Below are 72,089 nucleotides of genomic sequence, written 5' to 3'. Positions count from 1 at the left end.
CACTCAAAGGTTCAAGCTTTCTAGCTTTGTAACCTTGTAACTTGTGTGAAATGGATCCAAGCTCTCTAGCTTAGGGTTCCATCCCTTCATTTGACTTAGATCATGTTCATACTTGTTTGATTGATGTAAATTTTGTAACTTTGTTGTAAATAGGACTTGTAATTGTGTTAAGACTAAGGATATGATGTAACCTTGGTTCATCATCCATCTAAGACTCTTAAATGAGTTGTGTTACCACTTAGTCTTAACATATTGTGTATTGATGGTAGAATCTTGGCCAAAAGTGATGCTAAACCATCAACGAGTTGTACACTTGAAGCTACAAGCATCAAGGATGAGAACCGTGATGAGCATCAAGCACCAAGAACCCCACTGGAGCACTTGTCCACTGATTTTCGTATCTGATCAGGCTACCTGGTCTACTGGAAAGTTGATTTTCAGTTAGTTCGGTTCGATTAGATGATTTTCCGTTTAGGCCTCGTCTTAATCCGAGTTACGGTTTAAGATTTATGGGCCTCCGAGAGTCACTACACCCTATTAACGTTGTGCTGAAATTTCTGACCTACTCGCACTTAAACCGTCGCCACGGTCAAAAGAAGACGAGTTAGGTTCTGAACATTTTTAAGCTGTTAGGGGACTCATATACGGAGCCATAGCCACTGACTATGCATCTTTTCGATTTACGTAGAGGTCGTAGCAGCTGACCAAAGTCAGCTTATTGTTTCGATCTCTATTCTTGTCGAACTTACTTAGCTTTTATGATGATGAATGATGATGATGATGACACTTAAACTTATTTTATGCACTATTAGAATTTATAAAGACACCCTACTGACCTAGTAACCCTTGATTTAGGTTGACGACCTTTCGGACCGACTTACTACTTGCGTACTTTCATTACCGACTTTACCGCTTTTATCACTATGAGTTATAGCATCCCTTTTTACTTTAACTATTTTGGGACTGAGAATACATGCGCTTTTTACATTTTACATACTAGACACGAGTACTTAAACTTTATATGTGTGTGGGTTATACAACGGCATAAACATTCCCCTTAGCACGGCAACGTTTAGTCATTGGTCTTTGAACCGGTGAACGCGAATCTTAGATATGGATCCATAGGGTTTGACATCCCCACTCGGGCTAGTCGCGCTAGCACTTAACGGGTGTTTAATACTTCGTGAACATACGCACTCACCAAGTGTACTTTCAGGGGGGTTATAAACGTTAAGTCTAGTTACCGGGTGCCCACGGTTATGCATATACTTTTCATACTGTTTTGATACGCTGTTTGCAGCACTGAAATCTCGTGGCCTACATTACATTACTGATTACAAACAAACTATAGCTCACCAACATTCGTGTTGACTTTTTAAGCATGTATTTCTCAGGTGCTTAGACGTTGTTGCTTCCGCTATTAGACTCGCTGCCTTGGTGTTATAAACTTGCTGTTAGACTTGCTGTTACAGACTTGCTGTGTTAGACTTCCGCTACATTACTTAGAGATGTCTCAAGCATGGAACTTTTACTTTGCATTCGCAACTTATGTTATTTTCAAAACAATAATTTGTAATGACCTTAGTATCATGTTAATGTTTCCTATTCATCTTATGTAAAACGTTATCTTTTTATGAATGCAAACTGGTTTTCAAACAGCATGTAGTATTCAACCGTGTAAAGATCCTGTTGTTGACGAATCGTACACGATGGTTTTGTACGGGGCGTCACATTTGGTATCAGAGCATTGGTTGTAGGGAATTAGGTTGAATTAGTGAGTCTTGACCGTTAGGATTCGCTAATAGGACTAATCTACAACTTGCTCGTTTACTTGTTTCTGCGGAACCTGCTGCATGCTACTGTGTATATTACTACATGTTACTGCTTACTACTACTGCATGCCACTGCTTACTTTTACTACTGTATGAACTTGCTGCATGCTACCGTTTCCTGTTACTGTTATGTAAACTCACTGCATGCTTTTGCTTATTCTAGCTACTGCATGTTACTATCTGCTTTCGATTGCATGTTACTCCTGTTTAGTACTGTTAATATTGCCATGCTATATACTGCTGTAGACGATCTAGGTTGTTGTAGTGCCTGATTACGTGCTTGCTTCATGCCTGCTATTCGCTGTACCGACTTGGAAAACTTACCTTTCCTAGTTCAGATATTTTTCTGAACCCTTTTCCTACACGTATAACCCTAAGGATTAGTATGGTAATCCACCTGTTACTACCGTTCCACCGTTTTCAGAGATTGAAACATTACTTCACGCAATCTAGGAGGAGTACCCCTCGGATTACACACCCACTAAAGTTGATCCTCGGAGGAGGAGATATGTGAGGACTTGTCGGAGTAACCGCACCCCGAGCTCACTCTAATTAGCTACGTACAACGTATGAACATTATAAGGATGTTCAGTTTCCGCAAGATGACCCGTGTACCGTACGCTTTCATGACCGTCACCTATCTATTTCATTCTTCACCACTACTCGACGATCTAACGACACTTCTGGCCTTAGGTCTCTAACACTCTTAGGCATTGGAGAAGTCGGGAAGACATCTCCTTTCACAAAGTCATAGTACCTCCCAGCCATACCCAAAGACTTGGGAGTCACCTCAAGACATATCGTATTACTACTTGCTACACGTACAGCTCAACACGAGACCAGATTGAATTTCTAGAAAGGAACCCTACGACATTACCGGAACCTGAACATTTTTGAAGAAATTTCGAGACATTTAGGCATTGATGCATGATCTACGGAACCTACGCACCCACACCGAGAAACCGTGAGATTAATTATGTAGATTTTGTTTTGAGATAGCATAGATAAGGCACCGTTAGGTGGAATTGAGTAGAACTTGAAGTGAACACATTACATTGACCATATGGAGTGATATTGGAATGAACGTACGATTTAGTACAATATAATGACGCCAGGCCAGCGTAATTATATTGACGTAAATCATGCAGAAGTCCCAATGTTACTATATAAGGAATATGAAGCGATTCAAAGGAAATTTTGGTAGGAACCACTTGAGTATACGCATTATGGTCAGATAAAGGTAGGAATAACCACTTAGCCTAGATACTGTATGAGAAGGGCCTGGACTACAGAATTGATAATCCAAAAATTTGTTATAGATATAGACACCCTGGATACTTAAGGAAAAAGTTCTCAAATAGGAAAAACTTTGGACTCACATACGATAGAGCAATCGTTATCTCCGCTATGGAGACTCGCATGGATCCTGATTTTAGTTAGGGTACGTTTCTTCACAATGTTTACTGTCTCGAAGTTGTTTAATACTAGAGCGATAGAAATCTTATATCTAAGAACCTCAGTGTTATAACTAATAAGCCATTAACAACCATGAGAGTTAAGTATTCTATAGGACAAGCCAATGGTAAGCTGGCAGAGATAGGGGAGTAATTTAAGGTAGTACCTTAAAATTTACAGGTGGGTCATTTGGAGATGACCTCATGCCAACAAAACTTGGAAGTTTTATAGTAGTAGTTTGAAAGGATTAGTTACCTGCGCACAAGCAGATGTTATTTGAGAAGGTTGATAAAATTTTCACGATAGTATAATAAGATTTGGTTGGAATGGACTGGCTTTCAAGGATGAAAGCGAAAGTTATATATAGTAAGAAGATTATTCGTATATCTCGCGAGGATGGTGAGCCAAAAGCCATCTGGGTTACTTCAACAACCCGAGATCCCACAATGGAAATGGGAAGGGATGACGATGGATTTCATCCTGAAACTACCGAAAACAATAGGCAGTTATGACACTATCTAGGTTATTGTTGACCGCCTCACCAAGTCTGCTCACTTTCTAACCATGAAAGAAATCGATACAATGAACAACGATACATAAAGGAAACTGTATCCTGTCACTTCAGCAATTCAAATTCTATACTACCCAAGAATCGTATTTGATGCTCATTCTTATGCGACACTGAATCCTAACTTATTCCGAGAGAATTCTTAATCAATGATAATCACACCATCACCCTTCTTACGTCGATATTAGTCATACCAGTTCGAGATTTCCAAAATCAATGGGTAGTTAATTCCCACCCTCATACTCTCTCTTTCGTATCTCACTTATAAGCAACAACTTTACACTTAAGCATTTTTGGTCAAAGGACTTATGCCTTAATAATAGTCATCAATCACATTTAAATTCAACAATTTTCATTACCTCGTGATATTGATGCTCAAATGTCACCCAAAATTTTCAAAAAAATCTTTTACTCTATCTTTTTCCAACTTGTAACCTCCGAAATATGAAAATATTTGCTGCCAAAATTTTTCACACACTATTTTACTGTGCGATCCTCCCAAGGTTTTATAAAAGTAAATTTATTTTGTTTGTCATTCGTGAAAATTTTTGAAATCATATATGTTATATAAAATAAAGTAAATGATTACTTATTTTTGGCAAATACATATGAAATTTTACTTTCACTTTTACAAATCAAATCTTTTGTTCAAAAGATATTTTTCTTTGAATGGTACGGGTTGTACGTAACCCTAGTTTACTAAGAACTTCATTTCTTTTCTTACATTGTCACCTTAAACAATTTCATAAAAATTTTGTTGCTCATTATATAAAATTTTTAGTTGCTTATTCGTATCCAAGTCATCATGAAGACAGACAACTGTCGAAATTGAGAGATTCATGTGTGTATGTACGTGATGAAGGCACTTACTACCACGTTATACAGAGCCTTTGGGCATCCACTAACACTTAAACCATTCAAAATTATTGCGTTACCCTAGGGATCTTATTTGCCACACCCGTTGGAGCGATGTTCTTTCTTACATAACTCTAAGTCCTGACTTATTGATGTCAAAGCTAAGGTATAAGAAATAGTTTATATTTTACTAGGAAAAACTATTAAATACGATACAATTTTACACAAGATATTTATTTATTTATAGAATGGATATACTTAAACCTTGCTACAACACTTATAGGCAGTGTACCTAATCGTAAAGTAGTGTAGTTTTTAGTAAGTCCGGTTCGTTCCACAGGGAAATCTTTAAACAAAGCTTAACGCTATATTAGTTTACTTTTATAAGAATACAAACATATATATAAGTAATATTATTATTATAAAGGGGGGTTTTTACCGTTTAATGACCGGTTTGTCGATTTTAAGACTTTAGTCGCAGTTAAAACCTAATGTAAAATATAAAATAAATACAAGACTTAAATTAAAGCGTAAAGTAAATAACGATAATGAAATTGCGAATAATAAAAGTGCGATAAAATAAACTTACGATAATTAAAAAGTACGATAATTAAAAGTGCGATTAAATAACAATAAATAAAAGTGCGATAATTAGAAGTGCAATTAAATATAAAATAAAGGAAATTAAATATGAAATAAAAGAATTATGCTTATTTAAACTTCCGTAATCATGATGTTTGACGTGTTGATTTTAGTTTTATGTCCATGGGTTAATTGTCCTTTGTCCTGGATTATTTAATATGTCCGTCTGGTTTTTGTCCATAACAGTCCATCAGTCATAAATATAAAATGCGAGTGCCCTCGTCAAATTATTATTATACCCGAAGTTAAATATTCTAACTAATTGGGGATTCGAATTGTAACAAGGTTTTAATACTTTGTTTAATGAATACACCAGGTTATCGACTGCGTGTAAACCAAGGTTTTACTACTTTGTTAACAATTACACCAATTACCCTTGAATGTAATTTCACCCCTGTTTTAATTATTCTAGTGGCTATTAATCCATTCCCGTGTCCAGTTAAATGAACGATTATTCGTACATATAAATACCCCGCCCATCGTGTCCGATCGAGTGTATATGGTAATTTATAGGGACGCCCAATTGTAAATCTTTATATTAACATTAACAAACTATCATTTAGTTAAACAAATATAAAGCCCATTAATAGCTCATAGTCTAATTTCCACAAGTGTCGTTCTTTTGTCCAAACCCCAATTATGGTACAAAGCCCAATTACCCATTTTTAGTAATTAGCCCAACATCATGATTACTTCATTTTAAATAAGCATAATAATAACTTAGCTACGAGACATTAATGTAAAAAGGTTGAATATAACTTACAATGATTAAAAATAGCGTAGCGTTACACGGACAGAATTTCGACTTATACACTCAAAACACTCCTTAACATAACCTTATTATTATTATTAATTAAAATTAAAATTATAATTAAATTTATTTATGTATTACAAAAGAGAGATAGAAAGATATATTATGGTGTACATAAAATGGATCACGAACTCGCTTTAAATAGAATGTGGCCTGGAAAAGCCCCTCATGCGAGTCGCATGAAAATGGGCATAGGGCCATGCGAGTCGCATGGCCATGAATTCCAACTCACATTCGTTTGGCTCCTAGCTTGTCGACATAATTTAATAATAATAAATATATAAATAATTTTAATAATTATTTATATATTTATATTATATTTATATGCATAGTTGAGTAGATAATTTTAGTCCGTTACGTCGGGCGTTTCTTCTAGGCTCAGGTCCCGGTTCCGGATTTTCGAACGCCCTTTCGTACAATTTTATATCGTGTACTTTGCGTTTTGTAACTTGTACTCTTGTCATTTTTAGACGTTCTTCATCAATAATTTGAACCTTTTTGATTGTATCTTGTACTTTTGAGCTTTTTGGACCTTTGTGTCTTCAATTCGTCGTTTTCGCCTTTTGTCTTCGCACTTATTTAAAATAAACGAATATTACTTGAAAATGGAACAATTGCAACTAAAATCTTGTCTTTCTTGGGGGATTTTGCTTATGAAATATATGTTCCTTTTTAGCCTTATCACTTATTCCAAGATATTCTCGTCTAGCGATATTAACATCATCAGTACTCCGACTTTAAAATTGGCCATAACCTGTTTGACATTTTGCAAAGTCAAGAAGCGATTAACTTCTCATCCTCATGCTCTATCCTTCATACCTCACTTTTTAGCAACGGCTTCGTACGTAAACATTTTTGGGCCAAAGACTTAAGTTCGGATAATCATCAAAACTACATTTAATTCATTAGTTTTCATTACCTAGTAACATGTCAACCGATGATTCAAAGATTTTTCACTCGACCTTTTTCAACTCGTAACCTCTGAAATATGAAAAACTATGTTTATCAAAATTTTTACACGTTGATTTACACGTTGCTTATTTGTGCGGTCCTCACGAGATTTATGGACAAATGAAAGTACTAAAAACTTTTCTATCACTTACGCGATTTATAAAATCATATATGTATAAATTTACCCTTACTTATTTTGGTTTAGTACATACTAAGTTATACCTTCGGGATATTTAAAAGTCGCTCCTTTATTGAGTTGGTTAACGTAAGTCAATTAGTTTTACGCAAAAGGGTACATGTTGTACATACTTCTAAATTTACTAGGAACTTCGTTCCGTTTATGTTGTTACCTCAAACGTTAAAAAGTTTTTCAAAACTTCCTTGGTTGATTTTATTAAAGATTTTTCGTATTAGACTACACCATGTATGGATCACACTTTTTCTCGCCCTCCGTTAGGGATCAAGCTTACCATTAAGATCTTTGTTAAAAACTCTTGAGCCACTTTGGATGGCGGTTTTATAAAATTTGTTAAAAAAAAGTCTCTGCGCTCATGAAATGTTCCTTTTAAGGTTAGACATGGCAAAAACGCGGGCCGATGAATCAGTTTTCCGAGGAACACTCAGTGGTCACCCCATTTTAGGAAAGGAACTAGTTAGGTTTCTACTCTCAATATTTCACGGCTAATCGCAACACCCTTGTAAACGTCATCTTTAGGATTCATTATGTTGAGGTACAAGAAATCATTGTTGGAGATTCTCTTGACTTGGAGTAAATCGTTCTTTACGACCAAGGGTCCACGTATCTTCTTGTCCGCGCATCTCCTTAAGTATAAGGATAAATTCAGAACAAACCGCTCGAAGAGTTCACCCTGGTTCAAAGATCACACCTTTCGTGCGATTCTCTTTTGGAAATGTAAAGTAACATACTTTAGGAATCTATGAACCTTGTTATCCTCTTGGAAGGGACTGCTTAAAACGTCTGTAATACGGATATGGTTACTCTACACATTCCTTCCTTCGTTGGTTGCAACTATATGTTGTTCTAGTTAATGTTAACCCTAACTTCAACATGTAACTGGAAGGATAAAGTTACATTATGGAACTGTTCTTTCATTCCATCTAAGAATAAGTTCACCTGCAGTATGGTAAACTGGGTGATATCCTTCATTGTTTGTTCAGACCATCCTGAAGGCACTATAGATAATTATGGCTTGCATTGCATATAAGTCCGATTATTCACTTTCAGCAAAAGTTTCAATTCATATAGTCAAATGAAACGTTCTTAAATATCGAGTTCTTTATGCCTATGGTCTCCTTACGAAATCAAGGGGTTAGTAAAATCCGTAGCTAACACTATCTAGACATCAAATCGCATGGTTATGATCACCATGTTTTATATCCTACCTGTCAGCTTTGTATTGCAACATAAGCGCTTAATGTTTTAGATGAGTTTAGAAACATTCATGATGTATTTCATGCATCCAGCTTACTGAAGATGCCTGTAAGGCTAAAAACATCATCTTTCCTATTGTGGGTATATATTCAGATGGCATACAAATGTTAACCAGAAACGAAATCAATTTGTTGATCTCTTAGGACAAGAGACTTAGTTAATGGCATATACCTATTTTACTTTTACACGCCCAAGTACCTTTCGAGGTAAATAACTCACTTCTGAGCTCACGAGTCTCACAGAACCTTGATACGCTACTTCTTATTTAAATACGGTACCATTTTTAGTCACTCTTTAAATTTCGGGACGAAATTTCCATTAACAGGTGGGTAATGTAATGACCCGACTTTTTCGACTTGCTTTTGTGCTTTGTATTTTAGCGAAACTACGTATTTGCGCGTACTGTGTTACTTTATACTCTGGAATCTTGATATACGTGGTTTACTTCCATTTATATATTAAAACGTGCCTTATAGTACGTAGGATACTTAACTTGTTCACCGGAAGCCTTTATAACCGTTAGTGTTATTTGACGTTTCGAATAAACTGCGCGCACGTTTGACTTTTGTTGTAATCGGAATATTATGACTGCGAAATATTAATTATTATTTTATAATAATAATTACTTGGGCCTTTGGATGCTTAATTTTATTTATTTAATTGCTAGAGCCCAATAATTAGTCTTGTTGGACTTTCTACCTTGATGGGCTCAAGCCCACCCTACTCTAGCTAGTGACCCAATTAATTAGCCCAAGTATTATTACTAGTGACCCATAATAATAAATAAATAAATAAATAAATAAATTAATGAGTCATACTAGTCATTTGGATAAGGATTATCCATATTGTCACTTAGGATTCTAGCATAAGTACATGCTTTAGACAACCACTAACCAAAAAGCAAAATGGCGTCTCCCCTCCCCCTCCCCTAAAACCTACGGCCCTAGGCCCTTCCAAGTCATCAATACATGTCAATTTTTGCTTATAAATACTAGCCAATTTTCCTCATTCAAACACTAGCTCTCATTTGGTTTTCACACACAATTATTCTTTCTTTCTTTCTTTCCTTTCTAGTATTACTTGTAAGTTTTCTCTTTTTCTTCTCCTTTTCCCTTCCAATTTCGTGTGTCATCATCATTCTTTCATGGAGATCAAGTTCCTTTAACTTGATCTTGATTATATCTTGTTGATTCAAGCATGAATCCTTCAAGAACATGGAAGATTCAAGCTTTCTAGCTTTGAATCTTCACCAACTTTGTAGATTCATCTTTCTTTTACTTTAATCTTGTTATTTGTGATAAAGATTCAAACTTTTGTTTGTAATCTTCATGTATCTTCAAGATCCAAGCTTTATGCTTCAAGATCTTCAAGAACAATTAAGATGCAAGCTTTCTAGCTTGAATCTTCATATCTTTTTGTTAGATCTAAGTTCTTTTTGCTTTGATCATGTTGTTTTGTAAAAAAGATTCAAACTTTTGTTTGTAATCTTCATGTATCTTCAAGATCCAAGCTTTATGCTTCAAGAACACTCAAAGGTTCAAGCTTTCTAGCTTTGTAACCTTGTAACTTGTGTGAAATAGATCCAAGCTCTCTAGCTTAGGGTTCCATCCCTTCATTTGACTTAGATCATGTTCATACTTGTTTGATTGATGTAAAGTTTGTAACTTTGTTGTAAATAGGACTTGTAAGTGTGTTAAGACTAAGGATATGATGTAACCTTGGTTCATCATCCATCTAAGACTCTTAAATGAGTTGTGTTACCACTTGGTCTTAACATATTGTGTATTGATGGTAGAATCTTGGCCAAAAGTGATGCTAAACCATCAACGAGTTGTACACTTGAAGCTACAAGCATCAAGGATGAGAACCGTGATGAGCATCAAGCACCAAGAACCCCACCGGAGCACTTGTCCACTGATTTTCGTATCTGATCAGGCCACCTGGTGAAACAACCCAACCCGTACTCCGTACGATAAATTTTTTTTTTTTTAAATGATACACATTTACGCGCCAATTAAATATGTAAACCATTCCACACGCTTCATTAAAAACATACTACGAGTTTAATGTTTACAAGAAGGCACGAAGGCCATTAACGAATATGATACAAGTTTGACCAACTACAAATGATAGTTTATAATCCAAACGACCCCTTGAGCATGGTTTGAGACTAAACTACCCAAAACGTAGGTCAACTTCCAAAAGCTTCATCATAACATCAACAAGGACACCTAGTGCCCAATAACCCCCTTGCCCTTGTCCACACCTGCATCTGAAAAGATAAACAACGAGAGGGGTAAGCTAATGCTTAGTGAGTGCAACAATTATACGTTTACATATACAACCTACCATCACAAGTATAACACTAAACCTTCCACCATACGAGCTAGCATAACAATAGTATATAGTTTAAACAATATAATATGCTACAATCTACACACACAACCATGGTTAACCAAACGAACGAGGGAACGGTGTTTAAAAACCGTCGGAGTTCATAACAACCATTAGTGCACTTAACACTTCGTACACTAACCCCACGGGTGGCATCTTAACACGTCGATACTTCACCCCGGGTGGTGCCTTAACACTTCGGCACTTCACCCCGAGTGGTGTCTTAGCACATCGACACTTCACTCGTTACATCTCTCGGAGTGGCATCTTAACACATCGATACTTCACTCCCGAGTGGTGTCTTAACACATCGACACTTCACTCGCCACTTGAGGAGTGGTGTCTTAACACGTCGACACTTCACAACTCAACTACACAAATAAATACATCATATATGCACGCATATAATTATTCCACTCACCTTAGCACTTCGGTGGTGATTATGCACTTCCGAGCTTCAAAGCAAAGTACCTAATACATTAAGTACGCATTTAATTACACAACTAGTGGAATTAACCACATTACACCTACTTGAGCATTTAATGACCCAATTCGCATTAAATGACTCAAACACACCAATACCGCCCTTAAATGGCCAAGACCCGACTTTAACCACTAAAGCTAGTGCATTAAAGTCTACTAACTTCAATTAACACAAACTTAGGGTAATTCATACCCATTTCACCCAAACTAGGTCAACTAGTACATTTTGACCCATTTTAAATTACTTAGCCACTCAATCAAGTCAAACTTACCCATTAACACTTCTTCCATAAATCCAAAAGTGTATTAGTGACTAGCAATACCATTTGACACTTACATCCTCAAATCATAAGACCAAAACCCTAGTTTGTGGCCATTAGGGTTTCATTACAATAACATAACCCAAATTCGCCCATTTTACCCTCAAATGGGTCAAACAAGATCTTCATTAGCAAAACCCTAGCTTAAAACCAATTAAAACTCAAAACTTAGAGTTAGAACTTACCGAGACTATCAACGCGTAGCTAGAAACAAGAGGAACAACTTTAATTCTTGCTCCAAAGATCAACCCTCAATCCTTCACTCTCAAATCTCACTTTAAATCTAAATGGGTGTTGAGTTTTGGGAGAGAAAATAGAAAGAAAAGGGAAAAGAAATTAAATGAAATGAATGAGTGGTTGGGATTTAATGCTCCCATCAGATTTATACGACAAATTACTAATTTGCCCCTTGAAGTCATTTAATTTGAGCTAGAACCGGATTCTGTCCAGCAGGACTGTCGCAGCGCGGCCAATTCATCGCGGCGCGACGTAACAAAGGAAAATCGACCCTTCTTAAGTCTCTTTCTGATCCTGGTTTGCTCTATATGTCGCGTCGCGCCCCAGATTGTCGCGGCGCGACATTTGCCTTTGCCTGAACACTTCGACAACACTTAAGCCAAAAATCATTTTACACGACTTACAATTCGTTCATGCTTCTGATATACGTCTAAACATCGTATCTAAGCCACACAAGACTTAACGCTAACCAAACTCATATACAAACTTATATACGCACACATTAACAAGTACATATATATATATATATATATATATATATATATATATATATATATATATATATATATATATCTACACAATTACGCCTAAACGACGAGTTACAAACGTACAAACGATTAAGTATGTACCTTTCAATACGTACGGGAAAAACGGGATGTTACAACTCTCCCCCATTTGAATCAGAGCGCATCCTCGCGATCCAAGCCGCTTGACAAGCCGGAAGATAGACCAAGACAAACTCTTCGGATTCCCATGTAAACTCGGAACCCTTTCGATGTCGCCATTGCACCTTGAAAATTCTAACTTCCTTATTCCGCAACATCTTAACCTTCTCATCAAGGATTGCAACCGGTTCTTCCGCATACTCTAGCTTGTTATTCAACGTAATTTCATCTAAAGGCACCCAAGTCGAGTCATCCGCAAGACACTTGCGAAGATGGGAAACATGAAACATGTTATGGATTCCCGCAAGTTCTTCGGGTAACTCTAGTCGATAAGCAACCTCACCAACACGTGCCAAAACCTTGAAAGGATCAATAAACCGAGGAGCTAACTTTCCCCGCTTTCGAAACCGAATAACACCTTTCCATGGAGAAACCTTAAGCATTACCATGTCACCTTCTTGAAACTCAATCGTTCTCCTACCGAATTATCTCAATTTTACTATTTATCTCCAAAACCAAATCGGAACTTCCGATTTCTCGTTGACTCACTTCTCCCCAACAAATGGGAGTTCGACACCTACGCCCATAGAGCATCTCATAAGGTGGCATCCCAATACTAGTGTGGTAACTATTGTTGTATGAGAATTCCACCAAGGGTAAGTTCTCATCCCAACTTCCACCAAAATCAATAATACACGCCCTTAACATATCCTCTAACGTTTGGTTCGTACGCTCGGTTTGACCATCCGTTTGAGGATGATACGCCGTGCTCATTTTCAATTGAGTACCCATATCTTCATGAAACTTGTTCCAAAACCGGGACGTAAAACGAGTATCTCGATCAGAAACAATAGATATAGGAACCCCATGTCTCGATATCACCTCCTTGATAAACAACTTGGATAAAGTCTCCGATGATATCGTTTCCTGAATGGGAAGAAACAAAGCACTTTTCGTCAATCGATCAACTATCACCCAAATCGTATCATATTGGGTTCTCGCCGTCTTCGGTAACTTAGTAATGAAGTCCATGGTAATGTGCTCCCATTTCCATTTCGGGACTTCCAAGGGTTGTAACTTACCGTATGGCTTTTGGTGTTCAGCTTTAACTTGCAAACACGTGACGCATTGTTCAACATACTTAACCACATCACGTTTCATACCGGGCCACCAATAATGTTTCTTCAAATCATAGTACATCTTTGTTGCACCCGGATGAATGGAATACTTTGACTTATGTGCTTCATCAAGTAGCACTTTTCGGTTACCACCCATCTTAGGTACCCACACTCTTCCTTGAAACGACAACAAACCTCGCGAGCCCATAGTAATGAACTCCGTTTGCCCCACAATTCGCTCTTCGTGCTTGTTGTGAACATACGCTTCTATTTGAACCTCACCAAGCTTTACAAGAAAATCGTTAGTAATAATCATGTGTAACGATCCTACTCGGATCGCTGGATGTTGACTCTTTCAACTCAAGGCGTCCGCGACCACGTTCACCTTTCCCGGATGGTAAAGTATCTCACAATCATAATCCTTTACCACATCCATCCACCTACGTTGACGATAATTCAAATCTCGTTGAGTAAAGAGATGTTTCAAACTCTTATGGTCCGAATAAATCGTACACTTGACACCATACAAGTAGTGGCGCCAAATTTTCAACGCATGAACCACCGCCGCCAATTCAAGATCGTGAGTCGGGTATCTCTTTTCGTGTTCCTTTAATTGTCGAGAGGCATAAGCGATGACTTTACCTCTTTGCATTAGAACACACCCGAGACCATTTAAGGAAGCATCACAATAAACCACCATATCTTCTACCCCTTCCGGCAACACTAACACCGGAGCTTGACACAACTTCTCTTTTAACAATTGAAAAGCGATTTCTTGCTCGTTCTCCCAATTGAATCTTACGTTCTTCCTCGTCAATTTAGTCAAAGGAGAAGCAATCTTAGAAAAGTCTTGGATGAACCGACGATAATAACCGGCCAATCCGAGAAAGCTTCGGATTTTCGTAGACGTAGTCGGCTGTCCCCAACTCTTCACCGTTTCTATCTTCCCCGGGTCTACTTGAATTCCTTCTTGATTCACAATATGGCCAAGGAATTGAACTTCCCTTAGCCAAAATTCACATTTGGAGAATTTTGAATACAACTTCTTCTTCCGCAATGTCTTCAACACTTCACGCAAATGGTGCTCATGTCCCTTCATACTCTTTGAATAAACAAGTATGTCGTCGATGAACACAATTACTGACTTGTCCAACATAGGTTGGCACACCCGGTTCATAAGATCCATGAATGCCGCCGGTGCATTCGTAAGACCAAAAGGCATAACTACAAACTCATAATGCCCGTAACGCATTCGGAAAGCCGTTTTCTCTATGTCTTCCTCACGGACTCGCACTTGATGATAGCCAGACCGTAAGTCAATCTTATAAAAATACGTTGCACCTTGGAGTTGGTCAAACAAATCGTCAATCCTAGGTAATGGATAGCGATTCTTTATCGTCACTTTGTTTAACTCCCGATAATCGATGCACATCCGCATACTTCCATCTTTCTTTTTCACAAACAAGACCGGAGCACCCCATGGCGAGGAGCTCGGTCTAATGAAACCCTTTTCAAGCAACTCTTGGGTTTGATTTAACAATTCTTGTATTTCCGTCGGCGCTAAACGATAAGGAGTTTTAGCAATGGGAGTAGCTCCCGGAACCAACTCAATGCGAAATTCTACTTGTCTTTCTGCCGGAACACCCGGCAACTCATCCAGAAAAACGTCTTGAAACTCATTAACCACTGGAATTTTACGAATGGGTGGTGGCTCATCACGAGTATCAACTACATGAGCGAGATAACATACACCACCACTCTTGAGAAGACGTCGTGCCCGTTCATAAGTGCATATTGGTACGAGTCTCCTTCGTTTATCACCATGAATAATCGGCTCTCCCCCACTTGGGGTCTGGACACGAATGAACTTATCATGGCATGCAATATCGGCTCTATAACGATCGAGCCAATCCATACCAACAACAATATCAAACTCACCCAAAGTCATCGGAATGAGATCGATTTTAAACGTTTCGATACAAAACACAACACTACAATCCATACACACATCAACCCCTAGCACCGTCTTACCATCCACTATTTCAACTTCTACCGGATGACTTAACTTAGCTAGCGGTTTGTTAATCTAAGACACAAATCGGGGTGACACAAAAGACAAATTAGCACCGCTATCAAATAATATCTTTGCCGGATTAGAGTTAACCATGAAAGTACCCGAGACAACTTCATTGGAATGCTTGGCCTCATCATTGGTCATTAAATAATTTCGACCCTTAGCCGTGCCCGCCGCCCTTTCTAACCTCTTAACATGATCATCCCGCAAGTCGGGACACTCCGGCCTCTTATGCCCTTCTTTACCGCAATTAAAACAAGTGAGCTTGGTTGTGGTTGATTGTTTCGGGCACTCACGAGCCATGTGCCCCATTTGCCCACAATTGTAGCAAGCATAAGTAAAATCACCGGAAGCACCCTTCTTAACACTACCAACACTCTCGGAGCCCTTCTTGTGCTTCTTGTTAGAAAAGTTCGAGTGACTAATAGCTTCAAACTTCTTTTTGCCGAAGGTAAAGCCACTCTTTCTCAAGATGAGCGACTCAAACCCTTTGGCCATATTAAACAACTCATCGAAACTCTTCACCACGTTCACACTAATCTTTTCTTGATAATTGTAATTCAAGATTCGGTAAAAGTCTTCCTTCAACATCTTATCATTCCCGACATACTCCGGGCAAAATTGAGTTTTTGACAAGTAAACGGATTTAAGAGTATTAAAATCCATCGACCCTTGCCTCAAGGAACGCAACTCGTCCTTAAGCCTAGTGAGATCGGCCGAAGTTCGGGACTCTTGATAGAACTCCATTTTGAACTCATCCCAAGTAAAATCTATGCATTGTTCCTCGCCATAAACTTGGATTTTAGCATCCCACCATAGCTTAGCATCACCTCTTAAAATGCTACTACCATACCTCGCCTTTTTATCAAGAGGGCATTCACAAGTTCGAAAAGCCCCCTCCATATCGGAGATCCACCGGGCACTCTTTAACGGGTCTCTTTCGCCCTCAAAAGTAGGAGGTTGAGCATCTTTAAAATTCTTATAGAAAAAGTCTCATCTCCCGACATTGTCCCCTTGAAGGACAACTTTAATTTGCTCCTTTACTACGTTGACTAATTGCTCGTCAATCGTATCTAGAAACATTTTCTTAACATCTTCAAGGAAAGACGCATGATGACTTTTCAAAATGGCCTCGACTTTAGCCGTGAATTCGGGATCCTCACTAGTGCCCCCATTTTCGGTGTCGTGTCCGTTTCTCATCTTCATTCTATAAAATGGAAAAGATTTAAATGACGAAACAAAACAAAAGGACATAACACGTATGCATATACGTATACCCCACACTACTCCATCTTACTCAACAATCATCGTACATTACTTGTTTGACACGATTTGCACCCGTAACGATGGTAGCTAATCATTGTTATGCGAGCACGTTGCATTAACTTGCTAGTACAACGTCCATCTCGCTTGATGATTGCTAAACACAACACATATCAATTAGCACGAGGTTATTTCACATAAACCAAAGTACTAACCATTCCCGATTAGACCCAAAGTCCTACAAGTCCCGTATAAAAGCGCATGCACAATAAAGTCTAAGTCTAGGCACCTATCTCAAGTCACCTAAATCCCTTAGACCATGCTCTGATACCACTTCAAACAACCCAACCCGTACTCCGTACGATAATTTTTTTTTTTTAAAAATGATACACATTTACGCGCCAATTAAATATGTAAACCATTCCACACGCTTCATTAAAAACATACTACGATTTTAATGTTTACAAAAAGGCACGAAGGCCATTAACGAATATGATACAAGTTTGACCAACTACAAATGATAGTTTATAATCCAAACGACCCCTTGAGCATGGTTTGGGACTAAACTACCCAAAACGTAGGTCAACTTCCAAAAGCTTCATCATAACATCAACAAGGACACCTAGTGCCCAATAACCTCCTTGCCCTTGTCCACACCTGCATCTAAAAAGATAAACAACGAGAGGGGTAAGCTAATGCTTAGTAAGTGCAACAATTATACATTTACATATACAACCTACTTACTTGCAATCACTTACACATTTACCGCATACATGCTAGCACTATACGTATTCCTACCATCACAAGTATAACACTAAACCTTCCACCATACGAGCTAGCATAACAATAGCATATAGTTTAAACAATATAATATGCTACAATCCACACACACAACCATGGTTAACCAAACGAATGAGGGAACGGTGTTTAAAAACCGTTGGAGTTCATAACAACCATTAGTGCAGTTAACACTTCGTACACTAACCCCACAAGTGGCATCTTAACACGTCGATACTTCACCCCGGGTGGTGCCTTAACACTTCGGCACTTCACCCCGAGTGGTGTCTTAGCACATCGACACTTCACTCGTTACATCTCTCGGAGTGGCATCTTAACACATCGATACTTCACTCCCGAGTGGTGTCTTAACACATCGACACTTAACTCGCCACGTGAGGAGTGGTGTCTTAACACGTCGACACTTCACAACTCAACTACACAAATAAATACATCATATATGCACGCATATAATTATTCCACTCACCTTAGCACTTCGGTGGTGATTATGCACTTCCGAGCTTCAAAGTAAAGTACCTAATACATTAAGTACACATTCAATTACACAACTAGTGGAATTAACCACATTACACCTACTTGAGCATTTAATGACCCAATTCGCATTAAATGACTCAAACACACCAATACCGCCCTTAAATGGCCAAGACCCGACTTTAACCACTAAAGCTAGTGCATTAAAGTCTACTAACTTCAATTAACACAAACTTAGGGTAATTCATACCCATTTCACCCAAACTAGGTCAACTAGTACATTTTGAACCATTTTAAATTACTTAGCCACTCAATCAAGTCAAACTTACCCATTAACACTTCTTCCATAACTCCAAAAGTGTATTAGTGACTAGCAATACCATTTGACACTTACATCCTCAAATCATAAGACCAAAACCCTAGTTTGTGGCCATTAGGGTTTCATTACAACAACATAACCCAAATTCGCCCATTTTACCCTCAAATGGGTCAAACAAGATCTTCATTAGCAAAACCCTAGCTTAAAACCAATTAAAACTCAAAACTTAGAGTTAGAACTTACCGAGACTATCAACGCGTAGCTAGAAACAAGAGGAACAACTTTAATTATTGCTCCAAAGATCAACCCTCAATCCTTCACTCTCAAATCTCACTTTAATTCTAAATGGGTGTTGAGTTTTGGGAGAGAAAATAGAAAGAAAAGGGAAAAGAAATTAAATGAAATAGATGAGTGGTTGGGATTTAATGCTCCCATCAGATTTATACGCTAAATTACTAATTTACCCCTTGAAGTCATTTAATTTGAGCTAGAACCGGATTCTGTCCAGCAGGACTGCCGCGGCGCGGCCAATTCATCGCGGCACGACGTAACAAAGGAAAATCGACCCTTCTTAAGTCTCTTTCTGATCCTGGTTTGCTCTATATGTCGCGTCGCGGCCCAGATTGTCGCGGCGCGACATTTGCCTTTGCCTGAACACTTCGACAACACTTAAGCCAAAAATCATTTTACACGACTTACAATTCGTTCATGCTTCCGATATACGTCTAAACATCGTATCTAAGCCACACAAGACTTAACACTAACCAAACTCATATACAAACTTATATACGCACACATTAACAAGTTCATTTATATATATATATATATATATATATATATATATATATATATATATATATATATATATATATATATATATATATATATATATATATATATATATATATATATATATATATATATATCTACACAATTACGCCTAAACGACGAGTTACAAACGTACAAACGATTAAGTATGTACCTTTCAATACGTACGGGAAAAACGGGATGTTACACCTGGGATACTGGGAAGTTGATTTTCTGTTAGTTCGGTTCGAGTAGATGATTTTCGGTTTAGGCCTCGTCTTAATCCGAGTTACGATTTAGGATTTATGGGCCTCCGAGAGTCACTACACCCTATTAACGTTGTGCTGAAATTTCTGACCTACTCGCACTTAAACCGTCGCCACGGTCAAAAGAAGACGAGTTAGGTTCTGAAAATTTGTCAGATATTAGGGGACTCATATACGGAGCCATAGCCACTGACTATGCATCTTTTCGATTTACGTAGAGGTCGTAGCAGCTGACCGAAGTTAGCCTATTGTTTCGATCTCTATTCTTGTCGAACTTACTTAGCTTTTATGATGATGAATGATGATGATGATGACACTTATACTTATTTTATGCACTATTAGAATTTATAAAGACAACCTACTAACCTAGTAACCCTTGATTTATTTTGACGACCTTTCGGACCGACTTACTACTTGCGTACTTTCATTACCGACTTTGCCGCTTTTATCACTGTGAGTTATAGCATCCCTTTTTACTTTAACTATTTTAGGACTGAGAATACATGCGCTTTTTACGTTTTACATACTAGGCACGAGTACTTAAACTTTATATGTGTGTGGGTTATACAACGGCATAAACATTTCCCTTAGCACGGTAACGTTTAGTCATTGGTCTTTGAACCGGTGAACGCGAATCTTAGATATGGATCCATAGGGTTTGACATCCCCACTCGGGCTAGTCGCGCTAGCACTTAACGGGTGTTTAATACTTCGTGAACATACGCACTCGCCAAGTGTACTTTCAGGGGGTTATAAACGTTAAGTCTAGTTGCCGGGTGCCCACGGTTATGCATATACTTTTCATACTATTTTGATACGCTGTTTGCAGCACTGAAATCTCGTGGCCTACATTACATTACTGATTACAAACAAACTATAGCTCACCAACATTCGTGTTGACTTTTTAAGCATGTATTTCTCAGGCGCTTAGACGTTGTTGCTTCCGCTATTAGACTCGCTGCCTTGGTGTTATAAACTTGCTGTTACAGACTTGCTGTGTTAGACTTCCGCTGCATTACTTAGAGATGTCTCAAGCATGGAACTTTTACTTTGCATTCGCAACTTATGTTATTTTCAAAACAATAGTTTGTAATGACCTTAGTATCATGTTAATGTTTCCTATTCATCTTATGTAAAACGTTATCTTTTTATGAATGCAAACTGGTTTTCAAACAGCATGTAGTATTCAACCGTGTAAAGATCCCGTTGTTGACGAATCGTACACGATGGTTTTGTATGGGGCGTCACAAAAAGTCCTCTCAATATTCTTGTGTGACCCTGCTTGTTTCTTCGAAAAGTAAGTACGTTTTTTTTTTTTTTTAATTTGCACTTGAAAATGCCTTAACAAATGATGTCCATCCGGAGTAAATTCCATCAGCTAGATAATATCCTCATTTGTACTCAACACCGTTTGCATGAAAAGGTATGTTTTCTATTTCATCATTAAGCATTGAGTTGAATAGATTATTAGCATTCAATACGTTCAAGTCGTTATTTGACCCAACAACCTCAAAGAAAGTATGTTGAATCCAATTGTCATATGAGGCTACGACTTCAAGCATATTTGTGATCGCCTCGAGTAAATTAACCTTTTAATGCAACAGGAAAATTTCCCCATTCCCAATTAATATAATCTATGATGTCGAGTATTCTCGAAAAATCATGAATTTCATCATGAGCCTCATACAATCGTAACATATCATCTTTTTTAAGCTCTAGCATATAATCACACATGTATAAATAAATAATATATTATAAGCGATTCACTAAATGTTCATTCCGACATTTTCAAATACTCGTAAAAAAGATCTGGTGTATCACCGTAAACCAATTGACATAGAATGGTAATAATTTTTAAATGTGGACTAATACTTCATTCACCATGTGCATCAACTCTTTGATGAAAACATGTCATTTCATCCGAAACCGCCTTTTGAAATTATCATCAATATAATTGCAATATTCCACAAAATATTAGGTAACAAGACGTAGATGTGCATATTCATGTTCACGTTGTATGTAACGACGTGTGTTTGAACTTTCGCCTCATTTTAACTTTCCATTTCATCATCGGTAATATATCAAACACTTGCATCACATACTCATCGTTAGACGAAGATGTCGAAGACATCTTTTTTACTTATATGAAAACTATTAGAGAAAAGAGTTTGAAGAACTAGTTGATTTGTATATAAATGTATGTGTTTGCGTAGATGAAATGAGTACTCTTTATCTAAAAAATAAAAATATTTATTCCAATATATCCTTTGAAAAATGTACATATTTCAAATCATACAAATGAAAACTACGGAGAATCAACATCGCATAAGTGACGATAGAGGCTAACGCCGGAGGAAGACGTTCGCTTAATGTTGGGAAGGTGTCGTCGACGTCCAGGAAACCATAGGAGGCCATATACTTATTTAAACTTTGTAGGTAAAAGCTATTATCCAACTTGTGATACTTGTGTAGGTGTGTATCATAAGATAATGTCACCTTTTGAACCTAATCAATCTATACAAAATAGCTATGTAATTTGGCCTTTGAATCGTAAACTTAGTATGTTTTTATTATGCTACTCCTTTACTTTAACATTTCATCAAAAATAAATAATAATAAAGGTTCATAAGAGCACTCGGATTCATTCAATTTGTTTAGGTCGAACCGCCGGCACACTCTTTTTAGATCTGTTTTTTTATTTTATGTTCTAACAGCTGCAAACCACCGCTTACCTTTGCAAACCGCCGTCAGTTCTTTTATTTTTATTTATTTAAGAATTGTGTTTTCATTTCGCTCCCTTTGATTCGGTTGTTCTCTCTCAGTTTGTGGGTTTTTCCCTGCGGAGTTTTGCCGGAGTAGTGTGAGAAATGTGGCCGGAAATCTACTGGCCGGTTGCAGGTGGTTGATGGTGACGGTGTCAAGAGGTTGATGGTGGTGGTGGAAAGAGGTTGATCATGGCGGTGGCAAGCGGCAGACAGCTAATGGTGGTAGAGTGGTGGTGTTGGTGATAGGTGGTAGTGGGAGTCATAATGTTTGTGGCATAGATGTAATAATTAAAAATGGTAGTAAAATGACTAAAATGTTCATGTGAACAGTAACTACTTATGGTATTTATGGCGGTGGCAAGCGCCAGACAGCTGATGGTGGTAGAGTGGTGGTGTTAGTGATAGGTGGTAATGTGTAACGACCCGTCAAAATCGCTATTGACGCGGCATGTTAATCACTGATTCCACAGTGAGGTTTGACCTCTATATGATACGTTTTGATAAAATATTGCATTCATTAAAATACGTGACTTTCTAAACATAGAAAGTCATAATCATGTGGGCGAGTGCTTAGGTATAAGCAAAACCCCAAAATACATAAGTCTTTAATTTACAGGTTGACATCACAGTCCAATTATTTATTACACAACGCAGTTTTATTTAGAATGCAATAAACTTTATACAAAGCATGAAAGACTCCATGCAGGCAACAAGCACATCACAGCGGAAGCAATCTAAGGACCTGAGAATAAAACATGATAAAAAGGTCAACACGAATGTTGGTGAGTTATAGGTTTAATTGCTCGAGTCATAAGTATATAAAGATAGACCACAAGATTTCATCAAAAATTTATCAATAGATTCTACGTAACAGAGCACCCTGGTAACTAAACTTAACGCTATAAGGATAATTACCCCATTCGTTTTAATACACGCAAACCAACGTGTCATAAACTCAAATAACATACGTCCGTTAAAAGGCTAGCCTTCTAGCTCGGACGGGGATGTCAAGCCCTATGGATCCATATACAATTATTCGCACCCACCAGTCCATATCCTATGTACTGGCAGCTACTAGTTAACAAAGCTAAGGGATTTTCGGTTTAACTCAGTGTAGAATTTAGTATGTACTTGTGTCTTATTGTGTTTAAAATAAATTGCATGTATTCTCAGCCCAAAAATATTTAAAGTATTTAAAAGGGGAGACTATAAACTCACAGTTCAATATTGAGACTCAATATTGTAGGCAAATTGCGTAGACGTAATGATGGTAGACGATTGTATGGTTGGCCTTGGATTCAAGAACAATACCCCGAATAATACCTTAGCTTAAAGCGGTTTGAAACTCGAAAAAAAACACCCGCGTATATACCTTATTATTATTAAACTTAAATTATAAATTATAATTATAATTATAATATAAATATAAGAAAGATCAGAGAGATAGAGATGGTGATACTTCGTCAAGCAAACTGACCTTTTATAATACTTTTCCATTTACTGTAGCTCATGCGATCGCATGAGTTTTCAGTGTTTTTGCCATGCGATCGCATGCCGCCTTTTCCGTTTTTGTTTGCTAGTTCGTCGACATCAAATAGTATTTACTGTAGCAAATAGTGTACTGTAGCAAATAGTGTACTGTAGCAAATAGTGTGTACTGTAGCAAATGGTGTTTAATGCAGCAATTCACTGTAGCACTGTAGAAAAATACGGTTTCACTGTAGCACTGTAGCAAATACGGTTTCGCTATAGCAAATACGGTTTCGCTGTAGCAAATAGTGTTTTACTGTAGCAAATAGTGTTTTACTGTAGCAAATAGTGTTTTACTGTAGCAAAGTCGTTTTTACAGTAGCAATTAGTGTTTTACTTGTACATCTTATAATATATATATATATATATATATATATATATATATATATATATATATATATATATATATATAATATTAAATCATATAGAGAATTGGTTTAAATTAGTCGAAATTTTCCGGGTCATCACATAACCTCCCCGTTAAAGAAAATTTCGTCCCGAAATTTTGAGTAGTACCTGTTTTATGAGCGATATCAGTGAACAAATGTGGATACTTTTGCTTCATTTGATCCTCACGTTCCCAAGTAAACTCGGGTCCTCGTCTAGCATTCCAACAAGCCCTAACTATCGGTATTTTGCTTTGTTTTAATTGTTTGACCTCACGGTCCATGATTTCAACAGGTTCTTTGATAAAATGGAGTTTATCATTGATTCGTATTTCGTCAAGAGGAATTATGACATCCTCTTCAGTTAAACATTTCTTTAAATTTGACACGTGAAATGTGTCATGAACACTACTAAGTTCTTGCGGTAGCTTTAATCGATAAGCAACTGCTCCAATTCTTTCGGTGATTTCAAAGGGTCCTACGTACCTAGGACTTAGCTTTCCTAGTTTACCGAATCGTACAACACCTTTCCAGGGTGACACTTTCAACATGATTTTGTCGCCCACTTGAAATTCTAGCGGTTTTCTTCTTACATCAGCATAACTCTTTTGGCGACTCATGGCCGTTTTCAATCGTTGTTGTATTTGAATGATCTTGTCGGTGGTTTCATGAATAATTTATGGTCCAGTAAGTTGTCTTTCTCCTACTTCACTTCAACAGATAGGAGATCTGCACTTTCTACCGTAAAGTGCTTCAAATGGCGCTGCGTTGATGCTCGTATGATAGCTGTTATTGTATGAAAATTCTGCCAACGGTAAGTGTCGATCCCAACTGGTTCCAAAGTCAATCACGCATGCCCGTAACATGTCTTCTAATATTTGTATTGTTCTTTCACTTTGACCATCTGTCTGTGGGTGATAAGCGGTGCTCATATCTAATCCAGTTCCCAATGCTTTTTGTAATGACTGCCAAAAATGTGATGTGAATCGGGTGTCGCGATCAGATATGATAGAGATGGGTACACCATGTCTGGAAACTACTTCCTTCAAATATAGGCGTGCTAATTTCTCCATACTGTCTGTCTCCTTTATTGGTAGAAAGTGAGCTGATTTAGTTAGACGATCAACTATCACCCAAATAGTATCATGACTACTTTCAGTCCTTGGCAATTTCGTAATGAAATCCATGGTTATTCTTTCCCATTTCCACTGCGGAATTTCTGGTTGTTGCAGTAATCCTGACGGCTTTTGGTGCTCAGCTTTGACCTTTGCACACGTCAAACATTTGCTTACATAAGTAGCAATTTCTGTCTTCGTATTAGGCCACCAATAAAACTTCTTGAGATCGTGGTACATTTTTCCGTTTCCTGGATGAATTGAGTACCTCGTTTTGTGTGCTTCATCCAGTACTAGTTGCCTTAGGTTACCATGTTTTGGTACCCATATCCTACCAGCAAAATACAGGGTTCCATTGGCTTCACTGTAGCACTGTAGCAAAATACGGTTCACTGTAGCAAATAGTGTTTTACTGTAGCAAATAGTGTTTTACTGTAGCAAAGTCGTTTTTACAGTAGCAATTAGTGTTTTACTTGTACATCTTAATATATATATATATATATATATATATATATATATATATATATATTTATTTATTTATATATTTACATAATATTAAATCATATAGAGAATTGGTTTAAATTAGTCGAAATTTTCCGGGTCATCACATAATGGGAGTCATAATGTTTGTGGCATAAATGTAATAATTAAAAATGGTAGTAAAATGACTAAAATGTTCATGTGAACAGTAACTACTTATGGTATTTAGTATTAATGTTAATGTTAATGTTAATGTTAATGTTAATGTTAATGTTAATGTTAATTAATGTTAATGTTAATGTTAATAAGTGTATGACCTCTTAGACTACTCTTTACAACTAGTTACCTGTTAGTTACTCGCTTATTACCTGTCATTACCCGTAACTAACCATAGGCACGAACTAGTTACTCGCCTTAGTTATCCGCTTTTACCATGAATTTAACGGAGGTATGAGGCTTAATTATAGAATTTGTTGGTCCCAATGGCTTTTTATTGTTCGGAGTTGATGATTTATTGCTTGTACGTTGTATATTAAACGGGGTATTGTTTTAGCCATGATAGGGAGTGTTTAGTTATGAGTTAGTTATAAAATATTGGTGTTGATGTGGAAGGTTAAGAGGATGAATAATTTAGTTACGATAGGGAGTGACCTTATGGCTTATGGTGTAGTTAGAGCTCGTTACCATCCTAGGTGGCCTTCAATATCCGTTAAATCTATGGTGAAAGCGGATAACTAAGGCGGGTAACTAGCTCGTGCCTATGGTTAGGTAATGACGGATAGTGACGAATAATTAACGGGTAACTAGCTGTAGGGAGTGGTCTAAACACCATTTAGTTATAGCATTTTCGTTATCTAAGGTTTACCATGAATTTGGCGAACTAGTTATTCATGGTGATCCTCACATATGCATGTATGTGATTATATCATGTAGTTCCCTTAGGCCACTCCCTATCGTAACTAAACTATTCATCATCTTAACCTTTCACATCAGCGCCACATCAACACCAATATTCTATACCTAACTCATAACTAAACACTCCATATCATGACTAAAACGATAATCCTCTTAATATACAACGTACAAGCAATAAAGCATCAAGTCCAACAATAAAAAGTCAATGTGACATACAATTCCTGTAACTAACCTAAACTCTTCCGTTAAATCCATGGTGAGTGCGGGTAACTAACGCAGGTAACTAAGTCGTGCATATGGTTCATTACTGATAACTATGGGTAATGACGGATAATGGAACAATATGAAGTGGTCTTATTGTACAAAATAACTCCTCATTCACTTCAAAATTTACAACCTCTTTATGTGTAACATTTTTAATTTGATGAAAAAATTATACAATTCTTTTTGTTCGCAAAATAACCTCACTAAGCAACCACATTGGATCCTAATGTATACTATTCTTTAATTTTAAATGTATTAGTATAAATTTGTAATTTGTAATGGCTTAACAAAAAATAGTGTTTTCTTTATATATCAATGCTTTTTTGTTAATAAATTCGTATCTTTATTTATTAATAAAGTGTTATTAAAAATTATTATTTTTACGTTTGGTAAAATAAATAAAAAGAAATTAATTAATTATTTAGCAATTAAGAGGAATATATTTTAGCAATGATATTAAAAGTAGTTATGAATTATTTATAGGATTTTGGTGCTAATGTGACAGCTATAACAAATAAAATATTAGTTATGATGGAGAGTGATCTACGTATCTCAAGTAAAATATGATATAAACTTGATCTTCGAGGAATTATTGTAGATTTGTTTTACTTAACGTATTGACAATTGGACCCAAGGTTGCAAAATTCGCTATTCGGGGATTAATCGGTCGAGATTTAATAGGAGTAATCGATAATTCGAAAATTAACCGGATTGTACTTTATATACATTTAAATAATAAAATTTTATGATTATATGTGTAAATTATAGAAGAAAATCATAAACATATACTTTAACATAATAGTAAAATCGTTTATTTTGTTCAAAAACTCTAAAAATTTAGTTTGAATTTTTTATAAAATGTTAACAAATTTTGAATTTGACGAAATTTGATCAACAGTTCCGATTTTGACCATTTAACCTATGTTTACCGATTAATTAAAAGAATTTTGGAAAATCAGAAAAAAAAATTGATGTTAATAACGGGTAATCGGAGATTAATCAAGGAGTAATCCGATTTTTTCTAAAGTTTATTTTTTTAACAGCAATTCGGGATCACCCAGTGGGGACTAACCAACCACGCATTCATCTTGCGCAGTTGCATAACTCGCCCCCAACTGATGCATAGGAGGAAACCCAGCCCAATCCGAGGGCATGATTGGTAAAACCCTCCTCCCAACAGTCCCCGCAACGCGATGTGCAGAAGGCACCCTTGGGTGAAATTCAAGGGTTAAGGGGCAATCTTTGTGTGCAATGTTGCACCCCACGGAGTCGAACTCCCTATCTCTCGCTAAGAGAGTCAGACCATTAACACATGAGCTACAACACAAGTTTAATCGCATTTTTTTAAAGTGCTTAAACCTATCGATAAAGCTTAAAAACCTAGACTAGAAATTGCAATATACAAGCAATGCAAACAACCAATAAGGTCATCTCATAATGATTATGCATCTTTTCTCTTAGACTCTAAAGCTAACTTTTTTACTCTAATACTAACATAAAAGCAAATGCGTAAACTTGAATGTATGTGAATTTTTTCTAAGACTAAACTTTATTTGTAAATATAAATGTGAATATTTTAATTTTGAGGGATAGGGTTTAAATATTAAAAAGAGTGTTATGTTATATGTGTTGTAACATGAATATATTACGGAGTATAATATTTTGTTAATCATTTTAAGTCTTTTATAAGTAGAAAAGGCCAATGAATACCCACCACCCCACAACTTGTTCAGACACTATTTCTTCTGCTTAAGTCTCTCTTGGTTGTTTAAAACTGACTCACATTTTGAAAAAGTATTACAACAACAAAATCCACTCTCTTCTTTCACCATTTTTTGATTTTTTTTTTCTTATATATATTTAAAAAGTACCTAAAAACAAAATTCTTGATTGGTGTGTTCTTATCAAAATTCTGAATTTTCAAAAAACCACTAAGTAAACTCTTGATTAGTGTGTTGTTATCCAAAGTTTTGGCTTCAAACTTTGGTCAAAGCTATGAAGAGGAACTTCAATTGCTCTGATTCTTTGACTCATTTTCTTTCACACTCACTTGAAGGTAATAATTCCAACATAATATACTTGTACATGATTCATTTAAAGTTGTACCTTTTACTGAGTTTGCTAAAAATCATATTCTACCCTTTTTCTTGCACAATTTTGAGCATCTCCAATTTTTAAAAAAATCTTTAATTCTACAATTTTTTTTAGTAAGTTTTAGCTATTAAAAAAGGCTCAATTTTGATCATTTATTATTCAGAATGATGTCTCAAAATCTTCAGTTTAGCTCTAATATATCACAGGGTTGATATAATAACCAATTAATGTTAATTCCTTAAAATTGACTTTACATAGTCAAATTTACAATTTTGACCTCGAAAATTAACCTTTTTTCTTGATGATTCAGGGGAGATGAAAATAGAAGATGACGGCATTTACAGCGGTGAATTTCAGACAATGGTGGACGGCGGCGGCGGCGGAGATGGGGAAGACTACGGCGGCGAAGAAACAGGACAATTTGGTGATAAAAAAAGGAGATTAAGTAATCATCAAGTGAAAACACTGGAAAATATATTTGAAGTGGATAATAAACTTGACCCAGATAGGAAAGTCAAAGTTGCTAAAGATTTAGGATTGCAGCCGCGGCAGGTGGCGATTTGGTTCCAGAACCGCCGTGCACGGGGGAAGACTAAACAGTTGGAAAGAGATTATAATCTTTTAAAGTCTAATTATGAAGCTCTTAAGCATAATTATTATAAGCTTGAACAAGAAAAAGAAAGCATGACTAAAGAGGTAAATTTGTCACTTACTTACACTATCTGATCTTTAATTATTTGATTATTAATAATTACCAGGTGTTATAGACTGCGTTTAAAAATAATTATCTCGTTTTTTTTTTTCACACGTGATTAGTTTATAAAATTACTTCCTTCATCTCTAAATGGCCCAACAATTTTCCTTTTTTGATTTAACATAAAGATAAAGATAATTTTAATAAATGTGATGTAAGTTTGAAAGAATTTTTTATATTTATTAGAATTTTTTATATTTATTTAATAAATAAATGCTAAAGAGTAATTAATGAAAGTAAATTAGCGATTTCAATAATACTAGTGAAATGACCCGTGAAATCACGGGTTTGTTTAAACGAAACAGTTTAATGATATATTTTATGTATTAAGTGAACGTAAATGCTAAAGTTATTAGTTTAATGACCCGTGGAACCACATAGTCTGACTAAGAAACTCGTCAGCTGAACATTTCATCAAACACCTAAAATGCATATTAAACAATCCACATCCAATTATAAGAGGTGATATTAGTTGTCATTTTATTTTAAAAGTGTAAATTAAAATATAAATTTAGAATTGATTTTCTTCTGCCTAGCTTTTATACCTTTTCGTACTCAATTCAAAATAATTAATTAAAATAATTTAAAATTATTTAATTTTAATAATTAAAATAATTATTAATAAGATTTAATAATAATAAATAATTAATAACATTTAATTTTAATTTAAAATTATTTAGATTAATGACATCACCTATAATGCTTAGATTTTTTTTTTCTTTTTAATTTTTTCTTAACAAAAAAATTAGCCTAATAATGACAATCATCATTTTAGCATTTTAATATTAACTATAGATTTGGTAAATTTGTGTCAAATTAATTGGTTAAAAGTGAAAATGTGTTTTTAATTCCAGTAAAACACAGGATCGAATTTTTGCTCCATATATCAAAAGTTAAATGCTTCAATCACTCACAATATCATATGTAAAGGCATAAAAAGATTATTTTCTTATGGCAGTAAAGGCATAATGTAATCGATCTAAATAATACTCCATAGAATTTTTCTAACTATATCTCTTAAAGCTGTCATTAATATATCTAAAAAATGTATACATAGCTGTAATATTAACTTTTAAATGACGGATATTAAAAATTTACAAATATTTTAAGCATTATAACGACCACGCTTAAAATTATCGATATAAAAATTCGTGGAAAAAAAAAAACTATTAAGGGGTAAAGTGTAAGTGTGTAACAGTAAGAAAAAGTACGAAGTGTATTGTACGCCATTTATTTAATTGTTCATCATTTAGTGCCAGTTTATTTTGTCATAAAAAAAGAACGTTTTTATTGATATCTTGTTTTTTGTGCTATATTTTATTTGCAGTTGGTAGAGCTAAAATCAAAGCTTCACGAGGACACATCAGAAAGAAATGATGAATTTGAGGACAGAGAAAATAGTATTTTCTTGGGATCTGATCCAACAGATACAAACCATGAAATTTACACAAGTTTAAATTACGACAAAACTAGAAAATTACTAGACATAAAAGATGGTTTTTCTGATAGTGATTCAAGTGGGGTTCTCAATGAAGAAATTAATATGAACAACGTTAGTAACGCTAACGGAACTCCGTTACTAAACATGGCAAGTTTTGGATTTTCGTCACTATGTTCGTCCTCGTCTGCTATGAAGACCGAGCTTATGGACCCGGTCGGTGCGTATCAACAACAATCGGGCTCGTATTTAGGTAGTAACGTTGAGGAAGAATCGTGCAATATCTATTTGGTTGATCAAGCGCCTAATCTTAGTTGGTATCTTTGAGATGATCATATGAACTAGTGGCTAAAGGGCTTATATAGTTCATAGTTGAAGAAAATGTTTATGAAATTCAATAATTATGTAATATGTTGGAAATTTTATGTAGTATATTAAGATAGTTAAAAATTACTAATGTTACGTCTCTTCGCGAATAATCAACACTATGACTTGACGTCTGAGTAGAATGAGTCGTAGGATAGTCGGAAACAGTTACGGAATAATCAAATAAATAATTCATTTTTTGTGCTAGAACATATAAAATTTTGGTTAATTTGTTTATTTGATTTTAGTTTAGTGGTCACTTTAAAAAGTTCATTGAGAATTGAGATATGCACTCTGAGTGTGAGTGTGACGATCACTCAAATGTATTTTTTAAAATAATGCGATCATTAAGGCGTTTGGAAAATAAATTTAAACAGGTCGCTCTTACGTCCTTTTACTTTTGGATAAAGTAGAGTGCTAGAAAGCTAAATGAATTTAGCAACTAGCTCGTAGTGTTTTTCCCTTATTATACTTTTGTATTGTATTTCAAATAAAATGATGATACGATGGAAAAGAATCATTTTCATTTTTGTTAATGCATTTAAACTCGTAAAATTCAATTTAAAGATGAATGATACTTTTGAAGGTATGTAATAGTATTAAGATTATTTTGGGATTTGATAAACTTTTTTTTAAACGTTAAGATGTTGGTGTATTAGTGGTTTTCAAACTTTCATAAGAGAGGTTGTTTGTCACCTTTTAGGGATGAACATGGCTTTCATCACTCAATACATATCAATTGGTAAAAGCAATGATAAATGAAACTTAAGAAAGGTATATATAGCCCTCGTCCATACCTTCCATACATTGAGTATTTGACACAACCAATGCAATAAAATCGGTTCTAACATTCTCCTCCTTTGCATTGGTTGTGAACTATAATGACTTCATTTGAAAAACATATACAAAACTACACAAAAATGGAAATATAACAATCTCCCTACGTGCATCTATGTATGTGTCGTTAATAAAAATCTTGGAATTCTCCGTAAGAAATTGTTGCCTCCAGCGAGTAGTCACAACAATCACTTAAGGTCATCTTCCATCTTCAACGGTCTTTGAGAATTTGCTCGACTTGAGACGAAGTGTCGATATTCTAAAAGCTCCCCCTTCAAAGTACATGGGCTCTCATTAAAGTATAATGGCATCCATACCGTCGGTTTCACTACCGAGATACGCCTCTTGAAAGAGTACTTTCGATATAAGCCACGAGTAAACTCCCCAAATGATATGGAATCTTCTTCAAATCTCTGGCTCCTCCTCTAACAAACACTTTTTTCTTTAATATCGAGTCTTATACCGTACATGCACAAGAATCATACATCAACCATATGACATCTCTCCCCCAAAATGATGATTTTGTGTAATAAATCATCATTTTATAGTTGGTTGATGTAGTTGGCAATCCGCAAAAGTACTTGAAATTATCGCATTTGGAAAAAGCCTAGTATGGATTTGACACTGTAGTGCTTTTGGTAAAAATCACCATTTTAATCTTCCTGTTGGCCCTAAGTAACAAGCCCATTAAGCTGTTAGGCCAGTAGGTTTCACCAAATTTGAAATAGTCTACCTCATCACCAGATCATGTTATCAACATTTGGGCCATACACATACTGATCCACCAAATTAAGTCCATATTCAGTGCACCAGATCTTAAAATCATGTTGTCCATCTCCTTCATGACTCCTGTAACTAATCACATATACGGTACCTGCCATGTCACCCTTACAGGATCTGTGAGATATGGTAAACTTGACATCATCAATTTCGTATGCAACACCGAATCTAAAGCAGTTGGAATTTGCAGCTTGTAACCGTTACATGATCTGTTCATCATGGAATCAGTGATCTTTACTTTTTGAGATTTGATGATTTGAATCGAGTGAATTGCATCCATAATGTGATGACCCGGGAATTTCCGACCAAATTTAAACTTAATCTTAACATGGTTTCGACACGATAAGCAAAGTCTGTTAAACTGAATCTCAAGAACTTTGAGCTGTGTTCATGCATACATTTGACCTTTGACTATTTCCGATGATTCACGAACGAATAATTATGTATATACAAATATAAATATAAATATAAATGTATATATAATATCTTGAATTAATAATGTATACTTTAATCAATAAGAATTAAAAATGTAAAATAATAAACAAATGAATAAGTTATTATTAAAATGATGATATGTAAATAGATATATAATGATTATATATAAAACATTAGTAATGTATTCATATTACATGATGTAACTAATATGCAACCAAAATTACATATTATTTATATATAAAATGTGTAAATATCAAATATTCAGTATATGTTATTATATAATAGATTATAATATTAAGATATTAAATTAAATTTATGAATTTAAGATATAGTTACTAAGGTAGTATTATTACCACTTTCAATATAACATCAACATTAGTATTTTCAATTATCATTATATTAAATACATAATATATAGATATAGAATTTGATATGTATATAAATATTATCATGAATATTATTATCATCATTATTAATACTAATATAATTAGTAATATTATTATTATTATCATTAATAATATTATTATTATTATTATCATTTTCACTAATATTATTATTATTGTGACTTATTAGTATTAACATTACTTTTATTATTATTATTTATATTATTATTATTATTATTATTAATATTATTATATATTTAATAATTATTATTAATTGTTATTATTATTATTAATATTAATTAAAATTGAACTATAAAGCTGGATCAATTATATGGAATCTTTCTGATATCACAATCAGTTAATTACAAAATTAAAAAGGCAACAAATTATCTAATTCTGTAGCTTTCACGATCCAATTGGATTTTTTTACTTATTTTTTTTTGTTTTCTGTCTAGTTCATGTCTCCTTTCTGTTAAATGTCGATTTCCATCACTATAATACAATTAAGGACAATTATAACAGCTACCTTATGTATTCAATTACTCTATATAAATCTCCTACTGCAACTTATGATTTTTAAAAATTAAAAATCAAATTAAAAAGCTCACGGTCCCTGTTCTTGATGATTTTCCTAAAAACTCGATTTCGAATCTCATTTCAAAATCCATATATACAGTTATGTTAGAAAACCTTTACTCAGTCTATCTGAAAAATCTCAAACCACAATTCTTTCTAACGAGGACGAATTTTGAAGTCAAAAATTCGGTTTTCAAAAGTCAAACTTCTGTAAATCGTGAAATTTGAATTCGTGTGATTGTTTCTGGTCGAATCAAGGTTATAGAAAGTTTCTAAGGAAGGATTAGAACCTACTTCGTGTTAAAAGTTTATTCTAAAATGAACTTTAAATCATAATCAAAGTTTGGGTTGAAGACGTGTTCTTCAGGGCTTTATTTTATTTTTATTTTGTTATTCTGTTTATATGAATTAAATCAATAGGTCGTTTCTGTTTCAATGGAATAACCTAAAGCAATATATTAATTAGTGGTTATGTTTGGATTTGATCTCTGGTCGAACTGGAATTGATGAAGAAGATGATGAAACAGAAGCACGTATTATATAAATTGATATGGGATTAAAATCAGAAAGAGTGAAACGGTTGGGTGGTCGTGGGTGTTCTTGGTTATACGGGAGGTCGCGGGTTCGAACCCGATTCGTGGCATTTTTTTTTGTTTAACACCTATTTTAGTGAGATATAACCCTTTTTATTATTATTATTATTATTATTATTATTATTATTATTATTATTATTATTATTATTATTATTATTATTATTATTATTATTATTATTATTATTTTTATTATTGTTATTATAAATTGTTATTATTATGATAAAACTTATGTTATGATTATTATTATTATTATTATTACCATTTTAATTATTAACAAGTAACATCACTAAGTATTATTAATTATAATTACAATTGTTAAAATCATTATTATCATTAGTATTATCATTAATATTATTATAAGTACTGTTATTATTAGAGATTATTATTATACTTACTAAAGGATTCATTTCTTTAAATCTACCATTTTTATTAAAAGCTAATATTATAACTATTATTATTATTAGGATTAAGGATTATCTCTACTAATATAATTATTATTATTAGAATTGCTAATATTGATATAAGAATTATTGTGGTTAGGATTATTATAACTAATACTATGGAAATAATACCAACTATTATTATTTTCACTAACAATTGTATTAGTATCATTTTTTGTTTAGTATTAACATAAATATCATTCTTAACAATATCATTATCTTTATTAGTATTATCATTAGTAGTAACATTACTAAAATTATTATTATTATCAGTATTAGTATTATTAGTATTACCATATTTACTAAAAGTAACATTATTTCCCAAACCTGTCGTTTTTGTTAAAACTAATAGTATCATTAAAAGTAACATTATTATTATTATTATTATTACTATTATTAGCATTAACAATATCATTAAAATTATTAGGATTATAAAAATAAAGTTTTTAAAGATATTGTTAAGATTATAAGTATAAAAATAAAGATTACATATACACAAATATATATAAATTACATAACTTAACTATATTAAAAAGTTCTTTAGATAAAAATGAAAATATACAAATAAATAATGAAAATTATAAATTATTAAATATAACGAATACATCATTAATAATAATAAATAGAATTATTCGATTACAGGTATATGTTTTTAATTAATATATGAATAATATAGGTTCGTGAATTCGAGGCCAACCCTACACTTATTCAATGTCGTCATATGTATTTTTACTACAAAATACAGTATGGTGAGTTTCATTTGCCTTTTTACCCTTTATATTTTTGGTCTGAGAATACATGCGCAATTTTTATAGATGTTTTACGAAATAGACACAAGTAATCGAAACTACATTATATGGTTGAATTATCGAAATCGAATATGCCCCTTTTTATTAAGTCTGGTAATCTAAGAATTAGGGAACAGACACCCTAATTGACGCGAACTCTAAAGGTAGATCTATCGGGCCCAACAAGCCCCATCCAAAGTACCGGATGCTTTAGTACTTCAAAATTTATATCATGTCCGAAGGAGGAACCCAGAATGATGGGGATATTCTAATATGCATATTGTGAATGTCGGTTACCAGGTGTTCAATCCATATGAATGATATTTTTGTCTCTATGCATGGGACGTATGTTTATGAGAAATAGAAATATGAAATCTTGTGGCCTATTAAAATTATGAAATGGTTATTTATGTTAAACTAATAAACTCACCAACCTTTTGGTTGACACTTTAAAGCATGTTTATTCTCAGGTAAGAAAGAAATCTTTCGCTGTGCATTTGCTCATCTTAGAGATATTACTTGGAGTCATTTATGACATATTTCAAAAGACGTTGCATTCGAGTCATTGAGTTCATCAAGATTATTATTAAGTCCATTATAGTAATATATACTACGAAGTGGTATGCATGTTGTCAACTTTCGATGTAATGAAAGATTGTCTTTTCAAAAATAAATGCAATGTTTGTAAAATGTATCATATAGAGGTCAAGTACCTCGCGATGTAATCAACTGTTGTGAATCGTTTATAATCGATATGGACTTCGTCCGGATGGATTAGGACGGGTCTTCACAGTTGGTATCAGAGCAGAGGTCTTAGCGAACCAGGTCTGCATTAGTGTGTCTAACTGATAAGTCGTTAGGAGGCATTAGTGAGTCTGGACTTCGACCGTGTCTGCATGTCATAAGTTTTGCTTATCATTTCTAGTCGGAAATCATTTACTTATCATCCTTAGTAAATTACCTGCTCATTATTCTTAGTCTAGACACATCTTATTGCATTGACTGCATGAAAAGTGTATAGAGAAAATTCATATCTTAGCGTATCTGCTAATTCATATCTTAGCGTATCTGTTATTGATATCTTTGCCTGACAGCTTCCGTAGATTCCTCCGTAACTTATGAGATTTTAGTATTATATATGTATATGTAAATTATGTATTGCAGGATACTAATCTACATCCTATAATCTATTTCTTATCAAAAATCCTTCATCTGATCATACGAGATGAATCCCTCAACTAGATCGAGTCCCTCGGATTCTGACAGCTATTCCGATAGTTATCCCGACAGTTATTCAGAATGGATAATCATCTAAGCTCCGAAAGCAACGACACCAGAATGAATCAACCAATCATCCATCCCCAATTCATCTATGGATTCATAGTCGACTTAATCAATGGAGACTCGCAGATGGCGATCCCATCCACTAACCGAATTCACCTTTTGGCGAAGAACCTGAAACACTTACCGGCGAACCCGTTCGTAACACCAATTCACCCTCATTTCCCAAATATCTCACCACGACTATATCATAACTCAGATTCTAAACCTTATTCACCCGCTCGTTCCGACCGACAATCATCCCGGGGTAATCGAAGAAGTCAACGAGCTCCGCGCTCGAGTAATCAATTTGGAGAACATGGTGCAAAACTTACCAGCTTCAGCAACATCACCGACATCAACAGAACCATCAGTAACAACACCAGTACCATCAACAATCCATGCATTGACATCTCATTCTGTACCTCGAATATAATTATTGTTCTACGAATCGTTCTACATCATTTATCTTCGTTCGACATGGTGATTATGTAATCTCTAATATGTTAGAGATTATATATTCTTGTTCTAACGATAAATCAAATGAGTTTAATATCATATTGACTCATTAAATCCATGATTATATCTGAAGAAAATATATATGTATATATGTTTTCAAAAAGATTGTAATTAAAAATTCTTTTGTACAAACTATTAATGGTGAAAATATTTTAACGGGTAGGTAATACCCTAGGAATATTTAAATTTCACATTAATAAGTTACACTGTATATTCTTCGAATCTGATTCAACAGTTATTCACTATCCTATTTACAACCACCGAGATACGTATCCGTTCACCAAAGAATAACTATTTTCATTCAAATTCAATTTCATATTTGGATTTTGACCTATCAGAATCCAACAAGTGGCATAATGAAGAAATAATGGACACAATAAAAATTGATTAGAAACAGACTAATTAACAATATTAAATTTTATTAAGAAACCATGCTAACAAAATCCTAGCTAACTGTTCCTAGTTAACTGTTAATTCCGTATTACATTTTATTTATCGTAATTTAATTATCGCAATTTATTTTATCGCAATTTATATTCTCGCAATTTTATTTATTGTCATTTAATTTCTGTTATTTACTTTACGCACTTTATTTATCGTTATTTAATTTCTGTTATTTATTTTACGCACTTTAAATATCGGGACACGTATACAAGGTTTTGACATATCATATCGACGCATCTATATATATTATTTGGAATCACCATAGACACTCTATATGCAGTAATGATCGAGTTCTCTATACAGGGTTGAGGTTGATTCTATAATAATATATATACTTTGAGTTGTGATCGAGTCTGAGACGAATACGGGTCACGACACTTATTAATTAATTCGAATATTATATATTAAATTATATATGAATTATTGGACTGTCAACTGTGGACTATCGACTGTGGACTAATAACATTGGACAATTAAAATGAATTAAAATATTGATTATAACATATGAAACTAAACATTCTTCAAGTTTGCCACTTGAATTCGTCTTAAACTTCATTTGTATCTCGACGATTACAATCTGCGTTCAAATCTTTCATGATTCTTGAAACCTCTCAATTAATAAACAATTGAGAAGATGAACCAACCGCACTTCATCTATAGAAGAAAAGATTGACGCATATAGTTATGCACCTGAAAACTCCTGGACCCTAAGTAGAAGTTTAACACGTATCTGTGTTAGCTCCTTTGGCATTGTTATTACCGAAAATAACATTGCAACTCTTTTTCAAATTAGCCAATTTTATCACAGCTTCATCAAATTAACTTCAACTTCCATTCAAATTAGCCTTATTATAACCTCGTTATATAAGTTTGCCTGTCGTCATCGTACCCGGAAAACCGTTTATATTTCACCACATTAGCAGTAAAATTACCAGCAACTTCAATAAATTTGGACTTTCCGAAAAATCATTATATTCATTGAAACCCCATCTTGTATTCATCTATACCCTGTAACAATAATTGCCATACCAATTACCGGGAATCAGCAATCAGTATTTCAAATTTTGTAGCATTTCTACATCAATAGTTATATGTATACATATAACAATTATCTCCTAGGATTACGATCTTCAATTCTGAAATTTTGAAAAGGCACCCAGTTTACGAATCGATACTCTGAATGTTGGAAAAGCTCAGAAAAGTTAGAACTGGAAAACGGATTGAGCTAACCACGAAGGAGACCAAGGACAAATACAAGGACCATACCATATATTCAAAGAATCCAGGTAATTCCGGATCTGATGAAACCTTCAACGAATATCTTGCTCCGTACTCATGTTAAAATCTTGCGGAAAATCTTCCTCATCAACCATCGAACTTAGAAATTCCAAAATATCATCATCAATATCTTCGATATTTCTGAGGATATTTTCATAAATATTCTCGTCCGAAATTATATACCTCTTCGTGTTTCCTGTGTATCATTAGATTGGAAACATTCAAGAGAAAATTTTGTACCGAAAAGCAGATTATGCGAAACTATGAAGAAAGCCGTGGACAAATCACAAAGAATAAGTTTGACTTCAAAGAATCCAAATGATTCAATGTCTGCTAAAGTCTTTAGTGAATATCTTACTCCTTACTCTAAACCCTTGCGGACAATAGTTTCTATCATCCTCTGATCTTAGATATTCCGAGATATTATCGTATCTTTCATTATAAATATCCTCGATATTTCTGAATATATTTTCATAACTAATCTTATCTAAAATCATTAATCTCTTCGTGCAATCAGTATTACATCATATAGAAACTGTTAGTTTCTATATTCTGTAAACTTTCGAGCTTAAAATATGAATGTTATTGAAGTAATGTTGGGAACTGATGCATGAGTTAGTATAATATAATGACACTTGATCAACGTGATTATATTACAGTAACTCATGCTGAGTTTCTAATGAGACGTGATGATTCACATATCATAACATCATCACGTGTCATGTTACATAACTCTTTCATTCTGCGCAACTTCTGAACATATCAAGAATATATATTCTTGATAGTTCTATACTCAGTGATTCTGATAATTTGACAAATCAAATCGTGCTAATACTTTCTTTCTTATTTAGAACATGATGTTTATCCGAAATTCCATACTTACGAATTCTGGACCATTACTCGCTTTACTAGAGGTCGGGAGGATAATAAAAAGACAAAGAGATCCAAAATATAAGAGAAAATATAAAGCCCAATGACAACACCAAAATTACAAACCGTGGATATCAGTACGTATAGCAATATAAAGACACGGGAGGATTATAAGTACAATAATCCCTAGAGCATAATAGAAATAAACAGACTCTTCGGGTGGCAGTTGGAAAAGAAGAACGATCATTGCGATAGTTAGAATAAGAACAAGGATCAGAACAGGGTTAAGCATTTTGATAAATCTTTTGAATTTGGAAATTGAGTATAGAAGTGGTGAAAACAAATGGAACGGAAAAGGTAAATTTATAAAGGAAATATCAGGCGTAGTAATCGGGGCAGATCACCGTATTTAATTAAAGAGATCTTAATTTCCATAAATCTCGAAGAATCGGATCTTATAGATCTTCAAGATTTTCTTTTAAATCCATTGAATTCCGGAATTCAAACCTGACTACGTCACAAGTTAAAAACAAATCTTTGTTTCTCATTTCATTCTTTTGTGAATAGCTTCACTCGTGCTCTTCGAATAATCAAATTGTTTTATCCATATTACTTAATGATGATAAAACACTATTTATCAACTCATATTCGTCATGAAAACATTTTTATAGTTAGCTATGACGACCTCACTCAAATTTTGGGACGAAATTTCTTTAACGGGTAGGTACTGTGATGACCCGGGAATTTCCGACCAAATTTAAACTTAATCTTAACATGGTTTCGACACGATAAGCAAAGTCTGTTAAACTGAATCTCAAGAACTTTGAGCTGTGTTCATGCATACATTTGACCTTTGACTATTTCCGATGATTCACGAACGAATAATTATGTATATATAAATATAAATATAAATATAAATGTATATATAATATCTTGAATTAATAATGTATACTTTAATCAATAAGAATTAAAAATGTAAAATAATAAACAAATGAATAAGTTATTATTAAAATGATGATATGTAAATAGATATATAATGATTATATATAAAACATTAGTAATGTATTCATATTACATGATGTAACTAATATGCAACCAAAATTACATATTATTTATATATAAAATGTGTAAATATCAAATATTCAGTATATGTTATTATATAATAGATTATAATATTAAGATATTAAATTAAATTTATGAATTTAAGATATAGTTACTAAGGTAGTATTATTACCACTTTCAATATAACATCAACATTAGTATTTTCAATTATCATTATATTAAATACATAATATATAGATATAGAATTTGATATGTATATAAATATTATCATGAATATTATTATCATCATTATTAATACTAATATAATTAGTAATATTATTATTATTATCATTAATAATATTATTATTATTATTATCATTTTCACTAATATTATTATTATTGTGACTTATTAGTATTAACATTACTTTTATTATTATTATTATTATTATTATTTGTATTATTATTATTATTATTATTATTATTATATATTTAATAATTATTATTAATTGTTATTATTATTATTAATATTAATTAAAATTGAACTATAAAGCTGGATAAATTATATGGAATCTTTCTAATATCACAATCAATTAATTACAAAATTAAAAAGGCAACAAATTATCTAATTCTGTAGCTTTCACGATCCAATTGGATTTTTTTACTTATTTTTTTTTTGTTTTCTGTCTAGTTCATGTCTCCTTTCTGTTAAATGTCGATTTCCATCACTATAATACAATTAAGGACAATTATAACAGCTACCTTATGTATTCAATTACTCTATATAAATCTCCTACTGCAACTTGTGATTTTTAAAAGTTAAAAATCAAATTAAAAAGCTCACGGTCCCTGTTCTTGATGATTTTCCTAAAAACTCGATTTTGAATCTCATTTCAAAATCCATATATACAGTTATGTTAGAAAACCTTTACTCAGTCTATCTGAAAAATCTCAAACCACAATTCTTTCTAACGAGGACGAATTTTGAAGTCAAAAATTCGGCTTTCAAAAGTCAAACTTCTGTAAATCGTGAAATTTGAATTCGTGTGATTGTTTCTGGTCGAATCAAGGTTATAGAAAGTTTCTAAGGAAGGATTAGAACCTACTTCGTGTTAAAAGTTTATTCTAAAACGAACTTTAAATCATAATCAAAGTTTGGGTTGAAGACGTGTTCTTCAGGGCTTTATTTTATTTTTATTTTGTTATTCTGTTTATATGAATTAAATCAATAGGTCGTTTCTGTTTCAATGGAATAACCTAAAGCAATATATTAATTAGTGGTTATGTTTGGATTTGATCTCTGGTCGAACTGGAATTAATGAAGAAGATGATGAAATAGAAGCACGTATTATATAAATTGATATGGGATTAAAATCAGAAAGAGTGAAACAGTTGGGTGGTCGTGGGTGTTCTTGGTTATACGGGAGGTCGCGGGTTCGAACCCGATTCGTGGCATTTTTTTTTGTTTAACACCTATTTTAGTGAGGTATAACCCTTTTTATTTTTATTTTTATTATTATTATTATTATTATTATTATTATTATTATTATTATTATTATTATTTTTATTATTATTATTTTTATTGTTGTTATTATAAATTGTTATTATTATGATAAAACTTATGTTATGATTATTATTATTATTATTACCATTTTAATTATTAACAAGTAACATCACTAAGTATTATTAATTATAATTACAATTGTTAAAATCATTATTATCATTATTATTATCATTAATATTATTATAAGTACTGTTATTATTAGAGATTATTATTATACTTACTAAAGGATTCATTTCTTTAAATCTACCATTTTTATTAAAAACTAATATTATAACTATTATTATTATTAGGATTAAGGATTATCACTACTAATATAATTATTATTATTAGAATTGCTAATATTGATATAAGAATTATGGTGGTTAGGATTATTATAACTAATACTATGGAAATAATACCAACTATTATTATTTTCACTAACAATTGTATTAGTATCATTTTTTGTTTAGTATTAACATAAATATCATTCTTAACAATATCATTATCTTTATTAGTATTATCATTAGTAGTAACATTACTAAAATTATTATTATTATCAGTATTAGTATTACTAGTATTACCATATTTACTAAAAGTAACATTATTTCCCAAACCTGTCGTTTTTGTTAAAACTAATAGTATCATTAAAAGTAACATTTTTATTATTATTATTATTACTATTATTAGCATTAACAATATCATTAAAATTATTAGGATTATAAAAATAAAGTTTTTAAAGATATTGTTAAGATTATAAGTATAAAAATAAAGATTACATATACACAAATATATATAAATTACATAACTTAACCATATTAAAAAGTTCTTTAGATAAAAATGAAAATATACAAATAAATAATGAAAATTATAAATTATTAAATATAACAAATACATCATTAATAATAATAAATAGAATTATTCGATTACAGGTATATGTTTTTAATTAATATATGAATAATATAGGTTCGTGAATCCGAGGCCAACCCTACACTTATTCAATGTCGTCATATGTATTTTTACTACAAAATACAGTATGGTGAGTTTCATTTGCCTTTTTACCCTTTATATTTTTGGGCTGAGAATACATGCGCAATTTTTATAAATGTTTTACGAAATAGACACAAGTAATCGAAACTACATTATATGGTTGAATTATCGAAATCGAATATGCCCCTTTTTATTAAGTCTGGTAATCTAAGAATTAGGGAACAGACACCCTAATTGACGCGAACTCTAAAGGTAGATCTATCGGGCCCAACAAGCCCCATCCAAAGTACCGGATGCTTTAGTACTTCGAAATTTATATCATGTCCGAAGGAGGATCCCGGAATGATGGGGATATTCTAATATGCATATTGTGAATGTCGGTTACCAGGTGTTCAATCCATATGAATGATATTTTTGTCTCTATGCATGGGACGTATGTTTATGAGAAATGGAAATATGAAATCTTGTGGCCTATTAAAATTATGAAATGATTATTTATGTTAAACTAATGAACTCACCAACCTTTTGGTTGACACTTTAAAGCATGTTTATTCTCAGGTACGAAAGAAATCTTCTGCTGTGCATTTGCTCATCTTAGAGATATTACTTGGAGTCATTCATGACATATTTCAAAAGACGTTGCATTCGAGTCATTGAGTTCATCAAGATTATTATTAAGTCCATTATAGTAATATATACTACGAAGTGGTATGCATGTTGTCAACTTTCGATGTAATGAAAGATTGTCTTTTCAAAAATGAATGCAATGTTTGTAAAATGTATCATATAGAGGTCAAGTACCTCGCGATGTAATCAACTGTTGTGAATCGTTTATAATCGATATGAACTTCGTCCGGATGGATTAGGACGGGTCTTCACACATAACCCAACGACTAACAAAATTTGTGAAGCAACTTCAATCATAACAGCATCAAAATATGAAATCGGTGATGAACAAGGATGAAAATGAACTTGAGATTTTGATTTTGAAATACGGAGTGTTTTAGTGCTCGATTCCTTTATAAAAGTTTTTTCAAATTCAATTCCTAACACTCGTCGATCGAATTCATAACCTATAACAACACATAGCATGCGAAATTTATCCATGAACAACAGTTAGCTTTTTAACCTCGAACTTTGACCTTCGAATTCGAGCTTAATTCTTTGAATTAGATCCTGTAGATTTGCAGATAGATTCATGAGATGAATCTAATCAAATCTGCATTTTTACTTTTCTTCATTTCATTCGAGATCGTTCCAGATGCCATATCACCTTGACTTTCTGAATGAAGAAAAACACAGATCAAAATCTTTCGAATCTAATGTTGTTAAACTGATATGATCATGCATGAAGTTTAGGTTTATGATAGGAATCATGAATCTCAACTCAATTTGTATTAATAATCACTAATTGTTGAATTTGAATTTTGATTCATGAAAGTGATACATCTGTATTGTGTACTGTACAGTGATAAAAAATTTGAATCTGAGAATTTGATTTGTGAATTTTTGACTCCGAAATAATGATGTAGTAATCAGGAGGAGTATAGATTCACCAAAGTTTTTGAGCTTTGAATGAAATCCGAATTTATGAAAATTGGATGAAGATCGAAATCCGGATGTGTTTATGTTTTGGTTAAGTGTTTTGATGATTTTGAAATTTTCGGATATTTTGTATGAAGATTCGAAGATTTCGGATGAAGATATGAAGATACATATGAAGATATGAAGGTTTGGTGATGAAGGTTCGAAGATCATCATGAAGTTATGAATATCTTCATGATATGATGAAGTTTTGAAGGTGATATGATGATATGAAGGAACATTCATCGAGTTCATATGGACCGCCATTCGATACGTTGAATGGTCGGCTCTGATACTACTTGTTTGTCCCTTTTAGGGATGAGCACGATGAATGTGCGTTGAATATTAATATGAATATTGAGAGAGAAAGTCAAAAGGTCAAACGTTCCATTCCACGACTTTCTTCACTCAATACATATTAATGGCTAAAATCAATGACATATGAAGCCTAAGGAAGGTATATATAGCCCTCGTCTATACCTTCCATACATGAAGTGTTTGGCACAACCAATGCAATAAAACGAGTTCTAACAGAGTTCAAGGGTTTAACCCCCATGCGCCGTAAATATATTTTCTGCGAGGTTACATGCTCATTTTATGGGACTTGGATGTCTCGAACATCTTGGATTCGAGCCTCAACCGATGGGGTTTAAGCACACGCGATCTTTTATGGATTCGTTGTGAGAGTTTTCTTGTGGAGACGATATGACTATAAATGGTTCGTCCTAGAAAATGATCGGGTGAATTAGATCGATTAAGGTTTTCTGACCAAATCTTTTTAAAGTAAACATAGGACTAATTATACACTTGTCTTACTATAGAGAATCCAATACATTTTTTATTTATTTATTATAATAGCCTAATATGTTAAGGAATTTTATAGGCAAAATGCATGATAAATATGATTATGGGTAACCACTATTTGTAGCATCATTTAAAATTTGTTCATTATTCTTTAACATACTAAAAGAAATTGTACTTTATAAATGGAGTGTACCTTTTTTTTCTCTCTAACTTTTCCTCAAATAAAGCATAAAAACATTACTTATTTTAAATAATGGTTAGATGAATGATTGAGGGTTTTAATCTTTGGGATAGCAGGGCTATGTAATATATTACTCTATAACATTTTTATATAATCGTAGAGCTCAAGAAATAGTTACAAACATACGTACAAAATAAATAAACAATAATAACATAACAATAACAATTGTAGTAATAACATATATTGAAATAGTTACGTCCTCCTATTGTTAAACAAAAAGTACCATACTAGGGAAACCTTAAGTGACTAGTTGATGCTATATACTCCGTATAAATTAGCCACTAATTTTTAATTAATTATTAATTATTAATTATTAATTATCATTACGAAAAAAAAAGGGTTAGAATCAAGACTTTATAATATTGTAGTGGGGTCCCAACCCACCACTAAACCGTAGTGTGGGGTCACTTATTTTAATCAACCCATGTGGTGGGTGAAAAAGAAAGTCCTATGTGGCTTAATGTATTGCCTAGTTCCCCTAATGGCTTCAATTTTCATATTCGTTTATTCTACCAATATTGTAACTACGGAGTATTATATATGCTAGCTATATGGGGTTTTCAATTTGTCTCTTCTGTTTTCATATGTATGCTATGTGTTATAAAACATGTGTCCTTTTGAGGGTTAAGGTCCACATTGGATGAATCTAAAATAAAACTAAAAAATTATTTAATTAACGATAACAATTACGTAGTATAAGTTGTAGTTTCATCGAACCGTTCTTCCTATAGCGGTATGAGAAAAGTTTTTCAAACAAAAAGTTTAAAGTTCACGCCTCACTTGAGATAGTGAATTTTTAAATGTTCCCGTAATATCTGTGGTGATTGTATATAATTTTTGAGTAAGATTGTAGTTTTGTCGTTTTAAAAAAGTATATAGTTCCATGTATTTTGTTTTTTAATATGGTCCATTTTTTGTTGTATCATATGTTAGTATGCAACAACTGATAAATGAGTAATACATTATACTTATAAGAAACTTAGAAGAAGGGTAGGACTGTAGGCCTTTAATAAATAGAATGAAGTGGCTAAGGAGGCATGTTATATCAAATTCTAGATTAATAATAACTGGTGAAATTCCATGTAAACTTTCATGTTAAGTTTTGTCTTTGATACATCCAACTTAATTCATGTAAGTTGAGTATTGTGGAGTACAATATGTAGTTATCACTAAACATAGCATAAATTGTTATCAATAGATATAGCATAAAAATCCCTAACTATGTTTCATAAAAGAGGCACCAAAGTTCAAAAAAGAAAAAATAAAAAGGTCTATTCCTACTCCATTATATTGGAACTTTAGAGAGGACCTATAAGCACTCTCTTCTCTCAAAGTTTAATGTATAATATAAAATACTAACACTTAGCCCCTCATAGTTTCATGACCTACATAAATCACATACATGGGCCTGATACTAAACTTTGTGACCTCTTGAACTAGCTTGTACTAGCATTATCTATTATGTTATCAGAGAGATTTCAAATTCTTTTTATCGAAAGAGACTCCATGCCAACAATATATTGATGTATTATGACTTCCCATAAGAGAAGTTAAGAATTCGATTTTAATATACTACAAAACTATTTCCATTGTTAATATCCGCCCTTCTTTTGAGCCTCGTAGGTCTCAGACGTCTTGTGTTCAAGCTTCAACCGAGGAATTTTACCACAAGTGATGCCCGTATGAATTTTTCGTAGAGTTTTCTCTTGAAAGCGGTAGGCATGGCCGTCTTATTGATTCTGAGAACCCTGTGCAGACAAAAAAAAGGGGCCCTTAAACGTTACTCCCTCCGTCCCATCTTAAGTGTCCACTGTTGACTTTTCAAAGTCTTTATTTGTCAACTTTGACCGTAAATATATTTATTTGTTCTATATAATATTTGATGGAACTTATATGAATAAATTGAGTTTTCAATGTGTTTTCATTCCTTATAATTTTCATCAAGTATTATATAATACATATAAAAATATTTACGGTCAAATTTGACAAATAAAGACTTTGAAAAGTCAACAGTGGACACTTAAGATGGGACGGAGGGAGTAATAATTTTTTGGGGTATATTGGTCTAATACGATTTGTGAACTAACACTAATTCAGGCCGATACTAATTTTTTTGGTTAAATGAACATAATGATAAATGATTTATAAAATTTTGGGACCCTTAAAAATTTTCGGGCCCTGACAGAACGCACACTTTACACATGTCCTAAGATGCCCCGTAGGACTATAATTGTTCTACCAAAAAAATTGATCGAGTGGGTTGGGTCCGTCATCGTGTTCGGATTCGTGACAGTGACTCCTAACAACTGTTAAAAAAAGAGACTACATGCGTATAAGGGCAACTTATGTATAGAATTCTATACAAATTTTTATTTTTTTTGTTTAATCTAATGTTTAATATGGAATATGGAATTATCAATACATTAGCAATACTTTTTGGTGATTATATAAGGACTTGTGCTGACTTACATGAAAATGAGGGTATGTAAAGTGTAAAAAGGGAAATTTAGTTTCGTTGAGTCACGACTTTGTAAATTTCAGTGGGAAATAGACAGAAGTGTATAAGGAAGTAGGACCCACAATGACTTTTGTGAACGTCTCCAAAAGAGAAGGGGTTGTCAATCGTTGTCACAGCAACAATGGGGGACCGAAACGAAATCCAAAGAATCTTATTCTATTTTTTATTTCATTTTTCATTTATTTAAATATTATTTTATCTTAAGTTATTACTCCGTATAAGTTACATGACATATTAAAAAAGATTAAAGCAAAAATGTACTTCACGTGAATTGAAGTACATATAAATGTACAATATTGGAATAAAAAATACAGTTCAATAAATTGACAGTACATTTCTAAAGTTACAAAATAAGTTCAAAATTTTAAGTTTGGATGGTCTTATAATTTGCTTATTAGTTATTACTAACTCGCAAAATTGGACTTTAAACATACAATTTCGAACCAGATGAAACGTTCCGATGGTCTAAGTTGTAAACTATCCACTTTAATTGGTTTATTGAACTGTACACCTTTTGATGGACATTTGGCACTTATTTGGATGAATTAATTAATGTTAAATGTTTGTTGAGAGTGATTTTTAGCCTAATTTGTAGATAAATCAGCTATCCTTATTAGTTGAGCTTCTATAGTGATGTGATGGTTATGATGGAACATGAAATGAGAAATGTACGTTCGTGCATGTTTATGACTATTTTCACAAAAATTAGATGAATGGATGCATGTGGGTCACATTGATATATGTATAAATTTGTTTATTCATAAGGTTAGTTATTGTCCGATTAAATATTAATGAATAATTTTATGTTCATCTTGATTACAACTAGTTACGTAACGGATCGGGCTTAGGATCGCGCATTAGTGTGTTTTGTTTCGTAAGCTTTTAGTGTTTTTTTTTTTTTTTTTTTTTGAGTTGCTAGCAGTGTTGTTTATGTGCAACTATAGTTATTCACATAGGTAAAATTGCTATTATCGTTACAATTGTTTAGTTGTTTATTTGGAAAGAGTAATTTATTACATATACAATAACTCTCTGTCTAAAACATAGTTAAGAATTGTTGATGTTTATTTCTTTTTTTCTGCGAATTCGGATCTTCGTGTTCTGTGAATTCGGGTCTTTGTGTTATGTGAAAAGTGCTCTTTTGACTAATCGGTTGGCTGCTTGGGTTTCCTGCTTCTTTGGTGTATGCAGTGTTGAAGTTTTTGTTGCTGTTGTGCATGTCTCTGAGTCTTGAGTAGTTGTATGTAATACACTATAAGATACATGTAGATAGTTATGTACTATGTTTCGAATGATATGTGCAATAGGTTGTTTTACTTGGTTGGTCGATGTTTCCCGGGCAGCGGGCAGTGGCAATTCCAGGATGCAAATTCAATGGGGTCCTGAAATTTTTTTCAGTACTAATTATATTTAAATGTTATTTTAGTAGTTGTTACTTTCAAAAAATTATAGATTCCGAAAATATATTGGGTCCGAGTAGTTAAATATAGTGGTATCATATACATTTCAAAGGAAATTTATATATTCAAAAAAGATATGGGGTCCTCCAGTTAAATTTAGTGGTGTCCTATACAATTTACAGGGTATTTTCTACTAATAATTTTCAACCAGACGGGTTTGTTGAAAGAAATTGTTGAATAACAGTATTTTATAACTATGTTATAACTGACAAATGTTATTAAACCAACTTGTGAATTTCACTGTGGTGGTTCGTATTTTGTTGGGGTGACCGCTTTTTGTTCCTCCGCCGGCTGTTCTAGAGCGCCGTTGCTTTTGCGATGGTGCTTTTTCACCGGATTTTACCCCGGTCTGTTTTTAGCCTTTTTTTCTTTCTATAGCTTACCATCTGAAAATGGCTTGCATATTCTTCTTAACTGTCTGCTGCTTAGCGTTTCCTGCTACTGGTTCTATGTTGCCGGATTCCGGCTGGATTTCGGCATCCGGTTAGGGTTTGGTTGTTTAGGGTGTGTCTATTCATGTGTTAGCTTTGTTGGTTCCGCGACATTCCATTTCCCCTGTAGTCGTTTCCGGTTCGGGTCGGAACGATGTTGTTGCCGACGTAGTCGACTAAGTCGATATCGAAAAATGCGGTTTTCCGTGGTTGTCTCTTTAGGGCTTTTCTACTGCCCGTTCGGTGGTTGGGTCTTCGTTAGGGGCTTTCTTCGATTTTCTGGTCTCAGGGGCGGTGTTCTTGGGTTTCCCGGTGTTTCGGAGCTCGCGGGTTTGCTGTTGTTCAGGGTTGCTCTTTAGGACGGGTTGAGCGGTTGCGGTTCGGGTGATCCTTCCTGAGCTGGGCCGGGCTTGGGGGGTTATATGTTGATGGGTTTGTGATCAGGCAGGGTTTCTGACGGGTCGGTTCTTTTATGACCGTTTTGTATTTCAATGTATTTGGGTTTGTATAAAGTTCGAGTATGTATGTTTTCAATGTTTTTTCAAGGTTTGTGGACTATAGTTGTTTGTAAAGTCACAAACCGCAGATCATCAGATCTGCTCAATCTTGTATGGTGCCTGATCTTTAGATATATATATATATATATATATATATATATATATATATATATATATATATATATATATATATATATATATATATTGCCAAAAAAAAAAAAAAAAAAACTTGTTTCTAATAAATGTACTTTATATATAGAATAGTTGGTAACTATAAAATAGGTATATATCCTTTATCTAATTTATTTAAACAACCAATAACAAAAAAAAAAAAAAAAAAAAAAATAGTTAATTTTTTTTAATCCATTTTAGCATAACACTTTAAAATATCATAATCATAGCCACTACAACACTACATAAACTAAGTTCAACGTATGATAAATCAACACTAATAGAGGTTCTCACCCAAATAAACTCAGCTTAATGTCCTGGTAATAATCACAATTATCTTCCACTATTAGGATCATGGCCACTCTAAAGGAGTAACAATTATCTCCTCTGACTTTTGTTAGGCAAATTCCCCATCTTCACGTGGAGATGCACTTGTACCTCTATTATTAGATACAAAGATTTATATCTCACGTAATATTTGTGGATACTAAACTGCACAGGTTACTTATTATAATCATTTTCATTTTCATTCATTAAAACTTGAAAGCAGCCCACATAACGCCTAAATGTGTCTGCAAAACGCATACAATGTATGTGTGCATGTTAAATATATTACTTTATACATATGTACAATGTATATGTTTTAACATGCACACATACATTGTATGCGTTTATTTTCAACTTAACAGAATCATCAATAACTATAAATATATCAAACTGAACAGTGCTTACGGCATCCAAAGAGGGAAGACAGTAACAAATCCAGTCCAAAACGGTTGTAGGACATATTTTGCAAGATAAGAGTGATCCACTCCACTGTACGTGTATCTATGTAGAGCATTAACTCCATGGGCACCTATATATCCCGATTGCATATACTTCAATTTAGCTTTTGCAACCTGTCCACTATAGAATACATATGCAAATCATAAATTTCAAATCAATAGGATAAATCGATAACACTTGAAAAAAAAAAAAAAAATCGTTAATTGTTTGCTTTCAAAGTATGAGTAAAAAAACTTGATGCAAATTTCTTTAAATATTGGATTACGTGAAGCTACATCTCTTCTTATTACCTTTTTTTTTTTTTGTTATTTAAATACTGGATTACATAGCATCAAACAAATTAGCTATCCATAACAAAAGATAATGACAAAGTATCGGCAAGCCAATGAACTAATCATGATGAGAAAACAATAAAATATGAATGCACACAAAACAATCAACAAAGATTCGAGATATCAGTCTTACATTGAATTCCAATTCACAATTAGTTAATAATACAAAATATACTCATGAAATGTTAGAATGAATGGTCCACATACTTGCAATATACTTGCAAACTTATCAATAATAAGTGAAATCATTATTAAGAGGATTCATTAAGAACATGAAACATACCAATTCAAGAAGAAGAAGATGTATTCTCTTATAAATGTCTTCAAGTAGTCAGTACCATAAATGTCAATACCTGTTTATGCCCTACTATGAAGCACATTCATCACAAAAACTAGAAATAATAAAGATAAAAAAATAAAACCAAATAGTATGCAACGCCAATTTAGGATGATCCCAGCAGTAGCCACACCATATACCTTGCAGCCCAGATCTCCGAAACATAAGATTATTTCGTCACCTGTGACAACTAAAGCTTGAACATGATGCCAGTTTTTCAAAATCTTAACTATCTTCCCCTGAAATACAATTATTAGCTCATTGGATCAATGAAACAACAAGGTGTGTCCATGAACAGATAAAGAAATAATGATGATGGAAACTTGTTTGTTATTTAAACTAATTAAAAATGCTCCCCATGGGAGCCTCCCTTTTCTACAAAATTTGCTAACATTCAATCAACAAATACATACTGTCATTTCATCGAACACTTTGTGAGCGTAAAAGAAAATGCCCATAAACAACTTCAAGAAAATGCCCATAAACACCAAGTATCTATTAGCATGTTTATTAAGCATCACTTGATCATATTTATTGTGAAATCACGGGTTTTTTAAAAAAGTATATCAAAAAATTTATGGTCAAAAAAGTTATAGGAAAAAATACATTATTAATTTTTGTTTTAAAAAAAAAAAAAAAGCATATTCATACCGATGAACAATATCATTTCAATACAAAAAACGTAGATCAAGTGGACTAAGATATACAACATGATTTAGGGCAACCATATCAAAATCATTGTAAAAGATCAAAATTAGTTTTATTTCGCTATAAGCATACTAACCAAAATTTTATCATTTTCAATTTTTCAATTCATGAATCTGGTTAGTAACAATACCTCTAAATTCAACTCCCAAACTATATTGTACTCCATTACATGATTCAAGCACATCCCGATATTTGTCTAGGCGAAAAATAACAAAGCGTTAACATAATCATGTTAAGATATTATACTGATAAAGAAGTGGAACCAAGGAAACATGGAACAGAACAAATTTTTAACCTCAAGTTATATTATGCAACCATGTTCTTTGATGGTAGTAACCATTCCTGCAAAAGCTTCTGAATGTTGAAACTTGTTAATTACATGCAACTCAATATACCAACTTTAAACTAAGGGCCTGTTTACTTTTTTTTCATTAAGTCACAGTATGGATATAGATGGCTATATAGATAATGATAGGCATAATCCACTAAGATGATAATAAAAGCTTGGTGTTTACTTTCTCACTTAATAAATTGTCTTAATAAAACCAAATTACCATTTTACCCTTGTAAAATATCTCATCATTCTCATCATCTGGAAAAATAACAATTAATAAAATCACCTACCACAAAAAATACACCCATTTCTTCTTTTCATGATTCCTTCTTAGACCACAGATAACGCAGGCGTTTGTTGCCTGAATCCGCCCACAAACGCCCCACAAACGCCCGGAATGGGGCGTTTGTGGGCGTTTGTGTTGGGGCGTTTGTCAAGAAAGCACGGGCATGAAAATGTGCGTTTGTGATTTTTTTTATTTTATTTTAATTCTTTTCTACCTTTTTCACCACTTTTTAACCCAACCTCCAATCATATTTTGACACATCACCCACAAACGCCCTTACAAAAGCCCCCCATTACAACTCCCCCCCCAAAATGTCATGGTCCAGTCACAGTTTTTCCCCAAAAAATGCACCTCACCCACTCCACGTCACAATCACCAATATCTGTTCTCTTCAATCTATTTCCATCATCAAAATACTACTTTAACATTTGAATTTCAAGTTTAACAAGAGAGCACCAAAGTAATAAAAACAACATATTGGCTTTGCTTTTACCTAGAAACAATAAAATTTAGTGATGGTCGCCGGAGTTACAGATGGGTGCTCGGCGGAGATATATACGGAGCTACAAGCGGTGTCATCGGATATACAAACGGAGCCACAACTGATGCTCGCCGGAGATACAAGAGGTTATGGGATTCAAGCGGTGGTGCTTGCCAAAGAAACTAGATGATCGTCGGAGATACAAGATACAAGAGGTTAATGATTATCTGCTTGATCGTTGTCTGCTAAATGCTAAATGTTGTGGTTGTCTCATCTTGATAGGAAGATAACATAAAGGAGGATGAAGATTTTATTTGTATTTTTTTAGATGCAAGGGTAACCATGGAATATGGATTGCTGTATGTGAACAACATAGGTTTTGGGGATGTATCAGAATGCCTTCTAGCCAGTTGGGATTAATCAAAAAGGTCCAAGTAAACACCCTATAGTGATTACCGAATAATCTATCTAGGTCATTAATCCCAATTAAGTCCAAAATAAACAGGCCCTAAGGTTGGTAATAAGGTATGTTAGACAATACATGATAGCCATTTTAATTTATTTAAAGGGTTCACATCAAAATCACATTTAGCTCATATCAGATAATAACACAAAGGATCAATCGCACTACCAACACAAAAATATTCATCAATCGCATGACTAAAAACAGAAATAAAAAAAAAACAGATTCATCAATCGCATGACTAAAAACAGAAATTAAAAACAGGAACAAAGGAAACCTATTTTTTTAAATAAAAAAATAAAATATCTTCAAAGGATACTCATAATCAAAAATCCTATAACATACCAGGAGAAAAGGCATCAACAGTATAAGGAACATTTGATTCGTTCGTTGAAGGCTCAATATTCATAGCCTTAATCCCAAATAATCATTAACCGCAGACATACAAACGGAAACGGTGTGATAACGCGATCAACGGCGATGACGAAATTTTGAGTTTCATCGCCTGAAACCCTAATTTTTTCCCCTCAATCTGAACAAGTTTTTCATTCTTCACCCAATCTTAAGAAACACGCTAGGAAAATTCTTTGGATAAATATAAATATTAAGCCGTGGATGAGGGTGGAGGCGTGTTTAAGTAGATTTTGTTAATTGTAAAATATAGCTTCGCACGGGGCTCCGTTTTGAATGCGAGTTAAAAAAAAGTGTTGATCTATTTTATAAAAAAAAATTCGACATCTAACATTGAAGAGTTGTTCCTTTGTGAAAGTTACTTCTTTTAGCGTTGGGGTTTTTTTTTTTTTAAGTTAGTTGATCTATTTTGTAAAAAAGAATATTTTTTGACATCTTTTGGTAGCATTGAAGGGTTGTTCCTTTTATAAAATTTGTTTTTTTTATCATTTGAGACAAAAAAAAAGTAGCACAGTAATAGCGTAGTGAATGTTATTATTCAATATTTTTAGTGTTAGTGATGAGATAAATAATATTTTAGAATATAGGTATGAAATGGGGGGTTCGATTTGTATTTTAATAAAAGTTAGGGGGTTGAATGTGTGAAAAATAAAATCTTAAATAGTACTATAAAATGGGGGGTTCGATTTGTATATTAATGAAAGTTAGGGGGTTGAGTGTGTAAAAAATGAAAATATTAAATAGTATTATTCATAACTAATAAGACAAATTATACCTTATATCTAATTGAGATAGTCAAAATGAATAGTATCTAATTGAGATAGTCCAAATGAATAGTATCTAATTGAGATAGTCCAAATGATAAGGTATAATTGAGATAGTCAAAATGAATAGTATCTAATTGAGATAGTCTAAATGAATAGTACTATTTGGACTATCTCAACCTCGCATTAAGGCCCCCAAACTTTATCCAACGTACGAATCGGGCCCCCTCCCCAAAACTACTATTTTGGACTATCTCAATTTCACACTAGGGACCCCAAACTTTATCCAAAGTACGAATCGGCCCCTCCCCAATTTTCCTAAAAAAACCTCACACCCTCGAGAAAATACAAAACACCCCCCAACCCTACCCCTTTACCCCGACCAGACCCGACTCGCCTCCCCGTTATTATAACTATAATAATATTATATAATATATTTCGTTCTTTCACCTTTTTTTATTTTTTTTTGTTTTCACCTTTTTTTTCCTTTTTCCAAAAAAACCCCCTAACTTTGTTCAAAAATTAAAACCGCCCCCAAACAGGGGAGTAAAGTGTCAAATAATCATTTTCATAATTTTTTTTAACTAAACTCCACCCAAATATTCAACGGGTCATATCTTCTCGCTCGCAACGAGTTAAATTTTTCCGACACCATCGTTAAACTCGAAATAATTTTATGAACACAATGTCACTAACTATACGCAAAATGGAATCTTTTTTAAAAAAACGCAAAATATTTGAGGTACTTTTCATACACGTTGATTTTGCGTTAAATATTTAAAAGTCGACAATTCCATAGCGAAACGCGGAGATGCACATAGCACATATATTGTTAATTTAAAATAACATTTAAATTTTTCACGAATTATACATTTTAGTTCGACTCGAGTTGCGTTTCAACGACATCATCGTTAGCCACGAAATAATTTTACAAACTAAACGCACTAAAATACATTTAAAACCGAACCCCCGGCGCGAAGCGAGGGTTCGTAAACTAGTTTTGTCTATTAGTTATATTAGTAAAGTAATAGTAATAGTAATTATGTTGATGACATCAGCAAGAGGCGCTCATAATTTTTTTTATTTTATTTTATTTAGGGAATAGTTTCATTTATGACATTATAATTTTAGAATTTTAATATAAACTATATATATATATATATAGTGGTAGGATCAAGAGGGAAGTAACCATTCGGGGGGAAGCGGGGGGAAGTAAAAATTTTTTTTTTCGTTTTTTGAAAAAACTTTGTTCACGAACATTATAGATGAGATGAAAATATGAACATTTAGTAGAGACACTTTGTGATAAATGTTTTTATTTTGGCGGGAAAACGCTCGAAGAAGTAATATATAACAATTATCGTGTTTTCGAGCGTATTTTGAGGTTTTAGCTATTGGGGTTTAGATATTAGGGTTTAGATATTAGGGTTTATAGGGTTTAGATATTAGGGTTTAGAAATTTAGGGTTTAGGGTTTAGATTTAGGGTTTAGATTGTGTTTTTAACACGAACGATTTAGAGTTTAGAGTTTAGGGTTTAGGGTTTAGGGTTTGGTGTTTTGGGTTTATGGAATAAACCCAAAACACCAAACCCTAAACCCTAAACCCTAAACTCTAAATCGGGCTAAATTTTACTTCACAAAACATGAAAAAAACGTTCATATTCTTCACGAACAATATTATCTTGAATGTTATTTTTGTCGATCGTTTTTCCGCCTAAATAATAACATTCATCACGAAGTAATATGCTTGATATATGTGTGTATTTTGTGAACCAGTTCGTCGGGTTTTAAAGGAGTTGGCCACTCAAACATAACCATGCGATCGCATGGTTGTGTAAGGTGATTCCCATGCGATCTCATGGGATCGTTTTCCAGCTGGTATCCAACACTTCCAGGGCTGCCGACACTTATATATTTATTTAATATATATTTATTTAATTTATATAATTACTTATATATTATATTATATTTACATTCATGGTAAAAATGTAATTTTTACACAAATGACACGAACGTTGTCACTCGACTCATGTGTCTTTTCCGGTTTTTCGAACGCATTTTCGTACGTTTAGAAAACTAGCCTTTTACGTTACTCGACGTGTACCCTTATTAATAATTTGACTTACTCATCAACAAATTATCTTAAAATAAATGTAACTTATAAAAATTGAGCGTTGTGGTCATTTGCTTCTATAAATCAATGGCTCGTTGTTTACCCAAGTATGTTTGTTTAAATCAGGACGTTTTATGACAAAGTTCAAATATATATATACATATATTTTCATTTAGAAATATAAATTTGTAGTTAAAATATTTACTTAATAATATAACATTTAGTTTTTCAAAACCATTTATATTTCAAAGTTAATTTTTATTTCGTTCAGAAAAATATTATAACACGTAACATTTTTATTTTAAAATTTAAATAGATACAATTCATTTATGTATTAATGTTTTAATTATCAATCGTATCACTAAGCGAGGTTTACTACTGCATACCTAACTAATTTGAAAACAATATATATTTTTAATGAACACGGTCTAATTACACATTGCAAGTTATTTATATATTCAATCATAAATATTCTAATTTTACTTTATTTAAACAAGGATATTTTACTAATCAAGTTTAATTATATCTTAAACTTTTTCGTACACTTGTAACTAAATCATTTTTATTAACTTTAGTCTTCCACTAACTTTTGTCTAATCCTTGTTAATGACACTTTTGTTCTTACTTGTAAATCACTTTACCATTTTCTGAATATGGTTAAAAGGAATAGATTTTCTCAAATCATAGTGGACCTCTCAACAAAGACTTGTAATCATAATTCAATGTATCTGATAATTCAATCATTTGATCTTATCTTCTAATTCCATCGATAAATATTTTGAAACAGATACAATCATGTAAAGTATTAAATCTAATATTTTGTTTACGTTTCAAGTTATAATATATATACACATATACATATATAATTATATTTGTTTAATGGCTCGTGAATCGTCGAGAACAGTCGAAGGGTAATTGGTCATATGAACATAATTCAAAGTTTTTGAGATTTCAACATTACAGACATTGCTTATCGTGTCGGAAACATATAAAGATCAAGTTTAAATTTGTTCGGAAATTTCCGGGTCGTCACAGTACCTACCCGTTAAAGAAATTTCGTCCTCGAAATTTGATAGAGGTCGTCACGGCTAACAATGAGAATGTTATTATGACAATTATGAGTTGATAAATAGAGTTTTATCATCATTGAGTGATATGGATAAAACAATTTGATTATATGAAGAGTACGAGTGAAGCTATCACCAAAGGGTGAAATGAGTAGGTATAGATTCGTCATATCTTTTGACGTAGATAGGATTGATTTCCAAGTTCAAGAGATTTGGGGAAATCTTCATAATGAGATTTGATTCTTCGATAATCAATGAAATTAGAATCCGCTTTAAATGCGATCATCTATTTTGATTGCTCTGTCGGATCTTTTACTATAAATACACCCCCCTTTCGTTTCTTTATGACTCACTCCTTCTATTCTTTCTTCCTCAACTCATATTTTAAAGTATTCGTCAATATGCTTCATCTAGTTCTGATCCTTGCTATACTCCTATCTTTCATATCTTTCATTCTTCCTTTTCATCTACCACCGGAGGATTTTATTTACTTTTACTATTACCTTGGGGTTATAGTATTTTTAATTCTCCCGTGTCTTTATGTTGCAATACGTATTGATATGCACGGTTTGTAATTTACGTGTTGCTGTCGAACTTTATATTTTCTTTTATATTCAAGAGTTCCATACTTTTGTCTCCTCTTCCCGACTTCAAGTCAAGCTAATAACGGTCCAGAATTCGTAGGTATGGATTTTGAAATGAATATAGTTAATGTCCCAAGAAAGAAATTATAATAGTACGGTCTTGATTTGTCAAATTACCAGAATACCCTGAAAAAGACCGAATCATCAAGAAAAATATTTTCTTGATATTTTAGAGGTTAAATAGAATACAAGAGTCGTGTAACATAGCACATGATGACGTTATGATATGTGAATCATCACGTTCCATTTAGAAACTCAGCATGACTTACTGTAATATAATCACGTTGATCAAGTGTCATTATATTAAACTAACTCATGCTTCAGTTCCCAACATTACTTCAAAAATATTCATATTTTGCACTCAAAGGTTTCAGAATTTAGAAACTAAAATAGTTTCTTTTATGATGTAACACAGATAGTGCGAAAAGGTAAATGATTTCGGATAAGAATAATTATGGAAATACCTTCAGAAATATGGAGGATATTTATAATGAAAGATACGATGATATCTTAGAATTTTTAATATCGGAGGATGATGAAAAATATTGTCTGCAGGGGTTTAAAGTCAGGAGCAAGGTATTCGTTAATGACTTCAGCAGATACTGAATCATTTGGATTCTTTGAAGACAGGTTTAGTTTTTGTAATTTATCCACAGCCTCTTTCATACTTTGCTCAATCCGTTTTTGTGATGACCCGGAAAATTTCGACTAATTTAAACTAATTCTCTATATGATTTAATATTATGTAAACCGGTATATATATATATATATATATATATATATATATATATATATATATATATATATTATAAGATGTACAAGTAAAACACTATTTGCTACAGTAAAAATACTATTTGATGTCGACGAACTAGCAAACAAAAGCGGATCAGGCGGCCATGCGAGCGCATGACAAAAACACTAAAAACCCATGCGATTGCATGAGCTACAGTAAATGGAAAAGTACTATAAATACGCCAGTTTGCTCGACGAGATTAGGCACAGTTTTCTTTCTTTTCTTTCTTCTGTGATCAATTATATTTATAAATTATAATTTATAATTTAAGTTTAATAATAATAAGGTATATACGCGGGTGTTTTTAATTCGGGCTTCAAACCATTTTAAACTAAGGAAATATTGGGTATTGTTCGGGGTATTGTTCTTGAATCCAAGGTCAACCATACAGTCATCTACCATCATTACGTCTACGCAATTTGCCTACAATATTGAGTCTCAATATTGAACAGTGAGTTTATAGTCTCCCTCTTTAAATACTTTAAATATTTTTGGGCTGAGAATACATGCAATTTATTTTAAACGCAATAAGACACAAGTACATACTAAATTCTACACTGAGTTAAACCGAAAATCTCTTAGCTTTGGTAACTAGTAGCTGCCAGTACATAGGATATGGACTGGTGGGCGCGAATAATTGTATATGGATCCATAGGGCTTGACATCCCCGTCCGAGCTAGAGCGCTAGCCTTTTAACGGACGTATGTTATTTGAGTTTATGACACGTTGGTTTGCGTGTATTAAAACGAATGGGGTAATTATCATTATAACGTTAAAGTTTTGTTACCAGGGTGCTCTGTTACGTAGAATCTATTGATAAACTTTTGATGAAATCTTGTGGTCTATTTTCATATATATTTATGACTCGAGCAATTAAACCTATAACTCACCAACATTCGTGTTGACTTTTTAGCATGTTTTATTCTCAGGTCCTTAGACTGCTTTCGCTGTGATGTGCTTGTTGCCTGCATGGAGTCTCTCATGCTTTGTATAAAGTTTATTGCATTCGAAACAAAACTACGTTGTGTAATAAATAATTGGACTGTGATGTCATCCTATAAAATAAAGACTTATGTATTTTGGGGAATTGCTTATACCTAAGCACTCGCCCACATGCTTATAACTTTCTATGTTTAGAAAGTCACTTATTTTAATGAATGCAATATTTTATCAAAACGTATCATATAGAGGTCAAAACCTCACTGTGGAATCAATGATTAACGTGCCGCGTCAATAGCGATTTTGACGGGTCGTTACAGTTGGTATCAGAGCTTGAGGTCATAGGGAACCAGAAATTACATTAGTGTGTTTAACTGGTAATTGTTAAGATGCATTAATGAGTCTGGACTATGACCATATCTATTTTTACTTATTTTTGCTTATCATTTGGTCAAAAACATTATATGTGATATATTTATATGCTAACTGATAGTGCTCCAAATGAACATATATTTAGTAGCAATATCGTTCCAATATGTAAAGTTTTTAAATGTAATTTCCTTATTTTTAGTTGTAATAGTTAAATAAATAAGTGCGAAGACGAAAGACGCAAATCGCTCGAAAATGAAGATTTAAAGACAAAAACAAAGATTTGAAAGACCAAAACGTCCAAAAAGCTCAAATGTACAAGATACAATTAAAAAGGTTCAAATTATTGATGAAGAACGTCTAAAAATGACAAGAGTACAAGTTACAAAACGCAAAGTACACGATATAAAATAGTACGCAAGGACGTTCGAAAATCCGGAACCGGGACATGAGTCAACTCTCAACGCTCGACGCAAAGGTGTAAAAATTACGAGTCAACTATGCACAAGAATAAAATATAATATTTAAATAATTCATAATAAGAATAATATTAAATAATAAAAAGTTGTTAATTTAGCATAGTTCAGGGGTCGAAAATGAAAATTCAATTTCATATTTTGCCTATAAAAGGCGATGATTATCGATCAATTTAAAGGCATCCCTTTTTCTATCCTAAAAATCTATTATCAATATCAATATCTAAAAATCTCTATCATAATGTTAATGTAATAAGATATAACAATAATCTTAATTTTAATTTTAAATTATGATAATAATAAGATTTATGATAGAGATCGTTTGAGTGTGTAAGTCGAAATTCTGTCCGTGTAACGCTACGCTATTTTTAATCATTGTAAGTTATGTTCAACCTTTTTATATTAATGTCTCGTAGCTAAATTATTATTATGCTTATTTAAAACGAAGTAATCATGATGTTGGGCTAATTACTAAAATTGGGTAATTGGGCTTTGTACCATAATTAAGGTTTGGGCAAAAGACCGACACTTGTGGAAATTGGACTATTGACTATTAATAGATGGGGGGTATTGTCTAATTGAGTGACAACTCATTGGAGTCTGTCGAACCTATCTTCAAATTAATTATCCTAATAATTAATAATGATTATGGTTGTCCTATTTAGTGACGTTCATATGGAATCTATTATAATCATTTAATTAATTATTCGGGTTGGGTAATTGATTATTCAAACTGATCAAGTGGGTAAATTAATATTCATATCTAATCAAAACAGGGGTAGATTACATACAGTGATAACTGGTGTAATTGTTGACAGAAGTGATAACTGCGTCACAGTTTAAATCCTTAATTAGTTAGAATATTTGACTTCGGGTATAAGGGTAATTTGACGAGGACACTCGCACTTTATATTTATGACCGATGGACTATTATGGATAAAAACCAGATAGGTATCAAATAAACCATGACAAAGGACAATTAACCCGAGTAACAATTAATTAAAATCAAAACGTCAAACATCATGATTACGGAAGTTTAAATAAGCATAATCCTTTTATTTCATATTCTATCGCAATTTTATTTATTGTTATTTTATTTATCGTCATTTATTTATTTTACGCACTTTAATTATTGTCATTTATCTTTACGCTTAAAAATATAAAATCGACAAACCGGTCATTAAACGGTAAAAACCCCCCTTTTATAATAATATTACTACTTATATATATATATTTATATAAATATAGTTTTATAAAAATATAGTACGTAATCACTAGCTCCCTGTGGAACGAACCGGACTTACTAAAAACTACACTACTCTACGATTAGGTACACTGCCTATAGTGTTGTAGCAAGGTTTAGGTATATCCCATCCGTAAATTAATAAAACTTGTGTCATATTTTGTAGTATTTCCTAGTAAAAATAATACTATTTCGTACCCTCACGCTACATCATCAAGTTTTTGGCGCCGCTGCCGGGGAGCGCTAAAACGCTATATTTTTAATTATAATAATATTGAAATAAAATATAATAATATAATAATATTGAAATAAAATATAATAATATAATAATATTTTAGAATCAAAATTTGATACGTAAAATTTTAAAAAGTCGTATTTATTAAATACTTCAGGGGTATATTATGTAACTTGTAATTAATAATTTCTATCATATCGCTTTCATGTGAATAGTAAATTAATTAATTTCTTTTCATTTACTATTCATGAATAGTAAATGAATTAAAAAAAAAAGTTTTGAAAAAAAATAATAATTATAAAAAAATTATTAATTTGTAAAAAAAATATCGTTTTAAAAAAAAAAAAAAAACGTAAAAAAAAAAAAAAAATTTATTAAAAAAAAAATATATTTTTTTAAGATTTTGTCTATAAAAAAAAAATGTTTTTTTTAGTTTTATTACCTTTAGATTTTTAGACTATAGTCGCAACTTTTAGTATTAAGTTTAGTTTTGCCATAGTTATTTTTACTTCTAGAATTTTTAGGCTTTGCCGTAAAATCCCTTAAGTGCTTATTCCTTAGACTAAGTTTTAGGTGCTTTAGAATTTTACGACGCCGTATTTCGCACTACTTTCTTATTTTTATTTTTCGACGCCTATTTTTCGACACTTTTCGACGCGCAATCTTTTTCTCTCTTATTTCTCGCCATTCTAGTTTTTAGGACTTAGAATTTTTTCTACTTCTTCTCTAAATTTCTTAAAATTACGAAAATTTATTTTAAGTGGTTAAATTGATAGACATCAAAATTTTCTGGTTCGTAGTAATAGTTGGATTTGTACGTGGACCGGGTTATTGGAGCCAAACAGTACTCAATTATATTGAGACCAAACGAATCCTGCCCCTCTGCTGCATCTTTTGGCTATTCGAAACGTGGGCAAAATCAGAAAAGTCTATTAATTGGATAACTTATTATAATTTTTCTTTCCTTTTTAAAAACTAATAGGATATTCAGTGAATGCACCGAGCAAGACGTTCGCCGCCGGTCATACGTTCACCACCTGTAACTCGATCAAGACATCTAGCAAATATTGTCGCCGTTGATTTTTCTTTAGAATCGTCATCTAGTCGAACAAGAACTCCAACTCAAATTTCCGATAAACCATCTTTTGAACCCGACTTCACAATTAAGAACCCGGAGCATATTCAAGGACAATTCCAAGATCTTGAACCACTAATTATTCCTCCTGAGCCACAAACCATTAAATCAGAATCCTCTAGTGATTCGTATTCAACAAATTCAATTATGAAAGTAACGGAACCTCTAAGTATGGAAGATCGAATGAGAGCCACACGCACGGGCCAAGGTCACGCCATCATTAAGCCAGAAGTTAATGCGCCAGATTATGAAATCAAAAGACAAATTCTACACATGGTAACTAACCAATGCCAATTCAGTGGTGCACCGAATGAAGATCCTAACGAACACCTTCGTACGTTTAAAAGAATTTGTACACTATTCAAAATCCGAGAAGTGGAAGATGAGCAGATCTATCTCATGTTGTTTCCCTGGACTTTAAAGGGAGAAGCCAAAGATTGGTTAGAATCGTTACCTGAAGGGGCGATTGACACATGGGATGTTTTAGTTGAAAAATTTCTTAAACAATTCTTTCCGGCATCTAAAGCCGTGAGACTTCAAGGAGAAATTGTTACGTTCGCGCAAAAGCCAAATGAAACATTATATGAGGCGTGGACAAGATTCAGAAGGATGTTGAGAGGATGTCCTCAACACGGTTTAGACACTTACCAAATAGTACAAATATTCTACCAAGGTGTCAACGTTGCTACATGAAAAGACATCGACATAACAGCTGGTGGTTCCATTATGAAGAAAACCGCAACTGAAGCTTACAAAATTATTGATAACACAGCCTCCCACTCGCATGAGTGGCACCAAGAAAAAGATATTTTTCGTTCATCTAAAGTGGCTAGAGCCGATTCTAGCCATGACTTTGATTCCGTTTCAGCAAAAATAGATGCTTTCGAAAGACGAATGGAAAAGATGAATAAAGATATTCACGCAATACGAATCAGTTGTGAGCTATGCGGTGGACCACACTTATTGAAAGATTGTCACATTGAACCAACATTGGAACAACGAGAGAATGTTTCCTATATGAACCAAAGGCCTGGAAATAATTATCAAAATAATTATCAACCGCCAAAGCTAAACTTCAATCGAAATCAAAACATTCTTTACAATCCAAAAGGACCCGAAAATAACTGGTATAACCAACAAGGTCCGAATAACCAACCAACTCAAAACAACACTTTCAATCAACAAAGACCCGGCTTATATAAACCACAACAACAAACCGAAGAGAAAAAGTCAAATATGGAAGACGTGGTATTCAAGCTAGTTGAATCTCAAACACAATTTATTGAAACTCAAACCCAAACGAACGAGAGATTTGATCAGTCATTAAGAACTCAACAAGCTTCCATTTTGAATCTAGAAAAACACGTAGGTACTCTTGCTAGCATGATGAGTGAGAGGGAACAAGGAAAGCTACCGAGTAATACTGAAGTAAATCCTCGGAATGAGAATGTTAATATGGTTTCAACGAATTCTGAAAAACCAGCACCAGAAGATGGGAAGGTTTTAGATGAGAGTAACAATGAAGAAGTTACACCACCACCACCCGAGTATGTAAAGCCAGTGGTGGCACCATACAAACCACCCATCCCGTTTCCAAGAAAAGGAGTTGAGTATGAGCAAGTGATAGGTAATAAAGATTGTGATACCTCTGGAAAGAAGAAGAAGAAAAAGAATAAGAAAGTGCAAGAAACAAAAGCCGTAAATATAAACCCGGTGAAGACAGTTCCACCAAAACCTCCACCTAGGGTAGGTGATCCGGGTGAATTTATTGTTCCTTGTCTACTTAGTGATTGTGTCATGTATGATGCACTAGCAGATTTAGGTGCAAGTGTAAGTGTTATGCCTCTTTCCTTATATAAGAGATTAGGTGTAGGTAAGTTAAGTCCAACGGATATGAGTGTTCGACTCTTTGATCAAACCATTAAGCACACAGTTGGAATTGCTGACAACCTACCCGTTCAAGTAGGCAATTTAACCTTTCTAGTCGAATTTATTGTCATTGACATAGAAGAGGACCCAAACATTCCTCTAATTTTAGGTCGGCCATTCTTAGCGTCCACCAAGGCGTTATTTGATGTAGGAAATGGAAGAATGACACTTAAAAGTGGTGACAAATCGATCACCTTTATGATTCGAAAGTCTAAATCTCCACCAGCCAAAACCGTTGAACCAGTAAAAACAATTGGTAAGAACCATGTGCTTTTACCAACTCCAACGGTAATACTTAGCAATAATGAAACGCCTAAGTGTGGGGAAAATGAAGTAACACCTAATGATGACATGATAACAAAGAACCCCGTTGTTGATACGAAATTAAATGATCCCGTTATTAATAGTTCAATGAAGAAACTTATTAAACGGATTCGCGATGCTAGAACCAAGGGGAACTTTAAGTTATGTAACCGGTTAGTATCCAATCTATCACCTAAAGAAAAGGAGAAACTACTTGAAATTGTAGATATTACACAGGAATCCGACCAATGGCTTAAAGAAAAAGTCACGGATATGCAAGTTGATTATGGACCAAGAGAAATTAACGATGAAGTTAATCACAATTTTGACACCACGGCTACCTAAGTGTGGGGAGATTCAAATGTTCTAAAAAGAAAATGCTGTTTGGAGTTAGTTGTTCTGTTCTCGTGTAGTTCCGAGAATGGAATTCGATTGGTCTTTTCCGCTAGCAGACACTAAAGAACTAGTTTTCTCCCCCATTCTGATTTTTTTTTATTTTGTAGGTTTTATATGAAATTAATATGCTTTTTAAATTTAAGTTTTGTGTGAATTTAAAAACAAAATTTACTTTATTTCATTAAGTAAAAAAATGATTTCTAAAATTCGTCGTGAGTTGAAGATTAGGTAGTTGAACCGAAATTACTTTACCCGAGGGCGGGGCGACAAATTTTGTTATCATTATTTTTAATTTAATTGATTTAAAGTATGCCAAAAAAAAAATATTAGATTTTATAAATTTTTGAACGTGGGGTAATATACCCAACTTCAAAATTATGTATGTTTGTATTTTATGTTATATACAAAACAGGGTAAAATAACGCACTTTCAAAGACTGTCATTAAGTTCAGAAAAAGGTACTAATTTTGACGACAAGAAACAAAATATCAAATGTGAAATAACAACAATATGTTTGCAAACTCGGTATTTTTAATCATTTTTCTACACTAATCACCCTCATGAATTTAAATTTTTACTGATTTCTTGCAAATGAGGGCATTGCAAGATCTCAAGTGTGGGGAAGGGTTATAAATTCTCTCGGGTTTGCACTTAGTTTATTTGCCAAATTTTGTGAAAATTTGAAAAATTTTCAACTAAATGAATTTAAAATCATGTTTATACATATTTATGAACGGTGAAAACTAGGTGATAATACCGAAATTATCGTTACCTCGAAAAGGACATAAATTGAGAAACAACCCAAAACGCTTGAATTCATTTAAAATGGGATAGAAGAGAATAAAAAGGCAAAGAAAAGAATAAATAAAAGCTAAGTGTGGGGAGAATGTACCAAGTTATTCAATTAAAAACTATCTATCACATTTTTGTATAAGAATTATTGCAGGTACTTTTGCTTTGGACGATACTAATCAGTTTTACCCGGTTTACTGTAATATATTTTAAAGAAAGATGGATCTACACGATGAATCAATTCCATCATTAAAAGGAAGTAAAGTCTTCCGAAAAAGACACGCGCTTCTTGATTTAGGTCATGAAGTTGTCGTCCAGACCAGCTGTAGGTTGACGAAAAATCTAGATAAGTCATCTCTAAAATCAGCAGGAAATCCACGGACCTCAGCATCAAACAGGGTTGTCAAGTGGTCAGATTTATCCTAACCATGAGAAGGATTTATCTCGTACAATGGGGAGGCACCGTGCAAATTAGCTTGATAAGACTAATGAATCAGATCCCCAGAAAAGGATAATCTCCTTAAAGATTAAAAATCAGCTTTTAAGACTGATAATACTCAATCCTAGAGATTGACCTTAAAGATTGAGAATTCAAACTCATGGAATTCGATGATATCTAAACTCGAGCATGAACGAGAAAATATTTTGATCAAAAATACAAACCGATTTGTTTCCTGAAAAACCATTTTCAATGCGTTCATTACCAATGAACGTAAAATCCTAAGAAATTCACCTGGAATTCATTAGGTCACCTGAACCAAATCGGGTGTCAACCGTAAGAACGGTGGTTGCATAGCATGGTCGGAGACAGGACCTTGTGCCAGACCGAAAAATTATAGGATGATCTTTACTATCGCTCCTACCAAGGATAGTTCTAGCATCCGACACGTTAATAAGACCATAATCATCTGCATGTCACGGGACATTGCCTTAACAGTTTCTTGTTCATCGCTTTCCTTTACAACCGGACGGTAGTTTGCCGAAAGGTAATATACGGGACAACTAAACTGGACGTGTTGCTTTCCTAATACAAGGTTAGCAAGTGGGTAACACAAAACCACAAGTGTTGAGCTAAAATTTTCAAATCTGAAAACCACACAACCCACAAAAATATTTTGCAAACACCGGTGAAGGGTTATTCCGGAAAACTTATCTAGGGTAAAAGCTAGATTAAATTTTCAAAAAGATCAAATGTTTTCATAAAGATCCAATTTCCTTAAGGATCTACATTTTAATAGTCATGTGGGACTGTAAACCACCTTTCAAATGTGCACTTTGCTTTGGAAACCGAAAGTAAATCGGCTATTTGATTGCAAGTGTCGTTGACCTAAACCCGAGGCAACTGTGGATGACACACCCACCTTTAACCATCATTACTGTCATTGTTTATACCGCTATATCAAAATCACTGATGTACAAAGTGTGATGAATAAAAAAGTGATTCATGTATGTTTTTATTTCAAGTTCTGTATTGCTTGAGGACAAGCAACGCTCAAGTGTGGGGATATTTGATAGTGCTCCAAATGAACATATATTTAGTAGCAATATCGTTCCAATATGTAAAGTTTTTAAATGTAATTTCCTTATTTTTAGTTGTAATAGTTAAATAAATAAGTGCGAAGACGAAAGACGCAAATCGCTCGAAAATGAAGATTTAAAGACAAAAACAAAGATTTGAAAGACCAAAACGTCCAAAAAGCTCAAATGTACAAGATACAATTAAAAAGGTTCAAATTATTGATGAAGAACGTCTAAAAATGACAAGAGTACAAGTTACAAAACGCAAAGTACACGATATAAAATAGTACGCAAGGACGTTCGAAAATCCGGAACCGGGACATGAGTCAACTCTCAACGCTCGACGCAACGGTGTAAAAATTACGAGTCAACTATGCACAAGAATAAAATATAATATTTAAATAAATCATAATAAGAATAATATTAAATAATAAAAAGTTGTTAATTTAGCATAGTTCAGGGGTCGTAAATGAAAATTCAATTTCATATTTTGCCTATAAAAGGCGATGATTATCGATCAATTTAAAGGCATCCCTTTTTCTATCCTAAAAATCTATTATCAATATCAATATCTAAAAATCTCTATCATAATGTTAATGTAATAAGATATAACAATAATCTTAATTTTAATTTTAAATTATGATAATAATAAGATTTATGATAGAGATCGTTTGAGTGTGTAAGTCGAAATTCTGTCCGTGTAACGCTACGCTATTTTTAATCATTGTAAGTTATGTTCAACCTTTTTATATTAATGTCTCGTAGCTAAGTTATTATTATGCTTATTTAAAACGAAGTAATCATGATGT

At 33.2% G+C, this 72,089-nt stretch overlaps 1 protein-coding gene, 1 long non-coding RNA gene and 1 other non-coding gene across 3 annotated transcripts; 1 reads left to right on the top strand and 2 right to left on the bottom strand.

Moving 5' to 3' along the window:
- The first annotated feature begins 28,982 nt into the window (after positions 1 to 28,982).
- On the top strand, positions 28,983 to 32,126 carry LOC139866562 (uncharacterized). Its single transcript, XM_071854833.1, has 3 exons — positions 28,983 to 29,293; positions 29,642 to 30,027; positions 31,413 to 32,126. The coding sequence occupies exons 1-3, from the start codon at positions 29,233 to 29,235 to the stop codon at positions 31,848 to 31,850; spliced, it is 885 nt and encodes a 294-aa protein (XP_071710934.1). The 5' UTR covers positions 28,983 to 29,232; the 3' UTR covers positions 31,851 to 32,126.
- Positions 32,127 to 53,047: 20,921 nt separating this feature from the next.
- Positions 53,048 to 56,734, bottom strand: LOC139866028 (uncharacterized). The gene is made up of 5 exons (XR_011765201.1): positions 56,499 to 56,734; positions 54,885 to 54,943; positions 54,720 to 54,785; positions 53,828 to 54,120; positions 53,048 to 53,332 (listed from the first exon to the last, which is right to left on the bottom strand). It is a non-coding gene; the product is annotated as an uncharacterized lncRNA (long non-coding RNA).
- A 10,139-nt stretch (positions 56,735 to 66,873) lies between these two features.
- Positions 66,874 to 66,980, bottom strand: LOC139869573 (small nucleolar RNA R71). The gene has a single exon (XR_011766178.1). It is a non-coding gene; the product is annotated as a small nucleolar RNA R71 (small nucleolar RNA).
- Positions 66,981 to 72,089: the final 5,109 nt, after the last annotated feature.

This window comes from Rutidosis leptorrhynchoides, chromosome 9 (genome assembly GCF_046630445.1).
Source record: "Rutidosis leptorrhynchoides isolate AG116_Rl617_1_P2 chromosome 9, CSIRO_AGI_Rlap_v1, whole genome shotgun sequence".
Lineage (NCBI taxonomy): Eukaryota > Viridiplantae > Streptophyta > Magnoliopsida > Asterales > Asteraceae > Rutidosis > Rutidosis leptorrhynchoides.
The sequence above is the reverse complement of the archived record's forward strand: the minus strand, read 5'-3'. Positions and strand labels throughout refer to the sequence as shown.

Bases quoted from the DNA above. Each gene is read 5' to 3' on its own strand.
- LOC139866562 (XM_071854833.1), top strand. From the start codon at position 29,233: ATGAAGAGGAACTTCAATTGCTCTGATTCTTTGACTCATTTTCTTTCA. The intron at 29,294-29,641 runs GTAATAATTCCA...TTGATGATTCAG, and splicing joins TCTTTCACACTCACTTGAAG to GGGAGATGAAAATAGAAGAT. The intron at 30,028-31,412 runs GTAAATTTGTCA...TTTTATTTGCAG, and splicing joins AAGAAAGCATGACTAAAGAG to TTGGTAGAGCTAAAATCAAA.